Source organism: Haemaphysalis longicornis, unplaced genomic scaffold (genome assembly GCF_048455015.1).
Source record: "Haemaphysalis longicornis isolate Haplotype H1 unplaced genomic scaffold, Haemaphysalis longicornis Haplotype H1 scaffold_4, whole genome shotgun sequence".
Taxonomy (NCBI): domain Eukaryota; kingdom Metazoa; phylum Arthropoda; class Arachnida; order Ixodida; family Ixodidae; genus Haemaphysalis; species Haemaphysalis longicornis.
In genome coordinates this window covers 226,550,989-226,622,841 of record NW_027526361.1, presented here as the reverse complement: position 1 = coordinate 226,622,841, position 71,853 = coordinate 226,550,989, and the positions used below count along the sequence as shown (strand labels likewise).

At 45.6% G+C, this 71,853-nt stretch overlaps 2 protein-coding genes across 2 annotated transcripts; both read right to left on the bottom strand.

Moving 5' to 3' along the window:
- Positions 1–10,279: 10,279 nt before the first annotated feature.
- Positions 10,280–31,041, bottom strand: LOC144179677 (cytochrome P450 4V2-like). The gene is made up of 11 exons (XM_077708125.1): positions 30,651–31,041; positions 26,229–26,338; positions 25,305–25,393; positions 23,889–24,088; positions 21,992–22,061; positions 19,992–20,118; positions 17,679–17,867; positions 14,911–15,084; positions 12,905–12,971; positions 11,771–11,950; positions 10,280–10,739 (listed from the first exon to the last, which is right to left on the bottom strand). The coding sequence occupies exons 1-11, from the start codon at positions 30,916–30,918 to the stop codon at positions 10,570–10,572; spliced, it is 1,644 nt and encodes a 547-aa protein (XP_077564251.1). The 5' UTR covers positions 30,919–31,041; the 3' UTR covers positions 10,280–10,569.
- A 15,692-nt stretch (positions 31,042–46,733) lies between these two features.
- Positions 46,734–71,650, bottom strand: LOC144179675 (cytochrome P450 4V2-like). Its single transcript, XM_077708124.1, has 11 exons — positions 71,321–71,650; positions 66,938–67,047; positions 66,104–66,192; positions 63,710–63,909; positions 61,297–61,366; positions 59,133–59,259; positions 56,939–57,127; positions 54,271–54,444; positions 50,151–50,217; positions 49,000–49,179; positions 46,734–47,972 (listed from the first exon to the last, which is right to left on the bottom strand). The coding sequence occupies exons 1-11, from the start codon at positions 71,586–71,588 to the stop codon at positions 47,803–47,805; spliced, it is 1,644 nt and encodes a 547-aa protein (XP_077564250.1). The 5' UTR covers positions 71,589–71,650; the 3' UTR covers positions 46,734–47,802.
- Between the last annotated feature and the right edge of the window lie 203 nt (positions 71,651–71,853).

Genomic DNA, 71,853 nt, shown 5'->3' with positions numbered 1-71,853 from the left:
CACAAAAGATGTTTATTAACAAAAAAAAAGCAAGAAGTATTTAAAAACTTTCAAATTTTGCGCCTCAGTGACGTGTTATGAGCAAGAATGACGTCATACGTGCCAACAATAAAACATAATTTTTGGTGCATTAACTGCACGTTAGCATTCAAGTGATGCGGTCAAATGAAAGTAGAGGCCCCATTACAGACGTCCAGTCATGTGTCGTCGCGACAGGTCAGTTAGGCGGCCACCAATCGCACAAACAAGGTTCCGTGACGTCATAGAAAAGTTGCGGGAAATTGGCTAGGGGGTCGCGACTGCTTCACACGTTTTCTTTAATATCTCCGTTATTTTTTCGAAGATTGCGATGATATTGGTATCATTGTTATCGGGACTAAGCAGTCTTTCTAATAAACCCAACTTGTATTTGTCTTCATGGCTCCTTTAAGTTGAGGGCTGAAAGAGGGTCACAATAGGTTCTATCACTTTAGCTAGAATACTAGGTGTTTGCACACAACTTTCGCAAAGGTCCACGTGGGAACCTGCCGATGTTGTTGACGTCATTTCCCCATCAGCCTACGTAGGGTTTTGAAGATGATAGGTGGAACCAAGACAGTGACTACTGCGCCTTGTGCTGGCGGGACTACTCTGTAACTGATGCTATAATGAAATGCATGGCCCTGCTAGTTTTGCAACTCCACACATTTTGCAGGAGCCACCTGTATGCACCAGCTGTCCGGATGGGCCTCATACCAAATGGCGTCGCAAAACTATTTTTCTGGAAGTAGCTGTGCCATGGAGAGATAAGTGACTAAAAAGCCGTGTGAACTTCAGAAGTATGCGATGCAAACCTTAAAGCACTCCCCCACATTTTTATCCTAAAAGGGAAGGAGAGGTGTAGTGTGGCATAGCAGTGAACATGTAGCGTCCCTACGCGGCGCTGAAGCTTTGTGTTTAGCGTACAGCACTGGCCAATAGCGCCGAGTGGCCACGTGGGAAGATATCTGACGTTTCGTTCTGGGTTGACGGCTCGGCATGTTCGCCTGAGGTGAGGACTTGGTGGCCTTTTTCCATCTAACCACCAACCACATTCGTAAATTTTACTTTCATTCCCTCTAGTAGAAGACAGGTCAACCAAATGCTTACGGACACTCAGTTCTGGCAATTACCGTCGTAGGGCTCGATGATCAAAGACATGGTATTCTGCTAACAGAGAATGAGACGTCCTAGTCTACGTACAGTTTTGTGAGCAATTACGTTCCTTGAGCCCCATTCCACGGGTACGCCACACTAGGAATGCTTGTTGATGGGAAGGAATAACCCCTGCTTGCCAGAAACCACTTCTTGTCGTGCTGCATATCAGGTAGCAGGTGTTTATTAAAACTTCAACCACCGTCATGTGAAGAACAACTCGCTAGAAACATTGCATTGAACGCAGGTAGTGAAGTGACAAAGTCATCATTTGGTGGAGTTTCTTATGTCGGCGAACCAGCTTTCCAAACAAAAAGTCGTTACGCAATTCAAAACTAAAACTTCGAAATATGTTACTACATTTTGTCTTCCCATCTGGTGGAGGTGCGGGGTACGCACCCATCATGCCCACTTCAACCTCTGGAAGCCGCCAAGCCAGTCCAACAAGAGCCAGCCCCCGCCAGAAAGATTTACCACCTGAGTTCGGCCTACTACCGGAGAAAGCGAAGAAGAAAGACGTCGCCACCAGCACCATGGTCAACCAAGCCAATCCTCCCGTCGTTCTGCAGCAGCCACGGGAATCGCCATCATTCCGAGGAGCCCCCGCAAAAGACCAAGATGAATGGTTGGAGAAACTGTAGCGCGTCCGGACATTCAACAGGTGGGACGACGCAGAAACGTTCCGGCATGTTTTCTTTTATTTGGAAGATTCGGCTCGCACTTGGTTCGAGAATCACGAGAGCTTCTTGACAAACTGGGCTCAGTTCAAAAGAGAGTTCACTAAGACCTTTACTACCGTGGTCAGAAAAGAACGCGCAGCACTTTTGCTCGAAACTCGAACGCAGCACCCCAACGAAGGGGTCGTGATCTTCGTTGAGGAGATGAAGCAACTATTTCGCCGCGCGGACCCCGAAATGACGGAAGAAAAGAAGCTACGCTTCTTAATGCGCGGTGTAAAAGAGGAACTGTTTGCTGGACTTGTCCGCAACCCGCCCAAAAACGTCGCCGAATTCGTGACCGAAGCCAGCACCATTGAGAAAGCCCTGGAAATGCGCGCTAAGCAGTATTACCGCAGCTTTATTGGCACGGCCAATACGAATTGCGTCGAGAGCATGCGCATTCCCGCAGATAGCCTACGCGAGGCTATTCGCGAAATAGTGAGAAGATTCTGATGATGATGGTTTGATTTTATTGGCGCAAGGCCGACATGGGCAAAGAGCGCCAAACACAAAGTGATTTGATGAGGAGAGAACCCGAAATAAAATCAGTTAAAAACTATGAGCACGGCTGGTGTAAAGGGCCAGGGTGAAGAACAAGAGTGGTTAAAAGAAATAAGGTGGCTGGGGTATAGGACCAGGGTTAAAGCTATGGGTGGTATGAGATGAGTTGTAAAAAGTGAACTTCTGATAGGAACTTAAAGGTGCGCTGAACAGAAAACATGGCATCATCTCCTAAGAAGTATGGTGGTTGTGGTGGAATATGTCGTGTGTGTAGTTGAGGGAAGTGTTTGCGCCGTGTAGTGTCGAGTGCCTTACATTGTATGAGGATGTGCATCACGGATAGGGCCTCTCCGCAGCTGCTGCACAGAGGTCTTGGAGACCCAGTGAGAAGGGGCGAGTGTGTTGCATGAGTGTGCCCTATCCGCAATCTAGCCAAGGCGACTTCAGTGTATCTATTGCATGTGTCGGGGGTGTATGGTCCCAAGTGTGGTTTTATTACGTGTAACTTGTTGTCAGTTTGTTCGCTCCAGTGTGTTTGCCATGTTTTGCGAAGTTGTTGTCTGATGTGTGGTTTCACGTCGGTGTAGGATAATGAGGTTATGTCTACTGTATTCGAGAGTGTAGCAGCAGCAGCCATTTGATCCGCTGCTTCGTTCCCGGCTATACCACAGTAGCCAGGAACCCAACAAAAGACTAGTTCAAATTTGTGGACATACACAGACATAATACCCTTGACTATTAAATTTACAACGTGATTTTTTGAAGACTTTGTTGAAGACAACGCCCGCACGACACTGAGAGAATCTGTATATATAATGGATTGGGGGATGTGGCTTTGAAGCATATGATTAACAACCAGAAGTACACCATAAGCCTCTGCCGTAAAGGTACTTGTATTACTGTTAAGAGTTCTAGTGACAGTAAGGCCGGGCCGATGCGCCGCGCAGGACACCGAGGTGGAAGTTTTAGAGGCGTCCGTATAAAATTCAGAACATTGGTACTTCTGCTGCAAATACAAGAAGTGCTGCAGAATTGCACATGTGGGAGCTCGGTTTTTATCTACATATGTGAATAATGTGTCGCATGACACAGGGCAGAGATGCCATGGTGCTATGAAATCTGTTACAGAACTTTGGATGGTATCTAAAAAGGAGACAGCAAGCTCTGACGCTTCCTCTCTAACTCTGTAAGAGAAGGATGCAGAGAACGATGGTCGGTTTAGGAGTAGTGCAGTCATAGACGTATCATAAAAAGCTTATTTAAAAGGATGGTGTAGCATAGATGAAATTTTAAAAGCAAAAAGGGGATCTTTGTATGCTCGCTGACGTTGTAGGTTCCACTTATTACACTCCACATAGAGGCTTTCGACCGGGCTAGTCCGGAAAGCGCCACATGCCAGCCGCAGCCCCAGATGAAGCACTGGGTCCAACATTTTGAGTGATGTCTTACTTGCTGACCCATAAACAACACTTCCATAGTCTAATCGTGAACCTATCAGCCTAGTAAAAACACGTAAAAGGAGTTGTTTGTCAGCACCAAAAGAAATGTGCGACAGAACCTTGAGTATATTCATGGCCTTTAAGCATTTATGTTTAAGTTGTTTCATATGTGGAATGAACGAGAGCTTTTCGTCAAGGACTACACCTAAAAACTTGTGTTCATTTCTGACTGGAATTGAGACACCATTGAGTTTGATGTCTGGATCCGGCCGAATGCCACGCCTTTTCGAAAACAAAACACAAGTACACTTCACTGGATTAAATTTAAAACCGTTGCTATCTGCCCAGCCAGCTAGCTTGTTAACACCAAGCTGGACTTGGCGCTCGCAGATAGACAGGTTACAAGACTTAAAGTATAATTGCACGTCGTCTACATAGATTGAGCAGGAAATGGTTGGTGGCAGAGCCTTCCGAAGAGAGTTCATTTTTACAATAAACAAAGTGCAACTCAAAACTCCACCTTGCGGAACACCGTTTTCCTGCACATGAACTCTAGAGAGTGCAGTTCCAACACGCACGCGAAACGTTCTTTCAGAGAGGTAACTGGCAAGCGTGTTCCACATGTTACCCGACATACCAAAAGACTTCAAATCGCTGAGGATGCCGTACCCCCAAGCAGTGTCGTACGCCTTTTCAAGATCAAAGAATACTGTCATACAGTACTGCTTATGGGTGAAAGCATCTTTAATATATGACTCTAACGCAACGAGTTGATCGTTCGTAGATCGCCCCGCCCTAAAGCCCGCCTGGCAGCTCTCGAGAAGACCGTTGTACTCGAAGAAGTACATGAGTCTCCTGTTTAACATCTTCTCGAAGAGCTTACACAGGCAGCTTGTCAGGGCAATGGGGCGATAACTGGTGGGAGAGGAAGGGTCCTTCCCTTCCTTTAGGAAAGCCACTACTATGGCCTCCCTCCAAGAGCGTGGGAAGTGCCCCGAAAGAAATATTTTATTGTACAGGTGAAGAAGTATTTCAAGCGTGTCTGCATGTAAGTGTTGTATTATTGTATATGAAATCCTGTCTGCACCTGGAGCTGAAGGTTTACAAGTACCAAGTGCGACCTTCAGCTCATAAAGTGAAAAGGGGGTGTTATAGGATGAGTTCGACTTATTAGTGTCTCGCAAGGACTTCTTCTCACATGATGCTTTGTGTTTAATGAAAGTGTTGGTGTAGTGTGCTGAGCTGGACATGTGTTCGAAGTGTTGTGCAAGCGTGTTGGCCTGGTCTTCGAGTGTGTCCCCTGTTGTGCTAACCAGGGGCAGGCTGTGTGTCTGTTGTCCTTTTAGCTTGCGTATTCGTGTCCAGACTTTGTGAGTGTCGGTGTTTGAGTTGATGGAAGTGAGGAAGGCGCGCCAACTCTCCCTTTTCGCCTCACGACGCACACGCTTCCCAAGAGCCTTTGCCCGTTTAAAGGAAATGAGATTATCTGGCGTGGGGTACCGGCGAAGGACACCCCACGCCTTGTTCTGGGCCTCCCGCGCCCGCCTACAGTCCTCGTTCCACCAGGGCCTCCTTGGGGTGCGGGACGCACTGGAGGCCTGGGGCATGGACTTTTCGGCGGTGTCGAGTATGCGTGCCGCGACGAGTTGGGCTGCTTCCTCCACGTGTAGGTGTTTTATGGTTGTGTGGTGTAGTTTAGATGTTTCTGCGAATGTACTCCAGTTTGCTTTTCATTCATTAAACCTGTTATGGGAAGATGGACTGCTCGGGCCTATACCTATATACGTTAATGAAGTGGGAAAATGGTCACTACCATATGGGTCTGTGCCCACACCCCACTCAAGACATGGAAAGAGAACTGCGGATCCAATCGCCAAGTCAAGATGAGAGTATGTATTCTGTCCTAAGTTATGGTATGTAGGCTGTTTTTTGTTGAAGAGGCATGCTCCGGAGGATGTAATAAACCTCTCTATCAGGCGACCTCGGGCATCCGTTCTGGAGGAGCCCCAAAGAGAGTTGTGTGCATTAAGGTCGCCTGTTAGTATGTATGGTTCGGGCAGCTGGTCGACCAGCGCCTCGAAATCAGAGCTCGAAAGTGCATGATCACGAGGAGTATATATTGAGCATACCGTTATCAACCTATTAAATAATATTGTTCGAATTGCTACAGCCTCAAGGACAGTGTTCAGAGTGGCAGGGTTGCAAGCTAAGGATTTCCGGGCAATTATGGCCACACCGCCAGAAGAGTGTGTGCAGCCATCCCTGTCCTTTCTGAAGACCATGTAACTATTCAAGAAATGTGTGTGCTTGGAATTTAAATGTGTTAACTGAACACACATTACACTTGGCTGATTAGCATGCAGTATTTCGTATACATCGTCAATATTTTTAAGAAGGCCTCTACAGTTCCATTGAACTATGTTTTCTCTTCCCATTATTTAGTGTGAGAGCTACTGGAGTAAGTGTGTTTGCTTATGTGTCATCTTTCGGGGCTGTGACTCTCGCCTTTTTTGGCTTGTCGGGAGGCTTTGGCGTGGGGACGCGTTCCTTGCGCTGCGTTGCGGGCAGGAACGGCCCGACATCCATCTCGTCGTCGGATGTCCGAGGGGTGCCCGACGGACCGGGCCCCCCGGACTTGGCCCCCCCTCGGAAGCCCTTCGTTTGAGCCGCCACCGCCGAGGGCGTCCGGGGCGCCAGAAGTGGCACGGGCGGTGTGGTGGCCGTGGGAACCGGTGCGGGGCCCGTGGTGTACATCACCTCGGTATTCTCCAAGGCACTGGAGGACGGGGAGACAGAGGCGGGAGCGGCACCGGTCCCGACGGAAGAGGTTGCCACCACAACCGCTGCTGCCTCAGCAAGCGGCGTGATGGCGGGTTGGGCTGCCAGAGGCAACCCAGGGGGGGCGGGGCAGGGACCAGGTCAGACTCGCTGAACTGGGTCCCTGTGGAAACGAGACGCCGCTCCGCCCCCCGGCGAGCTGCGTCGGCGTACCTCCCCAGGGGGAAAGAGGCGAACCTCTTCCGCGCCTCTGGGAAGGTGATGTTCTCAGTTACCTTGATGTTGATTATCTTTTTTTTGAGTTGGAACTTTTCACACTTGCGGGAGTACGCTGCATGCGGCCTGCCGCAGTTCACACAAGACAGGGTATCGGATGGACAATTGTCGGTTCGATGATCATGCGCCGCGCATTTCGCACACGTCGTTCGGCCACGGCAAGAGTTTGTACCATGCCCGAACCGCTGGCACTTATAACAGCGCCGCCGGTTCGGGATGTACGGACGGATGGAGCAACGCTGCATTTATGTGTTGTGGGAGAACTGCACGGTCAAAGGTCAAGATAATGTGCTTAGTGGGAATCTCCTTGTCGTCTCTGCGGATAGTGATGCGTCTCACGGCAGTGACGCCCTGATCCTTCAAGCCGGCAAGGAGATCCGCATCCGTTTCGTTCAAGAGATCTGTCTCGGATATCACACCCTGCGAGCTGTTGAGGCTCCGATGGGGTGTGACCCTGATGTCGAGATCAGCCAGTCTAGTCTAAGCTAGAAGCTTTGCAGACTGCTGCTTGTCATTTATTTCGATTAGGAGTTCACCAGACCTTTGTTTTTTGCAATTATACGATTTTCATATTATGGCTTCAAGATACTTGGCGATCAAGAAGACTGACTGAGATGCAAGAGGGTGGGTTGGATTGAAGGACTCCATGACAAGAAATCGAGAGTAATGATCTGGTTCAGGAAATGTTAAAGATGGCAATGGGGGAAACGATACTTCGGTGCGGCCCCTTTTAGGGGGCCGATCACGGTTGAAGGGGTTTTAGACAATACCATAAAGCATAGTATAAAAGCAGGGAGACGGGGGTACTTTCTCCTTTGACCTTACCCTGGTAGTCAAAGAGGTCCCGGAGCTCCCTGCCTGGTAGACAGGCAGGGAGCCCATCGGCCGAAGCTTGACCAAGGCTCCGACTGCCACCGTTAGAGGTTTCTACACTTCACCTTAAAAACGCATCACCACGGTAGGGCACAGCTCATGTTGGGGGGCTCGGGGTCCGCGGTATCGCCAGTACCGTCACCAAGATTACTCAAGGTGCCCCGTGCGGGGGTGAGAAGATTCTGCGACGGTATTTCGGACCCTACCAGATTCTACGACGGGTCGGCCAACTTACATACGAGGTTATCCCCGATGGTGATTCCGGAACATCACGACGACACGCGCGGCCCGAAGTCGTCCACGTGGTTCGCTTGAAACCTTACTATGCAAGATTACGGACTTTTTTTGTTGTTGTTCGTTCGGACTGTGCTTTATTTTAGCATCGGGTCGATGCACTCTTAGAGGGGGGGTAATGCCGCGAACCATGTATGGGTTTGTTTATTTATTGTTTGTTTTTACTGCCGGGCCACGCCCTGCTGTGTTATCTGCGTTCCAAACGAAGCGCGTCTTACATTCTTTATTTTTATGCCGCACGGGCTATAACATTCAGATAAGGAGACTGTTTCGCCCTAACTAGCCCAGAATAATCCTCCGTGATCTACAATGTTCTGGATGTGAATCGACGGTTCCAGAAAAACTTGCGCTGAAAGATAAAAGCCTGCAGAGCAGACGCCGCGGCATTCATTCGACGACACTCGCCTGTGCTAGTCACTTTGTTGACCGCTGCTTCGCCGCCTTTGTATTCTTTTGAGTTGTTAGGGGAGCACAAGTTCGCTCCAATAAACTTTTTTCTAATTCAAGACAACTGCGTCGTCCTTGGCTTCGTGACAATATCAGCAATGGGCGCCGACATTTTCGCACCATTCAAATACTGATGAAAATTTGTGTTTTCCAGTTTCATTTTGCAGAAATATGCACACATGTACATAAATGAATAATACTAATACCAAATAAAGCAGACTGCCGCACTTTCGAAAACCCAGAGGGAAAGCGGCGTTCCACCCGTCAAACGGTAATTAGAAAAAAAAAACGGAGTGATTAAAATGATGTGCTATGTGCTTCTTCCAATGGCAAGCAACACGGGCTCGCCAGCTTTATTGGAAAATGCAACACTACACTTACGGCAATGATCCATACCAGTAGCAACGTAATAGTTCGGTACCACCACCCACTACGTAATTCCCTTCTAATGTTTTTAAGTTAATATAATCATTCAGATGCAATGAAACACTTATGTCATCTGGCAGAAAACAAATATTATTAAACGGGAAAACGGCTTGGATTAAAAAATAACTACCTCCAGAACACTATAAATCAAATAAAAAAACTCGTAGTCAATAAAACAAGTGACAAAGAAGGCATCATTACCGCCATAAAAGTGAAATGATGAACTGAAATATAAATTTTTAAATTTCTGTTCATGTTTAAAGCAAAGCTTCATGGAGAGCGAGAATCATTGTGCCGCAATAAGAAATTTGTACTCGTTATTTCAGACAACGATGCATTTCCTTAGGTGCATTTATCTTCTAATACACCTGACCCAAACATTTATGTTTAAAAAGGTTCGTAGTGGACCAGTGAAAACATACTGTTTTTAAGAAGGGATGCAAATTGTTTGACTCCGAAAGTTCGGGTTTATTTTACGCAGGAACACAACCATGGTCACGTAAGGCATGCTTCAGGCAAGAAACGTAACCATGGTCGTGTACAAATTATCGTGTCTTGGAAGACGGAAGGGAAGAGCTGACAGGAAGCACACGTTGTATCAGTGCAACACGTGTTTATTCGGTTACACAACGGAACAATGTAACAAGAAAGTAGGAAAGAGTGGCTGCTTTTACGTACGGGCTGTAGCCTTTATTACACTTAGGCCTGAACGTAACGTAGAACAGTCCTGGCCCGCCGTTGATAGCAGTGTGCGCAAGCTGCAGCATCACCATACACAAACACGATAACACAACAAAAACGCTACCGAAGCGCCAAATAAATATTCTTTTATATTACAGTTTTTGTTCACTACTAATAATTACTCCTAGACTATCATTTTTAAAGCTTTATACGCCTGACATTCTGTAGGTTTGTAATACAGCCTATAAAAATATTAGTGCAGAAGTTAGCGCTATCTGAATTTCTCAATTAGTTACTTAGAAACGTAATGAGTTCGCCAGAATTGGGAAGGAATGAACATAAGAAATGTTTTTCAAGGTCGCGCTTTTACAAGAATTGTTTGTGCATAAATATCAACGCGTATTATTTTAAGCTCAAAACAATCCAAGACAAAAACATTCAGGCTTATTGAATGAATTTTGCCCAGGTAAAGTTTGAGATAATATGTGTATCATCTTCAAAACTGCTAAATTCGCTTGGTTGCAAGCCATTTTGAGATCATGAATATTTTGCTTTTGAATACGAAGTTATCACCATACCTTCAATCTACGCATTGTCTGCCCGTCTGCTTTCAAAACTAAACATGGGACCAATGGCCTTACAGCGGTGACATTTTTACATTTTAGAGGTTTACATTTATTTACAGAATTAGTGGCGTCCTGAAAAGGTATTTCTTCAAAGCAATGTATTTACAGCATCAAAAAGCGCGTTGAGAGAGAAAAACCTGAACATTCGAATGCAAAACATGTGAAGTCGGAACCACATGTCTTTTTTCTTGGTTGCTTCCATGATATAGAGTTACGCGTGATGATCACTAGCCGAGCAGCACACACCTGAACAAATACATCTTACCATAAACTACACAACAGTGTCCTAGTAATCGTCTTCTTGGTAACGAAGCATTCTTTACGTTGCCGCAGTATTCACGGGCATTCGTCACGTTTGCGGAACCAGACACGAAGTCCTCCTCGGGCTTTCAGAACCACTTCGTATGCGGGTTCAACTTGTGCAAGTGGCACTGTTGATTCGACGCTATACTTGGAAAGCAGTTTGGCCAGCAGAATCTTTATTTCCGGCATCACAAATCTCTGTCCTGCATGAGAAAATAACGTTTGTCTTTTTTTCGTGGCCACTTCTTGAAAACCTAGGTTGGTGAAAACACTTGTCAATTCACATGACGACAGTCAAGCGCATGCTCCTTGACAAAAAATAAAAGTTTTGGGTGACAGAAAAACCCCAAGCTACGTAGTAAATGAGGGATGCAGGATTTTAAAGTTCCGGTGAAGCACAGCATTTGATTTCTAACGTATAATCAGCGCACTAATAAATCTGCTTTCTTTTCTATCATGCGAACTGTGTCTCTCCTGACATCACTTCTGCTAAATAGTGTTTGTCTGATATGTAAATAAGGTCTTCTAGGACTGAAATGGTGTAGAATGAGTTGCCAAAAGCTGGTTATTTAAACTTAGGCATAGCTGTATTCGGTCTTTGTGGCCTTTTAACATGCCAAGCACACATTGTAACAACGGAATACGCGAAAAATGTGAAGCGACGATAACGCAGTAATTTCGAAGCTTCTCTTACTTAGTAAGAAAGCGATAAAAAAGATGATGCAGTAATTCTTCGAGCAAGCTCCTTCCATTACTGACAAAAACAAACTAAATTAGCTGCACACTGAATGATTTTCCGAACTTTCATGTAGAGCTAGTATGGCTACATCAAGCGTTGCCCAACAGAGACAGTGAATTCCTCCTAGCTGCATCCGCAATGGAGGTCTGCCGATGCATGCACAACAATGTTCCTCCAGGTAGCCCACATAAACATCACCATCCCCATTGAACGATTGGATGCCAATTTGGCTATATTCTTCTGCGCATTTTTGTGAGCACTTCTTGGCAACTCCACACTTATGCAGTGGTCTGCAGCGAGGGTGCGACGAATCAGAGCAGGATTACAAAGAGCTACTTGGTGAGGCCACACTGCTGCTTCCAACATTTGTCGTTGTTTATCCCGCAATACTCCGCTTGTGGGCTCTTAATAATCGTCATAATTTGAACTCTTCCTCACCGTGTCACCAGAAATACTGCAACGGTATGGAAACGTTCATTCTTACACAGAACTCACCTAGGCATACCCTCACTCCTCCAGAGAAAGGAATAAAGCTGAAAGGGTGCATCTTTCGAGCGTTTTGTGGCAGGAAGCGTTCTGGGATATACTCGTCAGGACTCTCGAAGTGGTCTGGATCTCTGTGGAGGCTGTGTATGTCGACCATTACTGTCGTGCCAGCTGGAACTGTGTGGCCGTCTGAAAAATGGGACAAACAAGCGCTATCATCGCTGTAACAAAGTAAACACAATACTAAAAACAATGAAAAATGTTTGGACAGCATTTTCATTGGAAAGATTTTTCTTCCCCGAAGTGGTGCTGCTGACCCGAAAATTATTGCGTTCCTCTTCGCGCTATGCTTTCCAACCTGCGGTAATCTCCCCCCCTGCGGTAAACCCCCTATTGCGGTAATCTCAGAGATAGGTGCATCGGCTCCCTTCGTCCGAAAACTTGGTTTTTCAATTCCGAACATCGCGCTTTAATTTGAATTTTCTCCCCACCTTTAAAGCAGAAATATTTCTATTCAGTACAAGAATTCACTATTCACGTGTGTCGCTCTATTTTGTTTCACAATTTCGGATTTTCACACTAGAAATGTTTGCTGCAGTAGATTAACCAATGCTTATAAGTACTCCCAGGCTGTTATGTCAAGCCCGTACGTAAAATTTTCTACGATTGGTTGCAAAATGAGTTCCCAGACAAATTCAACCACATTTAAAAGAAAGGCAGATTTAACCAAATAGTGAAACACGTCGCTGATCGTCATCTTGATAATGTGAATATCAGGAGCAGTCCACGAAAATCTAGAGAAAGAGCCTACCCTCGGGCTTGTTTAAATGTCCCTTAAAAACACCACGACAACGCCGACATAAACATGTACCTAAGTTCCTCCAAATTGCCCACGGCCGGGCTAGAGCGACGACCTGCGCGCGAACACAGAGCGCGCCACCGCTCTAGCCCGACCGTAAATTGCCCAACTTTTTAAACAAAGCAGCGCAAGTGCCAAGGAATTAGCGCAGCCCGTTCACCCGTCGTACACAATTCAATGATGATAGCATCCATTCGCCTATTCGTCGTGATTCCTGCTCTTATCTCTTCGTATTTCCAGCTTTCAAGCGCACCCACTACCGAAAAATCAAAACTTCGTCTCACCAAACACCAAATCTTCGTCGAGCAGTCGGCCGATCATTGGAAACGGGGGGCACAGACGGAACGATTCCTGCGCACAGAAATATGAGCGACCAATGAGCCCAGATTGCTAACTTGTGTGCATGGTTGAGCAAATCGTTCTACATTTTTTACCTAAAATACATTTTATGCTAGGAAGACCACCCAATAAACCTTCTTTTAAAAAATGTTAGTTATTTGTGCACACGTTAAATAAACGAGCACTGCATTGTGCATGTTTCAGGCGTATGTATAGAATTAAATACTTCCAACAAAGTTGCATATAACGCGAAATAAACAGTTGGTATGCTTTTTTTATTATATTTACACTGCAGAAATAACGGCTGCGCTAAACCCGGATACTAACGGTAACCTGGCGCTTGTTCGACAACTACTCGACATGTGGTGTGAATGGGAAACCTTCCGCGTTGAATCAGCAGGCTGACCTTACACCTTACAATAATTGATGTTCGCATTCAGAAAACGCGGCATGCTACAAAGGTTGGTAATTATTTAAATTGTTCTGGTATCAGTTTGAGAGCTACGAGACCATTTGTACCATTCGGATATCGAATAAGCAGACATGATTCCATACAGAAGCCTGTGTATGGGATCTATGCGGAGAGAAATAAGGCTGTTAGGAGGGCTTAACAAGGATAAAACGCCCGTTCAACAAAGAAATACATGAGTGCTCTACACCGAGAAAGTGGCCCATACAGAATTAAAGGAGCCATGAAGAGAAAATGCAAGTTGGTTTTATTCGAAAGATTTCGTGTTTTATAGTGCCCGCAGCGCTTGTCCGGATACAAACGGTGCTTTATTCACTGAGAAATTAAACAATTTAGGTTAAAATTTTGATTTTCCCGCTCAATGGTGCGTTTTCGTGGTCCCAAATGACATCACAGGAACCGACTGCTCTGCAGCCTAGAGTACCTTCATTCACGCATCCGCCGTACAGGGTAGAGACACGTATACGCTGGCGCGGGAATTTTCGGTTGCTCGCTCGCCGCCGAAGCAAGTCATTGTGTCAAAGCCGCGCTAGAATTATCGCCGCAACGCTGTTTACTGAAGAAGTTTGAATCATATTGTCTGTTTCGCGTTGCTAGGTCTCGTGGGAAACGAAAAGAATAACGCGTTGAGCCCGTTGGCCCAATTGCGGCGGCACGGGACCGTTCAAAGGTTGCCTCCACCCGGTACAACGGTGTAGGTTTGTTCCCGCTTTTCTTTACGTTACCCGAACCTAGATGGCGCCACCATACCGTGGCAAGCGTTTGGTTTGTTTTTGCCCGTATTTAAACCTGGCTTGTTTTTGTTCTGGGAGAAAATTTTCGTTCTCTGAAACAGTGCTCGCTCGACAAATATGGTCACGTAAGACACCGGTGCTTGCGACAATCGGCCAGTGTCGTCTGAGACAACCCCAAGCGCCGTAGTGCTGTACAGCTAAACCAAGCATGCTGTGCGCAGTACGAACAGCAGAACGCATCAGTACTTCTATGTTTACATGTGCTTTCGTAACTTCCACTGTTTGTCCCATCATTCTTATTGCTTTGTAAAGAATGTGCCCTACATTTAAGCGCAAATCGCTCGTTCGTCAAGTTTGTAAGCTCTACCTAATTTGCGTCTGCTTCTGCCAGCCTCCGGCAATTGCAGAGCTTAGCTCATGTGACCTCATAGGTTCTGTTGCGGGAAATGAGCTGGTGGGTCGCATGACCATTCCCGTTTTTCCTAATTATGTAGCTTATTTGAGCGAAGTTTACGTTAAAAGTGGTGTCAGTATGATTCTAACGAGACAATATTTTGAATGAACCAAACTTGTGTTTTCTCTTCATGGCCCCTTTAAACAGTGAGCTGAAAAACCTCAGGGTCTACATCGAAAATTTCAAGGATCACGGTCACCTCCCCGTAAAGAAATACGCATCAATGAAGAATTGCATAATGGTGAAAAACATATGTCAAATTGCGCTGTGATAGAAAAGGGTGGTGAAGCTTACTTTGACACAGCACTCCAGGTACGGCAACTGCTTAAGGTCAGTCAAGCTCAATTCGCTGTCAAAGCCTCTTCCGAAGGCGTCGTCCAGTTCCTGGTGCAGCTTGGCCTGCTTTTCAGGGTTCAGCCCGAGCAGGTACAGCGTCCAACTCAATGCTGCTGCTGTAGAATCGGCGGCCTGCAGCAGGACGATTGCTCTCAAAATAGGCCTCAAATCTCACAGGCACGTTGTGTTATGTGATACAAATAAGGGACTCTCTCTGAAACCCACTACACTAAGGCGAAACAACTTTAGTATGACAAAAATTATTTCCGACTCTCACGCCGATCACGCAGCTCCAGACAATTTCCGGTGCGAAATTTTTGGCACACCAATTTGATGAAACAAGTATGAATACCTTCCAACTGCGCTCCAATGGATTACAGAGCTACCCCTACGCTTTCAAGGGCGCCCCTATGACACTCTTACAAAATTTTGTAAGAGTGGCATCGAAGCAAAGTGGAATGCCGGGCTAGTTCGAGTTCCAGTCATGAACCATGGTGACATACAAAGCACCTGCCGCGGTGGCTGGGTGGGTAAATTGTCGTGCTGCTTGGCACAAGGACGCGGGTTTAATTCTGGCCACGGCGGCTGCTATTCTGATCAAAGCGAAAAGTGAAAATGCCCGTGTGCGGAGATTTTGGTGCACGTTAAAGATTCCCAGATGGTCAAAACTAATCCGAAGCTCTCCACTAGCCAATGTATATCTTGTTCGTGTAAAACACCCAAAACTTGATTTTTTTATTTACGAAGAAGTGGCTATCCTGCGACGTCAGAGGGTGTTTTCTTCCACAGTGTAGCCCAATTGATCGCCCTGGTTGATGATACGACGGGTTTATCTGCCGTTAAGCACATCGCGCTGAGTTGCGCCGATTGTCGGAACGCCCCGTCAATGGTGCTTCTGAAGTGGCCGTCTTTCGGAAGTGCATTGCGGTGAAGCAATTCATGAATAATTTCTCAGCGAAGCTGTGTGGTGCTATTACGATCTCCATCCTGTTTGCACCGTTCTTTGTGAACAAGCGACAATGAGTGCGCGCCAAAGTGTCACGAGCACGTGTGTCTCTCAGCCCAGAGTACCCACTGGGACACAGCCTCCAAGGGGGTGGCAAAACACACACACACACACACACGCAAAACAAACAAGTTTCTTCGAGCATCAAAATGAATAACGCTTAACCTACGCACGCAACGACTGTACAGCTTACAAAATCAAGCCTCCAACTGCAGCCATAATTTCGACCTTTTGAAAGTCCTGTTTTCCAATCGTCCGAATCAAAAGCCTCCGGGGTAGAAAATGACATTTGCAGTATGCCCCTGCAACTCTCAAGCAACCCGCGAAAATTCTCCATTGTGTGCTGAACTTGAAAATTTTTTGTCATTGCGTCTAGGTGAACTGCCGGCGAGATAGCTGCCGTGCGTCAAGCGACCCCAATTTGTAAGCGACTCCCCGGAGTGCCGACTGAAGCCAGTTCTACATGGTTTGAACGTACCTGCAAATCCCGTGTTGTGGCGCCGCCTTTGCGGCAATACGATCTATTTTCGTTGTGGCCTAAGTTACGCAAATAGGCAGTTTGGCCACACGAGTGGCGCCGCAGCTGCGAATTCACTGGTACATACATTGGTCTCATGTAGAACGTGCTTTAAAACCGTCTGCACCTTTCTACGCCGGAAGGCATAACTTATGCAATGGGGTTGTAGATATTGGTCGTCTCGCATTCCGGAAACATGAGATTTGATTAAGAAACCCACATTTACCCTATTTTCTTTTCAAGAGAGTCACCTAGCTTTTTTAGAGGAGTTTTTCTGAAAAATTTGACGTCACTCCAAGCGTTCTATCACCCTTTGACTTTTGTAGCCCAACCTCTTCTGTGCCATGTCTAGCAAGGTCATTCATCGCGTCGAAATGACCTCGAGCCGCTGGAGCTCAAGTGTGGAAGGTGTGACCTAACTTTCATGAAACGTTGCGTGCAAAGTCTTTCCAACACCAAGCATAACAGACCTCTTTCTTGAGATAACTGGGTTTACATAAGTGCAACCAGACCCATTTTAACAGCGAAGTTGTTTACCAAATCATAATTTTTCGTGTCCGGACTTAAAAATTACAAGAAATTAACGAGCGCGCGCACGTGAGCGCGGGCCTCGCGACTGCAGCCGGGCAGTTTACAAAACCAAGTAAATGTCTAGCGCTCGTACGTGCCTGCCTCTCCACAACAGCCCAGCGTCATCTGCACAGGTTTTTCATGAAATGCATACCCATTTATGGTGGTTTGCTAAGATTGAAAAAAAAAACAGCGTTCGCCGTAACAGTGGCAACACTTCTTTTAACGAGAAAGACTCCAGCGTTCGCCGTAATCATGGCAACATTTGCTCGGAACGAGAAAGACACCTTATAGCGTACAGCCGTCAAACGGGATGTTCATGAATAAAAACTTCAAAAAAAATAAAGGAAGCTCACACTTATAGAAACAATTATGAAGTAAAGGTCGTTGCGGCAGCGCAGAAAAAGCCAACCGGCTCCAATCGTGGACTTAAACCTTCGTGATAGTTGTGAAGGCTGCGTACAGCTGGGGTACCTTGGGTTGGCATCAGTGTGAGCTTCCTTCATATTTTTTCTTTCATTTGTCATTTATTTCTTATGCACTCCCAGGCCCGCCTCTTGGCCCTGACACCGTAGTTTTGAGTTACCAAGTAACGAACGCTTTCGAGAAAGAAATGTTTCTGAGCTTACGTACCGCAAACATGATCGAGGTCACATCTTTTTCAAATTCCTTCAACGTGTAAGAAGGCTTCGAAAGATGGTTGTCCAGGAAAACATCGAGCATGGTCCTAAACGGCCGATCTCCGTCCACGTCGTCGTCGTAGTCCGTGTCTTCCGAGACCGACGCCTTTCTGGACCGCCCTGCTTTCCTTTTTTCGATGAACTGGATAGAAAAAAAAGGTAAGTTTGGTGGGTTTTTTTCACCAGAAATCGCCTCAAAGAATTACTCCTCAACGCTGTACTGAGAAGGACTTCTATACCACTTGTGAAAGACCTGCCCTCTGGGAATGGCCGCGGATCCACATCTCTGCCCTACCCATTCTTGCCCGTTATTCCCCCAAATACCGGTGAATTTAAGGCATTCAAAACATGCCTGCAATGTTATAAAATTCCCAGACTGGCTAACACATACAAATATACCTCAACATTATTGGGAATTGTAGCTGGCTGAGGGAATAAACAAAATAGAGCCAATAGTCAATAACGCGAAAAAAGCGTAGCGGAAGAGGTTTTGTGTCGGAAAACCGTTCGAACTTTGACACCAAACAGAAAAAACAAGCAAAAGGTTTCATGTGTACGAGATTTTGGCGCCCATTACAGATCCGCGGGTGGTCAAAATTCATCCGGAGCACTCTACTACGGCGTGCCTCATCGCCTGCGTTGCGTCGGCGCGATAAACCCAACAATGAATTTTTAAACAAAAACACGCCGCTGTCCTGTTTTTATTTTTTGTCCTGTTCTTTTTTTTCAGTTTTCAGTTTTGTGTCAAAGTTGAAACCGCTTTCCGCGTAGCCTGTTTTTTCTTCGCTGCCGTTTTGTGCAAAAGTTCGAGCTGCTTTCCGTCAGCAAATGTACCAACTAGCACAGATTAAAATTATCCTAGACGCGGTTTGCCTACTTTTTTGTAAACAACGCCCTTTCCGAATATTTCGAGTGACAGATCATATAGAACATACGTTAAACGGGTAAGATCCAAACAAAACAAACTATTAATTCTTTGTCTGATTCAGGGAAAAAATGAAGGGCGTTCTACCAGGCCGCATGCTTGTTGGGCGTCCCGCTTGGCGCGCCGGCAGCCACGGCTAAGGGATACGCATCAAGGTCCAGCGAATGAACTATACCTCTCCACCGAGAGAGCTTGCCACAAGGACGCTGCATTGTTAATCCACCCTCTAACGCGGGTGCCGCAGTTATTTTGCACTTCGCTCCAGGCAAGAAGTGGCGTTCTCAAAAGGCACTCTGTCCCTTCTTGGAATTTAATCGCATGGTGGCTTCGCACTTCATTCACGCGTACGTTTCTCGAACGCTACCGCTTTGCACGTTTCCTCCAGCGCAAAAGCAAAGGCTTAGGTTTTGCTGCTATTTTGCTACGAGCATTGAAAGGGTAGCCATTCGCGTCACGCTCCCGGGTTGCGTTTGTCCGATAGTACAGAATATCAACTTCATAAAAAGAAGGGCCTAATTGGTGCTTCTCTCCGTGGCTACTCTACAAAGTCTTCCCCAACACTAGAGCTTTTCTCTGTACCTTCCAACGAAAGCAACCATGTGGTTTAAAAATTCGTGTCGTGTATTTGGGTTATGCTGTTTTGTGTAACCAGGCACTGGAACACCTGAAGCAATATCCGTCCGCCTGATACTGCCGAAATATAGGGCCGTATGGCAAGGAGGATCTATCAGGAAACGAATGGGCTTAAATACGCAGTCAGATGATTGATTGATTTAAAGGTACCCTGCAACTCCTTTTCAGCTTTTGTTTCTCAGTCTTCAAAGCTTCCAGAACATAGTCAACATACCCATCCAGTACTTAGATGAGGGGGTCACAAAGTACCTCAGCCCGAAATTCCGGTTTTATGCCCATCAGACAACTTGCAAACCTGCTCAATAAATTTATTTCCCTTTTCAGAGACTTTGGGTTCTTTGAGCGCTCGAAATACGTCATTCCAGCAATGTAACGACTATTGGCCACTTTCTTTCTGTTTCAGCAATGAGCGCCATCGATAGTCACTTTAGAAAAAAGACACAAAGCAAGGCTGAAACGGAGGGCAGATAGTTCTGCTGTTACGAGCAAATCACGCAGTGCCGCTCCCTGTTGTTTATAACCATAGCTCTGACAATGCATCCAGGCACGAAGAAAACATTTAAAGCTTTTATCGTGAGTATTGCAGTGCTTTTAATCTGTTCAATGACAGAAAAACAACGAGCAGACAATGAATTTATTGAACGACGAAGGCATCCCACAGCTTCGTGTAATCATGTTAAAGGCCCCCATAACGAGTGTGCCACTTACAGAAAGGTGCAGCCGCCCTATGTTGTGGATGGTCGCTTTCCAGACTTTCCCTTCTTTGGTCATGTAGTAAAGGGCCCCAATCCAGAGCCAAGGCCGGAAGTATCGCACCGTGATCAGACGCGTCAGGCTTCATGCGAAATGCAAGCAGACGTGCACAAATCAGCACTGAGCATTCTTGGTTTTGAACGGGTTACAAAGATACATCTGAATCCACGCTAAAATTTCTTGAAACGTGTCTACAACATTCTGATTAGTCAAATGTTTACTGTACAGTAGGTGATTTATACGTTCATACGGTGTTAACAGAAAAGCGTTATGTGAATTCGCTCCTCCTCCCTCGTTTTCTTTTTGCCCATTTGCCGGCGTTATACACGGTTGTTTAAGCTGAATCTTGCCCCCTTTATTTTGCAGAACATTTTATGGTACGCCATTACAATATCCTCGAACACTTTTCCTAAAACATTCCCTCCTTCAATATACAAAGCTCTTTGTCATCTCGTTCTCTGTGAAAAACGTACGGAAACCTCACAGACGATGCAACGCCAATCAAACCACTCCATGCCATTTTAGAAATCAACAGATGAAATGACCACGAAAATGGAGACAGGGACGTCTAAAATAAACTATACGATTCGCAGTATTCGAATCGTGGGACCACACAAACATCTCAAATAAAACTATGTACCAATAAAGTTTTCTCAAAAAATTCTTTTCGCATTTTTCCTGTCAGAACTAACACACTCCAAAAGTAATGCTAAGACACACAACTGCTCGCATTGAAACGCATCCAACTCTCTCCCACCTTCTCATTTTGCCCGCATCGCGGGCGTGTTTGTGTATTTGCGTGTGTGTGTGTGTGCGTGTGTGTGTTTCTTGTTAGATGCGTCTGTGTGTGTGTGCGTGCGTGCGTGTGCGTGCGTGCGTGTGCGTGTGCGTGTGCGTGTGTGTGTGTGTGTGTGCGTGCGTGTGTGTGTGTGTGTGTGTGCGTGTGCGTGTGCGTGTGTGTGTGTGTTTGTGTGTGTGTGTGTGTGTGCGCGTGTGCGCGTGCGTGCGTGCGTGCGTGCGCGTGCGTTAATGCCCAGTGTGCATCCGAGGCGCCCTCTCAAGGAGGACTTCCACGGACTATGCATTATAAGAGGCACAAGCGCCCAGCGATCGCTACTTGGCGAATAAACACGCAAGGGAAGGAAGAATTACGTGAAGGCGTGGCCGAACCTAATAGTTTTTCTTATAGCCCATTAACATTAAGTGTAGTATTGAATTTCAATTGCTTGCCATTTTCCTGGCATTTACATTTTTCTAGCCACAACAGATACGTAATTTCTTGGCACGCCGTGGCAGCGTAAGTGCACCTGCAGGATAGACTAACCTATTTATAACGTTTACGTTCTCGCCGAATTTGAGGCCGAAAAGTACTTCTGTTTTAATTTATTACAGAGAAAAACAAAATATCCTAGGATATATTTCTTCCTAAACATAACGGGGAAGAAGCAAATGATTTTGAGAAATCAGCTACACATACAAATGGAACTTTTCAGTCATTTCTTAATTACCTTTTAGCAGGATCGTGGATACCTTACTCCAGCGGTAAACGTGAATCGAGGACAATTCTGCTCAGCACGACCAATAATAACATATTAGGAACGTTTCGTAGGTAACAAAGTCATAAATCAACACTGTAACAGTGTAGAAGCAGTATTTCTGGAATATTTTTTATATTTCTCCCTCCTTTGCGAAACATCGTAAACATTACTGCGGCTATCTACATGCGGGCGTGTCACATCCATGAACCCTGTTCTGCTATTTGCCAAGCATACTTTCGGGTGCCCTGGAGAGCCTTGCAAATTTATTGTACGGGATACAGGAACTTTACTTCCCTATCAATGCTTCCCATTTGCAACTCCTTTTGGGCTCACTCGTTCTGGTATTTGGGTTCAATACCGAAACAATGCTCAAGAGAAGATCAGTAACGCAAAAGCAAGCCGTCTCGGTAAACTCACCGGTCAAACCAAACGGCGTACTCCTCTCTTTTTCCATTCTGCAAGCCGAGTTCCACGCCCATTGCGGCTCCTGTGGTACGCCGTGGCGTGCAATTGACAGAACGAGAAATCTTATATATCATATATGCAGAACCTCATGCGTGGCCAGATAATATGGCAGCAATACGTCAAGCCGTTTGCAAGAAAACCATTTGGACATTTTCTAAGTGAAGAGTCAGATGCAAATTGTTTTACCAGCGCATGAAACCTTGCCTTAATTTTAGAGATTTTAAACTTCGGCATAGCTTACTACTTAATACTAATGAATTATTAAAACGAAGCTTTGAATGCGTCACTGATGGCGGCCGTCCCATCACTAACACGCACTGCAGGAAAGCCAACTTTACACAATGGGTTAAACAAAACGATGATGGTGATGGTGATTGAACCAATAGCGAAGGTACACCAAGCAGCTCGAGAAAAAAAAAACGTTTCCCGTGGTCTGAATTGATCCTGGGTCACTCGCGTGATGGAGCCGACGTCTATCCGATTGTGCATTTTTTCTTCTTAATGCATGGAATACTACACTTATTACAACCTACAAAAGTTATCAGTCATCCAAGAAGGAGCACATCACTGCAGCTAAAATAAGCCGTCAGTCAAAACTCCGGCAAACAGACGCACGCGTCGAACAGATGCAGCCATTCTGTTGGGTCACTTTGTGCCGCATAAATTCTCCGCACCAGCGCAGCCTGCTGCCGAAAAATAGACTTCGTTGGTCGAGGGGATTCCGCGTGTGTCAGTCATGCGACACTTCCACAAGCTATACAATGCCAACACAACAAATATATCATAGGGCACTAGAGTGGCATCTCGAAAAGGCAAGAACCGAATTGTATAAGGGGTAATGTCCATGTGCTTTTTAACAGTTCGTTGCAAAACGTCCCAGATAAAAAGCGCATCCCGGCTAAAAACAAAACAATGGTCATTTCGACACGGTCAAACCAGTTCGGAATTGGGCTTTACAGCCATCTTTCCCGTTCAGATGACAAGGGCTTTAATTTACTCTAGTGTTTCGTTATAAAAATATTACCGTCAATACCAGATTGCCAATTTTCATTTTGTTTTACTCATGTTTTTGCCTACGTGCTACAGAGTTCATTGGATGCGGCGTATTTATTACGGACAGTGCACTGAGTAATTGCAGGCATACAATAATATTTAATATGAAACAGACGGAGTCTCATTGGAAAACATGGAATGAAATTAGTGACCTTCTGGAAACAATTTTGGATGGAGGTTGTCATTCTGGCCAGCATATTGTCAGATCCAACAAACCAAAGTGAAATAAGCTCCACCGAATAATAAATAGGCGAAAGCATGTTCTGAAAAGTTATTTGGTCTTATTAGTAACTTCTTGAAGCCGTACCCAGGTTTTGTTGTGGAAGGGGAGGGCGAGAAGCGAGGCGACCCAAGGTAACTGTTCTATGCCAATTAGGGGGGTAGGGTTACAATTGAAAATGTGAATAAGGTCCAACGTTCATCGAAAGACCCGCCAACCTGCACGAGTAAATAAAAACGTATAAACGGAGCAAAAAAGTTTTTTAACCGAGTCCTTAAGTATATAGCACTCGGTTATAGGAAAACTGTAACAGGAGCCCAGTGTTAACAACTAAATAGCTATGTCCACAATTCATATGGCGCCGCTTTATGAAGCTGCGGCAGGAGAGGTTGGAGGTACGGGTTATGGTGCTTAATTTGTGGGACGGCCCAGCCAGGGTACGTACCACCACTTGTGTTTTTTTTTATTAATCGATGTGTAACTGGCAAATACCACGTACCACCATTACACATTAGTCAAGATTTGATTTGAGGTCAATATTTACCTCCTTTTAACGAGCGTGAGAGCGTTACTTACGCCCAATGACGTCGAGGATACACTTCTGGATTGTATAGTAGCAGGTGATTGGCTCGTCCGGTGATTCGGCTGTCATGGATTCGATGTGTTTTTCAAGGATGGCCCCGTTCTTGTTGAACACATCTATGCAGCGCTCCAAGTGTTCAGAGGAGAAACCAGACTTAATCATCCTCGCCTTTTCTTTCCATGGGTCCCCTCGGCTAGAATGCGTCAGAAAACATTGTTTTAAAAAAGCCGCAAGGGTACTAAAAGCAAAATACTGCGAGAAATTGGTCTAATATATATCTAGTAAATTAGCTTGGTTAGAAAGCCATGAAAGTATTTTTTTCTTCAGGGGATAATTGCTTCCACCCAGCACAGGAGTAGCGATTATATAAACGTAACCTACACCTCACACGTAAAAATAATTTCTTTTCTAAGATCTTTCTGGTGCATTTCGCATGACTTCAAACGTGATGAATTCTCGTTTCGAAGTAGGAATAATTACCTTCATTTTTTTTATTAAAAACTAGCTAAGCATAATCAATTGCAGCTTTGGCCGGCCGGGCACTTTGGTGGCCACCAGAGCGTAATAAGCGGGGAATGTGCAGCTTCAAGCTCCTTCAGTGTAAAGAAATTTGTTATTTTACTTCAATACACCTATACAAGACGTATTATCGACACATCTAACCGAGCAATGTTTCTTGTCTTTTCTTTCTTTTTTTTGAAGGTGGTTCGTGGTTGGAGATACGCAAAACCAACGCCGACAGAAGCAATGGTATCCCTAAAATAGTAATGTGCTTGCAGTAAGTAATAAAGCTTATTTCGCAATTACTGGTGCAGACGTTTCAGACGGGAAACTGGTGTTAAAGGTAAGCTAAAGATAACCCGTCGCAAGCACTGCAGAGGGACGTCACTGAAAGTATATTTTAATAAAGAGATACACCCTTTGTCTAAATTTTGTACTCCAATCTTAAGCCTTCTCGACCACAAAGAATTCGAAAAATCGGCTTTGCTTTTAAATATGACAGAAATGTTTCAAGACAGTAAGAGTGTTTTCTGTAGCTTTCTAGCATATAAAGTTTCAGCCTCGCTCGGAATGTAAGCTTGTACATTCAAATTTTTGAAGCCTGCGCGTTTCCGCCATGGCCCAGAAAATATTGACAAAGACTTTATATTAAACGGTATTTTAAAGATAGGATCAGTTACCTGCATGCCACTCAAATCACGTATCTTTGCCTGAGGAGCCATAAAACTTGTGGGTCATAGCTCTCGCGCTCAAGAATAATTTAGCAGAACCACTTGAGAAACAGTACGTAAGCATATTAAGAGAGCAAAAAACCGTCCGCAAGCCACTTTGCCATTTCCAGTAATGTGCAGCAGTAAGAAGCAGCAACGAGACGATGCACACAAATTGAAGTTAAGAGCAGAACGCACCTAGTTAGGAGGTTCTTGGGACCCAGCCAGGCCTTCATAAAGCCGTACATGTTTGGTTTTCCGGTGTTTTCCTTCGTTGAGAGTAGGACCTAGGGTTCATAAAGAAAAAATATGTCTTCTGCATGCACACGAAATCATTAAATCACGCTCAAGATTGCTTCACATAGAAACTGCAAATTGCCATATTTAGTTACGTCCTTCGCGTGTTGTACCCTAACACCAAATAAGCAGCCATCTAAATCTCACTAGCACCTTTTTTTTGGTAGTAAAAACACCCCACTTTTCAGAGATGAAAATTACTGAAATTTTAACAGGCCGTCGTTCGAGTAGAAAATAGCCACATCACCCTAAAAACACTCCACTTTAAGCAGAAAAGAATGCTGCCGTTCGATGGTGCATTCACACATTGGCTTAAGCGGCTTACGTCATTACTACGCAAAAAATTTCAGTGGCGCTAACTAACGGCATGTTTTCGACTTCGGAAAAATATACCATATCAAGATAAACGTATCAATGCTAGTTTTGTCTGAAGTGATCGCGGAATATGTTCACAAGGTCGGATACGAAACCGTGAAGTTATTTTTCAGTAGGACTTCTAATTAGGCTGTCATTACGTGCCATTTCCACACCGCAGGTTTTCCGGAGGTGTGAGGTCGAAGAACCGACTTGAAGAATAGAGCAAACATGTTCATGAGAAAAGACGTAGCTTAACCGACGCGCTCAGCCTCACGACTACAGATACCAGAAGTAGAATGGTGCGGAATAACACACACAAGAAAACACGCACACACATACACACATGACGCGCACAAGCCACGCTAATGTGCCGTTCTTTTTCTATCTCTCTTTCTTTCTTTCTCTCTTTCTTTCTTTCTTTCTTTCTTTCTTTTTTCTTTCTTTCTTTCTTTCTTTTAACCAACCTACCTCCACAGCATCCGGCGTGTGCAACATGACGACAGGAGTAAACCCTACGTAGGCCTTGTAAGTCTTTCCTCTGTACCTGCTGGAAAGCCTGCTTATAACCTTGTGGACCACTGGAAAAGCAAGGAAAGAAATCACTGATAATTTTGTTGCAACAATTTGAGTCATCCAGCATTAAATTGCGGAATGCAGACATGTACCCAAGCTTGTAAAGGCTCTGTTATTATATTTATTCATTTTATTACAAAGTGCAGCCGATTATTTGGTTCAGGCAGAGGCACAAAAAATAAAGGGCAAGAAAAAATACAAAAGAACAATGCACTTACAGAGTGGTAATTCATTCCACTCGTATCAAACGCCGAAAAAAAAAAGAAATTTTTGAATGTGTCAGTGGCAGCAAAATATGGAGCGAGAGTATTCGGTTTATCGTTTCTAGTTATTTAGTCATTTCACACTTCAAGGATGGCCCCATTTTGTTGAACACCATCATTCAACGCTCGGGGTGTTTAGAGGAAAGAAATTCAGGTACAGTAGCCGCATTTCATCATCATCATCATCAGCCTATCTACGCTCACAGGAGAGCAAAGGCCTCTCCCATTATGTGCAGTTACCCGACGATTTGTTCTCCCTAGTCATGACACAGTACCTTAAGCTCGGCAAATCTTATTGACAATCTTTAGCAAAATAGGGCAAATCTTAGTACCACTAGGCACCATTTAATGGAAACAACCCAAATGAACTCACTCCCATCACTTTCAGAATTTTAAGAGAAGTGTTGTTGTCGTTCACATGCGAAGCTTGTTGTCACGACAAAGCTACGGCTAGCACCCGGCGGTCCAATCCTTACCGAGAATGCACGACAACTTTACAAACAACTCGAGCACATAGCATTGCAGTCATTCTGGTGAAACCGTCTTCGGTACACTGAGGCAAAAAATGTCCCAGTGATAATTTATCTCTGTTATAAGTTCAAGAATATAAATTACGGTAAAATACGTGTAGAAAGCACACACAATTTTCCAGAACAACTGATATCTGGCCTGAGGAGGCCACGCTACCCCTCCTTATTCAGTTCAGGTTGTGTCTAGAGTGCCGCGCAACGGTAGATGAAGCCCCCACTGAAGCAAACACCACTGGCATTTCGTAAACAAATACGGTGTCTGGGACTCCTTGGTTCTCTCTAGCGTAGCGATACCTAACGTAAGCTAACATACACCACCTAACGAACACAAGACAATCATTTAAAACAGCGTAAACTAACCTAACAAACGGCAGACGCTCTCTTTTCAGCTAGCCTGGTCTTAATTGAAATGTCCCCGAGCAGCACTGTAGCCATGGCTGCAGCGCGGAGCTAAAGCGCCGTCTGACGGCGCTCTAGACACTCCATTCGGTTATATGACCACGACCTGTATACTATGCCCCAAGGCGCAGCTTGGCTAAACTTGTTCTCTCCAAAGTGATGAGCAGTTTGAGCTTCACTGCATAGCATATGCAGCAGAATCGGGATTCCAGCCATATTTTTAATACCAGAGATTATAGAGGCATCCCTGCAGGTGAAAAGTGAGACTCACAGAAGGAACGGCATCCGAAAGAAAGGAACAGCGACAAGCGCACCTTGCATTCGTCCACCATTCCTTGCGCTCTTTTCACTTACCAGTATCTACCAATTTCGTTGGTATATACTCCTACCAAAATAATACTGCGCATTAGACTTTTCAGTATATATCAACTATCTCAAATTTCTGTATTTCTCCAGGTGACTAAGTGTGACGTCCAAACAACAAAAGATATTTTCGCTTCGCGCGGCGCACACATTTTATGTAGCGATAAAAAGTGGAAAGAGGTCTAGCCCGCATGGAGACCAACTCCAGGAATAAATATCTCGAAAACATACCAATTTTAGTATCTCTCATCCGCCGAAAGAGAAATTTCGTCAATAAAGCTTCAATCTAAGGAGTACAAAAGTCAGAAAAGAATGCGTCGGCAATGTTTCCTATTCACGTTGATTTGAACCAAAGTATAGCGAATCAAAGAAACGTAACATTTATCTTAAATATCCCAGGCCGTCGCTTACGTTACGCTAAGCTGAATGGCGGGGCACAACTTCACCGCTGGTTTTTAAATGCTTAGGTCGTGTATGCAATGTCTAGACATTTCCGCCAGAATCCAAGGGCTATTTCTTCTCGTCTGGGTTGATAACAGCTTTCTGGGAGGGGGCCGACAGCGCAAGAATTTTTTTCAGCAGAAAAAGGATTTGTATAGCGCTTTGTGGCACATACTGACGCTGGTGCCACTGAGCACAGCAGCATTTTTGCTGCCACAATTTTTTATGTTAAAAATAAATCGTTTATTTCGGTATGTGGCTATGTTACGGCGATATACTCGGAGGAAAACGTTGTTTGCCTATACCGGAAATACGTCACTCTTAGTGGTATCGATCGAAAGCGAAGGAAGTTGCTGGTTTCTAGAGGGCGAAGCGAGATTTGTTATTTTATTCCGTAACTATGTCCATAAACTATATTTTCAACGGGCAAAACTGTCAATAGGCTGCATATTAAATTATTAAGGTGCCACGTAGAAAACGCTAGGAAGTCAGGATCACGTCCGCAACGAATTGACGAGGTCACACCGAATGGGCACGTAGTGCGCGTGTCAGATTCGGTTTTATGTTGTCTCTTATTTTGTGCAAGCATAGAAAACAATAGTTACAACCGTTATAAAATGCGCTGTAGTGAAAATCATCTGTCCAAATTTTTCAATAAGGTGATCGGATCGCTTTCTCAGTATCGAAGGGGGACCACTATGCGATGGCGCAGGGCAAAACAATAGTCGCACTGAAGCCGCATACACGCCTCTTTCAAGAAGCGGCGCTGAGGTCTTGAAATGAAAAGTGTGGCAAGGCGACTGCCTTGCCACACAAAGGATTACTATAAACAGTATAACACAAATATGAATACTAATACAAGAATACAAGACACAATACAAAAAGAATACAAGGCGAATACGATTGCAATTAAGTGTGATGGATGCAGGGCTAATTAAACACACATGCAGGAGTCGATGCAACTCACTTATCGGAGAAATACCTCTACCCTTGAGGGAAGTGCACAAAAGTTTGTCCAAAAGCAGAAAATGCCCGCTTCCTGACTCGCAAACGCGACAATGACGCGTTAACCCGCAAAATAAGGACGGCTATTGAAAAGAAAAAACGGGGTTACACATTTTTAATTCAACCTTTTAGCTTTGTGGTGTACATAAGTACAGAAGTAGTTCTTGGAAGAAGTGCCATGAACCATGGCAGCGCTGTTTTTTTTATCATCACAGGGTGTTTCAGAACGCATTTGAGGAGGCTAGAAACAGGCGAGACGATAAATACCGCTTCCTGTATTTTGTTTTATAGCGATCACGCGTAAGAACTTCATAACCTGCGTTAACCCTGTGTAAGTTCGAGAAGCTACCTTAAACAGAATCAAGAAAGGCAGAAATTTTTTAGAACCTCCCGAATATTTCGCAACTCCACCTGTGCAGACGAATAAAACTTTGGCATGCTCCAGAACTCAAAACCACGCATTCCGCAATAAATGACGTAACAATTGAAAATATATCGGAACAAAAGTAAGGACGGTAAGTGACGTCAACTTCCGGATGAGAAGTCCCCAAGGCTAACTGGGTCCGTAGAATGGAATGTAAATTATAGATTTCTGGCGCCTTCCGGCGATACCGGCACAGAAAACGCGGCCTTAGTGTGGCATTGTATGTTTTCAAGACCAATCATTTTCTGCTGTGCATAATCTGCGAACAAAAAGCCTTGAATAAACAGTTAAGAAATATTTATTCAATGTTTAAATCTCGGTAATCCTAAAATCTCGGTAATTACATTGCGTCTGGAGATGGCTATCCATAAATTAGAGATCAGTAGATAGACTCACCGAAATTGCTAGGCCACTTCTGCCGAGCCATGGCCCAGTGCAAACTCTCCACCAGCTTATTTTTAGCCAACCCGGTTTGGTTTATGGCAGCTACGCAATTAAGTCATATAAGCCATTTGTTTACCGCTTAACACTATACTTACTTCCAGTCAATACTTTCAGCGTATTGGCTACGCAAAGCACTCCATCACCTCAGCAAAAAAAAGGGCACCTGGGCGGAATTGTGGGCCGTCATTAAAAATGTACTGGGTGGCTCTCCAAATTTTCTATCAGGGCATTCTGGGACGATAGGCCTATGCAAAGTCAACGTTTAAAGCCCCGCGCTATATGTATGGCCGTTTCGGAAATGACAGTGACGTATCTGCAAGGTCTGACTCTAATTACTCGCGTCAAATTCCAAACAAAATCTTTGACAACATTGATTCTGCATCGGATGTTCAATGCGAGTGAGCAATAATATCAAGTAGAAATATCGAGATCCATCAGAGCATCTCACCAGAGGTGGCCCGGTCCGGAAGCTGCTTTCTGTAGTGCCAGTAGGAGGCGATCAGGAACCACGGTGGACACCAATCCGAACCAGGGCCCGGCAGAGAACGGAGGATGCTCCAGGTATGGAACCATCGGCGGCAGTGGCTTGCTAACAGCACACAAGACAGAACGGCGCTGATAAAGGGCAGTGAGTTCACGAGGGCGGCGTCGAACCTCGACGGCCCGAAGAAGCTCCAGTTGAGGACGTCGACGTCCGCTGCCGACATGGTTGGCATCGAGAGGACGTGGAGTCTAGAGAGCCCGACACGAGATCTGCGGAGGCCACTGACGGAGCGTGGGCGATTTGTCAGCGGTTTTGATCTTGGTGAGTGTGCACCCGAGGGGGACGTGCTGACGTAGCGACTTGTCAAAAAACAAGTCGGCGCATTTACGTACAAAGGGAATAAAAGCTCCTCGTCCTTCACCTCTTGTGTGTGCGCTAGCACCTGGCGTCGTCTTATACGTTAAATGGCCCCCGCTTCGCTGACCCTAAGGAATTCTCTTAAAGCTGCGTCATGCGTTTTGAGAGACTACAGCTATACGCTCGGGTGTTTTCTACGAAAAGTGCAAATTTTATTCGGGTAAAAGGGAAAGTCTGTGGACACGGCGTTTCCCCCTACCAGGCTTTAAGCTATGCGACACACAATGCCCGTAACTTTCAAATGGGTTGTAGGACCTTTGTGTACTTCGTTGTGACATTTTGTTTATCTTGTAGGTAGGCTTGACCCATAATGGCATGATGCAGCACGGAAAAACAGTCTCTTCCACGGTACAAGTCGAAAACAAAAGCGTCTGTACCTACTGTACCTACGCAGAAAAACTTCGGAGGACACTCAAAACGGGTCGCGAAATCCCTCCGGACTGGAGTAGTATGTAAGGAAGCTCTGGAAATTTACTCTGCGCAAGGTTGCTACGCCGTCATTGCGCACGTGTATTTCATATTCTACTTAGAACTTTTGTGACGTATTAATCGTGGTAATGACGGTTGAAAAGCCTGCTGTATATAATTTTAGAATTTCGCTCATAAAAATTTCTGCCTACATGTTTGTTATTTTCATCATCGTCAGCTTCAACTACAAGTACAGTAAACCTTTGCTGTAAAGAAAGTCATCGGAATAGAAACTGACTTCTCTGAAAGCAACACTTTCCTAAAAACAGTGCTTTGCCATACCAGACAATTCTTTGATGCTTTCTTGCTGTAACTAGACCTTTAAAAGCTGTGAATAAGAGAAAAATAAAAAAATCAAATATGTTAATGACATGTAATTCCGTATTTCGAAAGAGCAAGGCTAAGGGGATGGATTTAAGTATAACAGCAAAACTGCTGCAAAGAGAAAAAAAAGTTGTTTGTGTTCTCCGCATTTTTAACTAGAGCTACTTCGTTTTATTCTTGATGAAAACGATAAATTTGCCTGTGTATGCCATTACAGCAAGCTCTTCCGCTTGCCTCAAATGCATGCCTCTAGCGCTACACCCGCCATTGATAATCTTCAAACGCGTGACAGTTTCGCTTTCCGGCATAGACTGGCATTTGGTCGGCTGCGGAGTCGCCAGCAATAAGTAGAAGGCAAGGGGGTAAAATTATGCGTGAAAGTGCGGGGTATGAACTGCGACCGGTACCTGAAAGCGTATCCGACGAACGAGCCTCACGGGCCGCGACTGCACATATAGATTGTCCTAGTTTGATACCGTTTGAAATGCTCAGCGCACAATTAGACCCAGCTGCGCTAGATTAGCAACGTCCAGGTAAAAGGTTTTGGTCCCGCAACGAAATGCTCTCGTGAATGCAGACTAGTGCATACGATCTTCTTCAACACGCTCTTTCTGAAGGCAGCCTCTTAGTAGTGTCAGAGTTGTTCAATGTAAAGCATTGAAGGACTCTGGTAGTGTTTTTATTCAATGCGTGTCTCCACAACTGAACGAGTCACGCTGTATGTTACGGCCGATTGGTGCAGTGGATGTCTGATTCTGTCGTAGCTTTTACGAGCAAAGCAGCCTTCCCACGAAATATAATATCCAAGCTCGCGTTACTTCTGCATCCAGAGCATTTTATCGCATCACCGGCAGCTACCGTGGAGTCACGTCAATTAGCACTGCCGCCATTAGTACGTGAGGGGAGCGCAATTATTTGCCCTAATTCCATATCCAACACCTCTGCTATGAAGCACTGGTGGCGCCCCGCCCAGTAACAAGCTGTTTACGAACATTTTTAGCCTTTTTAGCCGGCCTATTTAAGCCACCCTTGGTGACACAATAATTTGTAACATCTTTTGCGACGCTTAGAGTTACGCGAGTCTTGTTTGCGTCGGCGCGGATTTGCTCGATGGGCGGTCCCAACTCAAGGGCAGCCCCAAAAGTCGTTTCTTATCTGCATTTTCCGCAACTAAATCCAATGTAATGTTCAACTTGGTTACATGCATATTTATCACAGTTGAACATTGCCATAGGAATAATATTATTTTTACCGCTTATCTCGAAAAAAGAATATACTTCCAGTAAAGATTAGAAAGCAAAGTAAGGACGACCAAAAATTTCAGCATCCCGTGTGCTGACAAACCTTTTCTGTGAGGCACATTATAGGTACATCGGCAAGGAAGGAAAGAAGTAAACTTCATTTTCCTGAGCACCCTTAGTCCACGGCGCCGTCTTGGGAAGCCTAGACCATCGCTTCCTCCGCTCTGGACGTCAGCAGGAGCTGTGTCGCAGAGCTGGGGTCAGTTAGAATTGCCTCCCAGGATGCTAGAGTTGGATTGGGGATGGAGGTCAACTTTTGATGTCGATCAGAGGCCGATATTGTGTGGAATATGTTTGGGTAACCTCCGCAAAACGAGCAAGTAGGGGTGCCGGGTAAATTTCGAAAGCGATGTGTGAGATGTTCACTTGGTAATGTATTTGTCTGAATCTGTCGGAGGAGGACGGACTGCCGCCTTGTGAGTGTACGATGGGTGGAGGGATGTACCTTGCGATGCGCGCAAAAAGACTATAGGTATTCGCGGGGGCTAAACCATGGCTGTGCATCACTTAAGGACAGCTGTGTACCGCTTAAGGTTGACGAGAGCTGAGTGTTTATTGAGACGAAATAATAAAAATAAAAAAAACTATAAACATAAAGAATGGGTAGGTTCAGAGGGCCGCTCATCGCCGCTGCTCGGATGTATTTTACAAAAGAGAAAAAACCAAAGCCCCTGTGTTAAGAGAAAGATGGTTAAATCGCGAAGCTTCCTACCATGCAGCATGAATCAAAGTCATCGTCTGAAATTCACAGGGCTTCAACCGTGCTTCAATGGCGCAATCGGATAGACGTCGGCATCATAACGCGCGGGACCGAGGCTCGATTCCGACAACGAGACGCGTTTTTCTGCTTGCGAGAACCCATCGTGTAAGTTGTCTTCCCTGAAGTGCATTCTGGCAAGTGACGGCACAAGTGAGTCATAGAAAGCTTTGTTAAATAAAAAAAGAAAAATGCTCATGTCAACAACGCGGGGTCAACTACAATCACGTGACCACTCACGGTGAGCGCAGCAGCTTCTCCACCAGATGTCTAAGCGTGAATAAGAGGTCAAACCCGCCGCGGTGGCTCAGTGGCTAAGGCGTTGCGCTGCTGTGCACGAGGTCGAGGGTTCGATTCCCGTCCGCCGCGGTCGCTTTTTTGGTGGAGACGAAGCGCAAAAACGCCCCCGTGTTTATTATTCCGGATTCCTCCGGAATATTATTCCGGAGCCCTCCACTACGGCGCGCCTCATCGCCTGCGTTGCGTCCGCGCGTTAAACCATACAATCAATTGAGTAAGAGGTCAAGGCGAAGCACCAGTTGCACACCCGGGTGGGGTTATTTAGAGTTACAGCCCTTCATTAAACCAAAATCGTGCTACCACAGCCAAACAATTTAGTGTGCATTGGAAAGGCGAACTCTGCTCTATAAAATCATTCAAACGCACGACATTTTGTCGTATTTCGTGATGTGACATATTTTAGGCTTCCTTGCTGTAACTGAATGTCTAGAACAACAGAAAATGTTGTTATACAGGATATAAAAAATATGGTTTTACAGGACCAAATAGTCAGCAGGAAAGTAGCTATTCAAAGGACGCCAATCAAAACAGCTGTTTAGACAAGCTTTGCGCTCTATAAGGGCAGAGGAGTTTCAAGTGTACCAGTAATACTTGGGTACTCCAATTTTTATAATCATCTCCCCCTGAAATTATAAGTCATGTGGTGGAAGGCATGTCGGTGCACCCAGAACGGCATGTAGCTCTGACACTTCCATTTCTTCTGCAACAAAATCTACAAACAATGGGGAATACTTTCGCTTACCTAAGACCTCAAATCTAAGTTGTTGCCACCGAATATTCGTGGTGGACTTTTTCTTATACTGGGGACCTGGTTCTAGAGGGTCTCTGTGCAGTTTCGACTCTGGGACCCTCGTCTGTACACATCTGGTTTTGTGACAACCATTTGTAAGAACCAATAAACTTTGAACTTCCAAAGAGGAAATGTTGTTTGCTCGGTTGTACATGAGTCGTCGTGGTGCGCGGTGCTCCATGCTCCGCACCAAAGGCACGCCCGGGAGGACGAGTACCCTCTGTAGTAAATTGAGGACCGCTGTCGCAGTCTAAGCGGTGAGCTATTCTGAGCCTTCCTTGTCAGCCGCTGACTCAATGAACGCACGTAGCCGTAATGGTGACGCGCACATAGTAGCCTAGTACAGCGTGTTTGTGAGATAGTGGGTATTGCATTTTGAAGGGTGGAAAAACTGCGTGAGAGACACGACAATAAGAAAGGGACAGGACGGGCGCGTCCTTTTTTTATTGTTTTGTCTCTCACGCGCAGTTTTTGCACATTTAGTAGCCCATATGAGTGGTTCGCTCCATAGTGAACACACACTAAATGCTACGTCCAGGGCTCGTCGCAGCGTTTCCCAACAGATGCTATCTGTTTTCGACAGTAAAAGCATACAAGACGGGCACGTTAACTTTAAATTATTTTTGTCGGTTAAAAGATACAGTTTAGTTCTTTACTGCGTCAAACATATCTGTGCTATGACGCGTGCCGTGGTGGTGGGCTCAGAAATAATTTTGACCACCTCGGTATGTTCAACGAGAGCCGAAATCTCGGCAAACAGTGTTTTCACGTTTTCGCATCCATCGTGAGAACGGCCCACGCTACCTAGACGCAACCAGCTACCTTCGGGTCAGAAGCGCAACACCTTGGCCACTGCGCCACCGTGCCGGGCGTATAACCGGAGCTTATTTTTTTACAATACTAAATGTGTTCCGGAGATTGTGTCAGCATTATTCATGTTTGCATAGACCACTTACAAAAAGCGTCATACCACTCATTTAATGCACATTTCCTCTCCCCCATCTCCGCGGTATATTGCAGGCGCAATAATCCTTTTCTCAAGCTCCCGGTCACATTTTCGCGCCATTCCTACTTCCAGTCTTCAAATTCTAAACGTTTAAAGAGCCTGACGTTGCAAGCACATCAGTAACGCGTTAGCGACTTCTCTTACGAGGTACAGCATTCTAAAGCAGTGACCGTTCGATACTGTGATGCAGCCATTTCTTTTGCCCGCCACCAGGGTAAATTCGAATTACATAAAACATATGGTACTTGGATTATATTCCTAATTCTTTTTTTTGCTATTCCCAAACTTAGCCCCCCTTATAGCTTTACATTGAGTGAAGAGCTCAGCAACGCTGCCATTTATCGCTTTCTCGTGTCTATTATATCAGCATCCACCGTGGCCAGGAATGCATCATGTGACGTCGAGCTAAGTGCCACAGCGCTTTACATGCAGAGACACCGAGGCGGGTGCGGGGATTCTTAAAACCATGTAAGGGCAACAAACTATTTTGCGCAAGCAACTGCCCAATCCACGGGTGCCTTTAGGGTTCTCCTTCTACTGTAACGTTACTCCAAAACATTAACGAATGTCGGAGTATCTCAACTCTCTCCCTCCTTGGCTTCAGACTCGGCTCTACGCGCACGCCTTAGCCCTGTTTTACGTTCCCGGTATTGTAGGGCGTTCGCCACACGTCCCTACGCCGCACACCGGAACAGCAATTCTCTGAGTTCTCAGTGTCCGCGTTTGCTTTGTTTAGCATCCGCATTGGCTGCCTGTCATAGCTATTAGAGTCCACCGGTATCAGCATTTTGTCGTCGTAATTCCCATTCCACCCTCGATTGCCGACTACTCGGCCCTGATCTCGCTCTGCGCCCCATTTTAAAACGCGCACAAGCGGTGACGGGGTGCGCTTAGACACCGTGATACGGGCACGTTCGCCACCCCTTACACTTGAAATAAGCTGTTTCGACGAGGTCGGCAGCGGCGCGAATGCAACACCACCGCAGCCACGGCTCCGTGTTCCATTCTCCATACCCGCGCTCTATCGTTCTGAGTTCTCCTATCGCTCTGCATTAGCGTATCCACAACATAAATTGTAGCCATTTCTGCCTTGTTTTCCTGGCTTTATTTTTTAACGTGCTATCGAATGCGTTCATTGCGGCAACTGAAGGAAATCCCATCAACTCGGGCAAGCATGCGAGATTTGTGGCTTCTTGTATGCTGACGGTACAGCGAAATCGGAGTTGCATCGTATCCATGCTTTTAGAACAAGTCCCAATCGTCTCTGGCATCCACTGACATCCACTCATAAGTATAGTACGTCGGCATTTTGAAGTCACTGCCACTGAAAACGCCGGTTACATTGCAGTTACTTCAACGCCGCCAACGTCAAATTTTAGCACAACACAACGTGTAACGCGGTCGCCTTGAAATAATTACGTTACAGGCCAAACCATGCAATGATACCACCGCCCGTGTAGAAAAAAAAAATGAATGAATGTGCACGCAACATGCTTTCAATGCCATCTATCATGCTTGCTTATTTGTTTCTTACGGTTGCTGGCTTTTTATGTAAGTTGGTGAATTTTTTTAAAGCAGTCGTTATCTACTTCTCACCTTTGCTTTATGTAGCTGGTTTTATGACACTACCCAGACTAACACGTCAAGGCACCACCCACTTGCCTGTTAAATCTGCACGCCATTGCAAGTACAATAAAGCGAAGCTTTTTTGGTTCTTCTTCCATGTTTTAAAAAGCTGATACTGCTTTCTGGCCTGGTGCGGCACTGGCTTTTTTATGGAGGAGATAAAGCTGGCGTGCTCATATTGCGCCCGTGGTGCCCGGAAAACGACTGATGTGAGGGTATTGCGCCTTGCGAAGTTGCACGAGAGAACACTGGTCTCCTCGAACTGCTCCCGAGTTGTCCGCCAGAAAAGCGACTTGCGGGTGGGAGGTGCTTGGAAACCCCTAAGAAGCCCCAATTTATGCTTGTATCATGTTCTCTATGATGGAGCTGTAGCCTCCGCGCAAGGCAGATTGAAACGTTTAACATTTCTTCTCACGTCGGGTATTTCGTCGCACTTTCCAAGGCTTACGTAAAATTAGCAACTTCGCCAAACGCAATAACACAATATTTCCACACGGCAGTTCATTTCCAACCAGGTATGCCACAAGGAAGGCTTCACATTTTGTCAATTTCCACCTGTGCCTGGGTCGGCCAATTAGCCTCTTGAAGCACTGCAGCTTTCTGTGCTGAGAGCCGAAACATGCTGCGCAACCGTATTTCATGTGGCATACAAAATCCAGACACAAGGGCCAGGCTGCTGGAAAAGCAGACAGGACATTTTTAAACGGCGTGCAATCGGTCTGAGCAACAGAAACAGCAAGGAAATGCATCTGAGCACACTTAAATGTTATCACTTTGTGAATATCAACGCCGTGGTGTGTAACCAGTTTCCTTTTCACACAACTATGCACATCATGAGCAGAGACCGCCACATTATTACGCATCTTCGGAACCTGCACCAAAAAAAACGGCCTTCCTGCTCCCCCCACCAGGGCCATTTCTGTGCTCATCTGCAAATGAGTGTCCACAACCCGTCTAGTACAGGGCTACAGTGTCGCGTCACCCGCATCTCACAAACGTAAAAGAGACGCAGACGTAAGACGACCACTGGCGTTCAGTGCCACATTGACGTCCGTCATCCGGATCTGCACCCAGAGACAATCATCCCGCCACTCAATAGCGTCATTCCTCTTCTCCTGTTATATTGACGACTCACAGCAACTGCAGTCACGGGTAACAATGTCTTGTCTGCTCAGAAATGCGAGAAGGCATTGACACAGACGCCGGACACCTGCTTTCGGGGTAACATTTATGCACAGCCTGTAGACCCACAATGACAGTTGCCCCGTCCCTCCTTAAAGTAATTTCTCCTCTCCCCTTGAGGTTAGGGGACCGCAGCCCGTCCAGTCAAAAGAAATAATTTAATGCGGAGACGATACAGAGACGCCGAGCAACGCCGTATGACTGCTTTTTGTGTCAATTGCCATGTCATAACTTCGCATAATACGAATACTGGGGAAGTTACGCATGCTAACCACAACCCCGCTTTGTCAGTTCAGCGTGTCGGGTCACCTGCTAACACTTTGTTAATAAACCCATAACATCCGAATGCTAGCCTGTGAATACCGTCCGCAGACGGTACTAAGCGAAGTCATTAGGGGAAGTATGTGATACGACACGAAAGGTGAGCCAATCTCGAAGGAGCAGCCTTCCAAAGTTCATTCGTTCCCGGCACCAAGTTCATTCTCGTCGAGCGACCTACATCGCATTTGTACTGGCCGAGACGCACACACCGCGAAATCTTTGGTTTTCGAAGATTTAGACTTTACGGAAGATGACTGCACCAACCCACTTTTGCCTTCCACTTTAGCCATTCGTCTGCAGGGCAAGCCACGAACACAAAAACGCGGAAACGGAGCCCTCCGTAATTAATCAGTTGTGTTCTCTCCAGCTTCCGCCTTCGTTTTGGGCAGCCATTGCGAGTGTTTCTGTCAAGATACTCTGCGGAAGTGAAAAAAGTTCGCGCCGCAACTGGCACTGGTGCATAATGTGATAACAGGGAGGTGAACCGAGCAGCCTTCTGGCCTGGAACTGATCACCATTTCGTATAGGCCTCAACTCAATGCTTGAGCTGCAAATTAGTGCATCCAGTATTTAACCTGCAACAGCAGCTCCAGCGGCAACCCTGGACGGAGCGCAGGTCTTCACGCGGCAGCCCCAGCGACATAGCCGGACAGGCTGCGCGGGCGCGCGAAAGCATGAGCAAAATAGAATCTGCTTTTCCTTGCCGACGAACGGTCATCCTGTCCGAGGTTCCTTTATTTTGCCCCGAAATAGCGCACAATAAACTCATCATTCACCCGCTTTCTGGCATCGAACACGCAAAGAACACGCAACACTGAAAGCTGGGGCATGTTGGTGATACATGTTTGTCGCAGATGTACAGCGCAAAAGGCAAGGACGAGAAAGAACACAGGGCAGCGGCTGACTTCAGCAACCTTTATTAACGACACCATCCAGAATATATACGGTGGTAACAAACAAAGAAAATGATTTGGCGTGACACCTGACTATTTCACATTACGAATCTCTATCACGGCTCATCCAGGTATTGCAATTCGTTTTTAGTTAGGGCTTTTCACGGAGTGCAGACACAACGCTCACCCATACGATGAATCTGTTCAAATTCATTGATTTCGCGTGGTATTTGATCACGCTACTAAGCATATGCTTGAGTGTTTTAAGAGGACTTGAGTATATTAGAAGCTGCTCTACTAAATACCATTAGAAGCTCCACAACGGTTCTTAAACTTCCATCCACTGCCGTATGTATTCGCACAAGCTGTTACACAAGAACTTCAGTTATAAGAAACCATCCATGTATCTACTATCCCAGAGACCACCAGCCACTACTGTGTTTGGGGTCGAAGTGCTTTATTTCGCAAGTATGTGCCTCATGAGAAGGTCCGGTGTCATTGAGGCGTGTCATTTCAAGCGGCAAGCAGAGACGAGTGACGAGCGGGAACTTCGGCGAACTAACCTTCGGGAGAAGGCGGCAGAAATACGACAGCAATGAGCTTTAGGGGCGGCAATTGACCCTCGCAGTTGACTTGGACGACGACTTCTGAAACTGACAGAACGGCAGTAGTGTGCTATCGCAGTGCGGTTCGTTCAATTAGCAAAACCGTTCCGATTTAAAAAAGTGGGCTTCGGCTGCTTTCGCTTTCATAACCAGACTAGCATAGCTAATCCACGACCACATTTTAATCGATGCAGCTTCAGAATACCGGAGCAAGGTCGCTGAGCCGCTGAAGGTCGATCTCAGTCAGAGGGAGGCAACATAAGTGTGCTGGACTCGGTAATCGGCAGCAGAGTCTTGGCGCCCATTATGGTCAATGATGAAAGTATTGACTTGCCGCTGACTGTCACCGCACGGGCCATCGTAAACCGGAGTGAGGCGACGGCGGGCAGCGTCACTGCACCAGAGCACGTGAGGCAGGAGATGAGGTCCTGGTTCACGAAGACGGAGTGGTCGCTGCGCTATCCTGGAAGCAGGAGGCACATTTACTCGAAGAGGCGACATAGCTCAGCGACGTAACCGACGGGGTCCGAATGTTCATCGACAGGTGGAGGTGTAAGAAAGTCACCCGGGAGACAAGGGGCACAATCGTAGTCTTCAAAGCCAAACATGGCTCGAATAATACCAGGATAAAGCTGTCGGTCAAGCGTTCTCGTGGCTCTTCAGGGGTAAAAACTGCCTTGAGTTGGTGGTGGGAACGTTCACCCATTGTGTTGGCCTACGGAGGATAGGACGTGGTGTAAATGTGTCGTACACCTTAAATGGATGTGATAGCACTCATCAAGGCGCATTGGAATTACAGCTGTGAAATGCTCTGGCGACTGTTTCTGCCCTAATATCTTGGATTGGGGTCACGCTATAGGCCACGCTATAAAACGGTTCACGTACTTCCGCAAGTAGGTGACACCTCCCGATGGTGGCAGCAGGCCGACCAAGTCATTGTACACGGGCACGAAGCGATTGTTCGGCGAGTGGAAGGGCAAGACAGGAGTCAGCAAAGCATGTTGTTGGGGTAGTTGGTTCATATTCATACCTAAAACTGCGCAAGCAGACGGGACAAGGAAAAGAGGACACAAGACTGCGCCCGTCCTGTGTCTTCTTTTTATTGTCCCGTCCGTATGCGCCGTTTTAATATTCAAGATAGGAGTAACCCTGTGCTTTGACCCTTCGACGCGTTGGCACTACAAGTAGGTGCATGCTTACCGGTGGCCATAGTTCAGAACCACCGGGCGGTGACAAGGTGTTGGGCTGCTCAGATAGCACGATGTGTCTTGAAATGCAGAGTGCCCAAAATGCCGCAATGAAATAACGTAGAGCCGGAAGACGTCTGTTCATGTCTCGCAGAGGATCGTCCCTTTTATAAAGGGAAACGAAACATGAGAAACCCAGTGTGCGCCAATTGCGAAGCTGTCGAGAGCCCAAGAGTGCGTTGCTTGGTGCCGGCTGTCAGCAACTGCTGGTGTATGGCCTCCTAACTTCCCGTCCATGGTGCACCGGCGTTGGGGCCTGCACTTGCGGGTGGCTATCACATTACATCCATTATCACACATCACATATCACATCACGTCACTTATCAAATTACATCCATTTTAGGTGTACGACACACTTACACCACTTCCTATCCTCCGTCGGTAAACACGATGGTCGAACGTTCCAACCGCCAAGTCAAGGCAGTTTTTACCTCTGAAGAGCCACGAGAACGTTTGGCCGACAACTTTATCCTGATAATAATCGAGCCATGTTTGGCTTTGAAAACTACGGTTGCCCACTTTGTCTCCCGGGTGACTTTCTTACACCTCCACCTGTCAATGATCCTTCGGACCCCGTCGGTTACGTGGCTGAGCTATGTCGCCTCTTCGAGTACATAGAGAGTTTTAGTATACCGGGTACCATCCGCTAACGTGACGGCGGCGGGTAGCGGGGCCCGACTGGGAAGGTGAAAATTCGTTCGAGTGGGAGGATTAGTTCCGCCGGCCGGCCTTCGCCATGTCCGCGCCTTCTCTCCCCTGTGGGGCAACCTTCTCGCCCTCCCCGCGTGCGCATGCGCGGTTGGGTCCCGGTAACCCGCCATCTTAGCGTGAGCGTCCGCTAGCCGCTATGCTAAAAGCGCAGCGAGCACACCGTGTTCGTGAGCCAAGTCCTCATCAGCTGCCTCAAGTGTTCTGGTGCAGTGCCACTCCCCGCCCTCACCTCACTCCGGTTTACGATGGCCCGTGCAGTGTCAGTCAGCTGCAAGTGAAAACTTTCAACCTTGACAATAATGATCGCCAAGACGCTGCTGCCGCTTACCGAGTCCAGCACACTTATGTTGCCTCCCTCTGACTCAGCTCGGCCTTCAGCGGCTTAGCGACCTTGCTCCGGTATTCTGAAGCTGCATCGATTAAAAAATGGTCGTGGATTGGCTAGGCTAAGATGGTTGTGAAAACGAAAGCAGCCGAAGCATATTTTTTTTAATCGGAACGATTTTGCTAATTGAATGGGCCGCAGTGCCAGCGCACACAACTGCCGTTCTGTCAGTTCCAGATGTCGTCGTCCAAGTCAACTGCGAGGGGTCTATTTCCGCCCCTAAAGCTCATCGCTGTCGTATTTCTGCAGCCGTCTCCCGAAGCTTAGTTCGCCGAAGTTCCCGCTCGTCACTCGTCTCTGCCTGCCGCTTGAAATGACACGCCTCAATGACACCGGACCTTCTCATGAGGCACATACTTGCGAAATAAAGCACTTCGACCCCAAACACAGTAGTGGCTGGTGGTCTCCACGCTGGTGGAGACATGGATGGTTTCTTATATCTTAATTTCTTGTGTAACACCTTGTGCGTATACATACGGCAGTGGATGGAGCTTTATTAACCGTTGTGGAACATCTTATGGTATTTAGTTAGGCAGCGCTCCCCTTTAACATACTCATGTCTTAATAAAACACTCAAGCATGTTCTTAGTAGCGTGATCAGATACCGCGCGAAATCAATGAATCTGAACAGATTCATCGGATGAGTGAGCGTTGTATCAGATCTCCATGAAAGCCCTTGCAAAAAATGAATTTCAATATCTGGCTGAGCCGCGATAGAGATTCAGAATGTGAAAAAGTCAGATGTAACCGTTTGCCTTACAGATGTAAGGTAAAGGGTTATGTTTCCCAAGCATGAGGGAAGAGCAAACTTGAGAATCGTACTGGGGTTTGAAATACCGGCTGCCGCCAAATAAACGTCGGCGGCGGTATGAAATGAGTGCGATTATACCAGTTGATGATTTCTTGATTTATGACTTTCCAGTCGACCAAAGCTGGAGTTGTCCCATGAGGGGGAGGGTGTTCGCGCGGCTGTGGGGCTAGGGCACCGGGGGGGCGGGGGGAGTCCTACTGAGTGCTGGAAGACTTCCGGTGCCCTGGATTTCTAGTGCGGACTCGCGTGGTTGGCTGCGCGCCCAAAAACGTCACAAAAGGCAACCCTGGCATCTAGTTATGCGAGACCGAGTAATACTATGGCTTCCGTGGCAACGTGCTTTTAATAATATCTTATTTACAATACTGGACACAATATGCCGAGATTGACGGACATTTCTACGCCCTAAAGCAAGTAACTTCATGGGTCCCTCGGGGGAGCATTTAGGGGCGTTATTTTTTTAGTTTATATTAACAATAAAGTTAATATAGACAAATCTGCTTACTATATCGTATACGCCAACGACACAAGTGTGTTTTTTATGGCCTAAAACATCAATTTAGCTGAACGAGCGAATAGGGCGTTGGAACAAATAAACACCTGGGCAAATGAAAATCATCCAAACATACACGTTAAAAAGGCTGAGGCAGTGATGTCCCTACCACGTCAAGAGGACTGATCTTCCATCACTCGTAATCAATAACACTGCAGTTGAAGTCGTTCGTCATTTTCAAGCTCTGGGAATCATTTTCACGGAAAGTATGTCGTGGCCAGACCACGTTGCCTACCTTTCGCAGATACTTTCCTGCACGGCTGGGTATTTTCGTCGCTCTTGTTCCTCTTTTCCCATTTCAATGAATACACTGGTCTGCAATTCCCCATTTTCCCCGATCATGAATTACACCCGGGTTTGGGCAACGACAACAGTTGAAATCATTGATAAACTATCACGTTTACAGAAACGTATAATCTGTATAATACCCAAGGCCCCTTGCTAATCTCATTAGGCGGAACTGTTTAAATATTTCAGTATTATCTGCGTACACACTTTGTACACCTATGTATTTATGGGTTATTACAAGTCGGAAAAGTTTAGCACTATAATTCATTAGCTGAATTGGCCAGGCTTACAACGCATCATCCTGCCTATTGTACACGAAATCCCGAAAAATGGAAAGTAATGTTTGCCGTACAAATTACTGAAAACAAATGTTGTAACTTCGCTTGCCATCAACTCTGATCCAACTATACAAAAGTCATACCTCAAATGTGATAAATAAATCATTATGAGATTTCCTTAAGATATTTCAGTAAACCGAACAAAAGTGTAGGTAGCAGTATGATGAGGTCATTTTCTATTTTGTGTCATCTGAATGGGGCCAGTCCTTCTTATTCCGGATATTTCTGCACTCCCGCGTACTTTGTTTTGCTGCAACGCGCATTGCCCTGGCGCGTTCGTTTTTCTTTCTTTTTTTAATTTTTGTTTCTTTTTTTATCTCACGCGTAATGTGTACACCAGGCAATTTAGGTTTCCCATCCTGATATTGTTTACCGTTGTTATTTATGCCACAACTTTTATGTGCGCATTTCTGTCCGCGAGCAGCTGCGTCTGCAATTTCAAACTCACTGGGTATTTTTAGCATGCACAGCTTTCTCTGTATGCATTGCAAGGGAAAAGACACCTATTAACCCTTTCCTGGGCTTTTGTCCGTGTTCCTAAGCATCCTAAAATGTTTGACTAAACTGATTTGACATGATTTGATTTGAATACCCCCGCTGGCCAGAAACCACTTCTTTCCACCTTGCACGCCAGGGCAATTAATAAAATTCTAATTATCATTTTCTGAATAACAACTATCAAGAAACGTTGCATGAAAACAAAGTGGCAATTTTTTTTTCTTTTTTGGAGCTTGTTACGTCGACCAACCAGCTTCCCAAACAAAAAGCCGTTCGGCAATTCAAAACTAAACTGTGAAACACGTTACTAAATTTTGTCTTCACCAGTACGTCAGCACTAAACGCTGGCATTTTCCCACCACCCAACCCCGCATGGAAATTTGCATTTTTCCTGTTTTATTTCCCAGCATTATGCACACATGCCAATATATAAGTAATGCTGAATACCAAAAATTTCAAACTGTGGCACTTTCGTAAACGGACAAGCAAAGGGGCACGCAGTCCGTCAAACGGTAATTAGAAAAAAATGGTGTAATGAAAATATACGCTACGCGCTCTTTCTAAAGACACGCACCACGGGCTCATCAGCTTTATTGGAAATAATATTTCTGTACCACCAGCCGTTACGTTATTCCTGTTCAAATGATTCCAAGCTAATCCAAACAGTGAGATGAAATGAAACACTTAAGTCATATCCCCGAAAAGAAACAACATTACACGGGAAAACAGTTTGGACTGAAGAATAACTACCTGCAGAAGTAGTCAAATCAAAAAAATCAAATAAAGATACTTGTAGTCAATGCAACAAGTGACGAAGGCATCACCACTGGCATAAAAGTCAAATGAAAACCTGAAACACTAAATTTTAGCTTTATGTTGGGGTTTAAAGTATAATTTGATGCAGAGCGACATCAGTGAGCAGCAACGAAGAAATCGGTACCCGTTATTTCAGTCAAGGAGGCATTTCGTCAGTCGCATTTATCTGCAAATACACCTGACAGAAACATTTGCATTAAAAAAAGGTTCGCAGTGGACCAGTGAAAACATACTGTTTTTATGACGAGATGCTAAACTGTGCGACTCCGAAATCTCGGGTTTGTTTTATGCAAGAACACGACCATGGTCACGTACGGCATGCGTCAGGCAAGAGACGTAACCATTGTCATGTACAAATTATCCTGTCTTGGCAGACGGAGGGGACGAACCGGCAGGAAGCACACGTTGGATCAGTGCAGCACGTGTTTATTCGGTCACACCACGAAACAACGTAACCAGAAAGTAGGAAATAGTGGCTGCTTTTTATGCAGGCTGTAGCTTTATTATATTGAGGAATGCACGTAACGTAAAAAAAAACGGTCCTCACCCGCCACTGATAGCGGAGTGGATATGCGGCAGCACCACGATACACAAACAGGATAACACAACCCAAATGCTAGCAGGGATCAAAATTAATAATATTACAGTTAACAGTTTTTTCTTTACTAATATTTACTCGTAGTACTATCCTCCTTTTCAAAGCTTCATACGCTTGGCGCCCTGCAGGTTTCTAAAACAGCCTATTAAAATAACAAGAGCATAAAGCTAGCGCTGCCTAAATTTTTTAATTAGTTACTTAGGAATGTAATGTGCTCGCCAATGTATTTGCTTTCTGAGCGCTATGTTCGGAAGGTATCAACATAAGGAAATTTTTTCAAGGTCGTTCTTTGATGCAGCAGTGCACAATAAATGTTTCTGGATAAACATTAACGCGTATTATTTTCACTGAAAACAATTCTCAACCAAAATCTAGGTCTATTGAACAGATTTTGTCTTCAGGTAAACGTTGAGGTAATATTTGTATCATCTTCAAAGCTGCTAAATGCGCTTGGTAGAAAGCCAATTTGAGATCATGAATACTTTGCGCTAGGAGACGAAGCTACCACCATAATTCAATCTCCGCATTGCCTGCCCGTCTGCTTTTGAAATCAAACATGGGACCAACAGCATTACAGCGGCGACATTTTGTTACATATAGTAACAGAATTACTGGCGTACTTAAACGGTATATCTTCAAAGATGCATATTTAAAGCATCAAAAAGTACGTAGCGGGAGAACAAACTGAACATTCGAATGCAAAACGTGTGAAGTCGGACCCACATGTTTTTTCCTTGGTTGCTTTCGTGATATACAGTTACGTGTAATGTACACTAGAACAACAGCATACACCTGTACAAATACACCTTAACACATCTACACAACAGTGTCCTAGCAATCGTCTTCTTGGGGCCGAAGCATGCTATACGCCGTCGCAGCATTCACGGGCATCCGACACGTTTGCGGAACCGGACACGAAGTCCTCCCCGGGCTTTCAGAACCACTTCGTGTGCGGGTTCCACTTGTGCAAGTGGCACTGTAGCTTCGACGCTATACTTGGAAAGCAGTTTGGCAAGCAGAATCTTTATTTCCGGCATCACAAATCTCTGTCCTGCATGAGAAAATAACGTTTGTGTTTTTTTCCTAGCCACTTCTTGAAAACACCGGTTGGTGAAAAAACTTTCAATTTCCATGCCGACAGTCAAGCGCATGCTCCTTGACAAAAAATAAAAGTTCTGGGTGACAGAAAAACCCCAAGCTACGTAGTAAATGAGGGATGCAGGATTTTAAAGTTCCGCTGAAGCACATCATTTATATCTAACGTATAATCAGCGCACTAATGAATCTGATTTCTTTTCTATCATGCCAACTGTGTCCCTCCTGACATCACTTCTGCTTAATATTCTTTGTCTGGTATGTAAACAAGGTCTTCTAGGACTGAAAGGGTGTATAATGAGTTGCCAAAAGCTGGTTATTTAAACTTAGGCATAGCTGTATTCTGTCTTTGTGGTCTTTTAACATGCCAAGCACACATTGTAACTGCGAAATACGCGAAAAATGTAATGAAACGATAACGCAGTAACTTCGACGCTTCCCTGACTTAGTAAGAAAGTGATAAAAAACATGATGCAATATTTCTTCGAGCAAACTGCTTCCCTTACTGACAAAACCAAACTAAATTGGCTGCACACTATGATTTTCCGAACTTTCATGTAGTGTTAGCATGGCTACACCAAGGGTTGCCCAACAGAGACAGTGAATTCCTCCTAGCTGCATCCGCAAAGGAGGTCTGCCGATGCATGCACAACAATGTCCCTCCAGGAAAACCATATACACATCACCTGCCCCATTGAACAATTGGACGCACATTCGACTATTTTCTTCTGCGTATTCCTATGAGCACTTCTTCGCAACTCCACACTTATGCAGTGGTCTGCAGCGAGGGTGAGACTAAATAGAGAATGATTACGAAGAGCTACTCGGTTAGGAAAGACTGCTGCTTCAAACATTTGTCGTTCTTTATCTCGCAATACTCCCTTTGTGTGCTGTTAATATTCGTGATACTTTGAACTCTTCCTCATCGTGTCACCAGAAATACTGCAACGGTATGGAAACGTCCATTCTTCGACAGAACTCACCTAGGCATACCCTCACTCCTCCGGAGAAAGGAATAAAGCTGAAAGGGTGCATCTTTCGAGCGTTTTTTGGCAGGAAGCGTTCTGGGATGTACTCGTCAGGATTCTCGAAGTGGTCTGGATCTCTGTGGAGGCTGAGTATGTCGACCATTACTGTCGTACCAGCTGGAACTGTGTGGCCGTCTGAAAAATTAGACAAAAAAACGCTGTCATCGCTCTAACAAAGTAAACACAATATTAACAACAATTAAAAAATGTTTGGATAGAATTTTCAAAGGAAAGATTTTTCTGCCTCGAAGTGGTGCTGCTGACCCGAAAATTATCGCGTTCCTCTTCGCGCTATGCTTTCCAACCTGCGGTAATCTATTGCGGTAGTCTCCCCCCTGCGGTAAACCCCCTATTGCGGTAATCTCAGAGATAGGTGCATCGGCTCCCTTCGTCTGAAAACTTGGTTTTTCAATTCCGAACATCGCGCTTTAATTTGAATTTTCTCACCACCTTTAAAGCAGAAATATTTCTATTCAGTACAAGAATTCACTATTCGCGTGTGTCGCTCGATTTTGTTTCACAATTTCGGATTTTCACACTAGAAATGTTTGCTGCATTAGATTAACCACTGCTAATAAATTAGTACTCCCAGGCTCCTATGTCAAGTCGGTAGTATACGTTTCTACGAATCGTTGCAAAATAAGTTCGCAGACAAATTCTAACACATTTAAAAGAAAGGCCGATTTACCCTAATAGTGAAACACACGTCGCTCATCGTCATCTTCGAAATGTGAACATCAGGAGCAGTCCAGGAAAATCTAGAGAAAGAGCTTACCCTCGGGCTAGTTTAACTGTCCCTTAAAAACACCACGACAACGCTGACATAAACATGTACCTAAGTTCCTCCAAACTGCCCACGGCTGGCTAGAGCGGCGGCGTGCGCGCGAACACAGCGCGCGCAACCACTCTAGCCTGACCGTGAATTGCCCAAATTTTAACCAAAGCAGCGCAAGTGCCAAGGAATTAGCGCAGCCCGTTCACTCGTTGTACAAAATTCAATGACGATAGCATCCATTCGCCTATTCGTCGTGATTCCTGCTCTCATCTCTTCGTCTTTCCAACTTCCAAGCGCACCCACTACCCTAAAAATCAAAACTTCGTCTCACCAAACACCAAATCTTCGTCGAGCAGTCGGCCGATCATTGGAAACGGGGGGCACAGACGGAACGATTCCTGCGCACAGAAATATGAGCGACCAATGAGCCCAGATTGCTAAATTATGTGCATGGTTGAGCAAATCATTCCACATTTTTGTAACAGGAAGAGGAAGAGGTCGACGAGGAGCCGGGCAGCAGCCAGAAGAGGAGGAAGAAGAGGAGGTGAAAGGACAGGGACCGGACTGTTGTTTGACTACTCAGTGAACTCGACCCAATAAAGGGAAACGTTACATTTGGCGCAGCCGACTATTCCGGACAATGTGGGTGTTGTTCAATCTGACCCAGCGTGAAGATGGTCGTCTGGTGGTCAACGGTTACCAAGAGGACGGGGATGATTCGACCGTGATCCTCCCAGAAAAGGTCAGCACACCTGACTTCATATCTTTCCTTGCCACGAAAGCTAAACTGACTCTAGACGAGTTAGCGTTGAAGAGTAACATCAAGGTGAACATGCGCGCCGCTGATTTTCAAGCTTGGGTGATTAAGCCAAGTGAATCAGTGAACGCAAGGTCAGACCAACCAGAGGGACTCACGCGTATCATGGAACACATTGTGCGTTTGCAAGAACAACAACTTCAGCAGCAACAGCAATTTATGTCTTCCATGGAATTGAGTCATGATCCGTCCCGGTACAGACAGGAAGTTAAGCCTGATTGTTTTGATGGTACCACCTCAAGTCCAGCGGCATGGATTCAGTTCTACGAATACGCGTGCTCCAACAATCACTGGATAACAGACTCTGATCGGATAAATAACCCACGAGTATACCTTTCGGGGAACGCTAAGAAGTGGTATGAATTGCGGATGGCAGGGAACGCTGACAAGCCCTGGGACGACTGGCGAGCCAGCTTCATCCGCGCATTCGACTTGAACCCCGTTGAGCGTTGGGATCAGGCCATTTTCTTCAAACACAAGGAGGGGACGTTGGTGGATTACTTCTACGAGAAGCGAAGACTCCTGCAGCTTGCCGATCCTAATCTCCCCGAGTCGTCCATTGTACCACTCATCATCCATGGTATGACGAAAGTCGTTCAACGCCAGGTTCTTCCAAGGGCTCCTACCACAGCGGAAGAACTCCTCCATGCGCTGAGGGACGTCTGTGTCGACCTTCTGCCACCAATAGGCCAGACCCGACAGTACGAAACTGCTCGGAATGCCCTACCATCGGTCGGCACGCCTAGTGGTGCTCATCAGCCAAAAAACGAATAAAAGAGGGTGATCGGTCCCTCCCAAAGACCCCAAGCGAGACTGTATACTTAATTAAATCTGAATCCAGTTTGCTGTATGCACCAATGTATGTCAGCGGGCGACTAGAAAACGTTTTAGTGGACACAGGAGCATCAGTGAGCATCATGAGTACAGGACATGCCTCGCCAGATGACATATTTCCTGGTAGGGTTGTCCAGGTACATGGCTACGATGGGACTGCTAGGGTGCTTGATAAATGGACGCGCGTCGAAGTCGAGTACCAGGGAAGTAAAGTGCTCGTAGAAGCATTACTAATAAACGACGCGAAGTTTAATTTCATCCTAGCCCGTCCTGACATGAAGAGATTGAAGCTCAACCTTTCTTGGAAGGATGAGGTGCTCGTTGACCATTCCACTGAGACGATATGCGCGCAGACAAAGCCGTCCATCAGGCTGGTCACGAATAGCGAGAACGTCTGTTCACAATATCCCGAACTTTTGTGTGTAGGCACTTATCCGCCAGCCGCAGCAGTCATGGAAGTGCCGTTTCAACTGCGCGATGTTACTGCTGTACGAAAAAAACCATATGGCATGTCCTACGAAAAAAAGAAGTGGCTAAAAACTGAACTGCAAAGTCTGCTGGAGTATCGTATTACCCGACCTTCCGTATCAACATTTGCGTCGCCTATCACAACGGTTCTCAAGGACGATGGTACATATAGACTGTGCACAGACTACAGGCTTGTGAATCGCCAGACTGACCTGTTCCCGTACCCAATGCCAAGAATAGACGACATCATCAATGAAACCGGTGGTTGCTCTTGGTTCTCTCGAGTTGATCTGTGCAAAGGGTATTGGCAAGTACCACTTCACGAGGAATACAAGCACTTCACTGCATTCGTGACTCCTTTTGGTACATATGAGTACAACCGACTCCCCTTCGGATGGAAGAATTCTGGAGCATGGTTCCAGAAAATGATGGACACCATCCTACAAGAGTTCATTGGACAATTTTGTGGAGTGTACGTCGACGACATAATAATCTATTCCAGGAGCAGAGATGAGCACATATCACATCTCTCACAGGTGCTAGACGCCCTTAGTAAAGCTAAACTGAAGATTAATTTCAAGAAGAGTGAGTTTTTTAAAAATTCTGTTGTCTTTCTTGGAAGAGTTTTTGATGGCAAGACTAAAAGCACGAAAGAGGAATCCGTCCACCTTGACTTCGCGGAGCTCAGGAAAAAAGGCGAGGGGAGAGGCAGCACGCAAGCGTTCCTACTGGCAATTGATGAGCGCACGCGAATGGTCGCGTGTAAAGCCGGAAAGGAAGATGCAAGGAGCGTCATCTCTCTCTTGAACCGGGATATGTTTAAAGACACCAAAACAATTGTGGCCGACAACGGACCAGCCTTTCGGAGCGAGCAGTTGAAGAATTGGGCTCTCCAGCGCAATGTGAAGCTATGTTTCTCAGCGCCGTACCACCCTGAAGCCAACGGTTTAGCTGAGAGAGCTATACGTGACATCAAGCAGTTCATTTCCCTCTATCCAAATTTCAAAGGGGGCTGGAAATGTGCTCTAGAAGCCGCTGTTGCACACCACAACCACTCGCACACAGCCGCTTTAGGATGCAGTCCATACTTTGCATATCATGGGAAATCTGAGTGGCTGCATGCCGATAACCTCCTGGGGATTACCGATTCAATAGTGCTCCGTGAACAAGAAAGGTCCCAGAGAGAAAATGAAAGGTACCGGATCGCAATGAAGAAGCATTACGACCGTCTTCACATGGGCAAGGTTCCGAACATTAACGTTGGGGATTACGTCCTTGTCCGGAAAGGCTTGCAGGGTTCCAAGGCTCCTTTTTCAGGGCCCTACATGGTTGTGAAGACTGCTCGCAAACAAGGAATTTTGAAGTACATATGCTACAATGGACCTAATAACATCGTGGAAGCTGCGTCTATGTGCAACGTAGTGCCGTATCAACCCAGGAGGGTTGACAACAGAGGGGCGGCCTGTGTAACAGGAAGAGGAAGAGGTCGACGAGGAGCCGGGCAGCAGCCAGAAGACGAGGAAGAAGAGGAGGTGAAAGGACAGGGACCCGACTGTTGTTTGACTACTCAGTGAACTCGACCCAATAAAGGGAAACGTTACAATTTTTTTACTAGAAATACATTTTATGTTAAGAAGACCACCCAATAAAGCTTATTTAAAAAAGGGTTAGTTATTTGTGCATACGTTGAATAAACGAGCACTGCATTGTGCATGTTTCATGCGTATGTATAGAATTAAATATTGCCACCAAAAATGCATATAACACGAAATCAACACTTCGTATGCTTTTTTTATTATATTTACACTGCAGAAATAACGGCTACGCTATACCCGGATACTAACAGTAACTTAGCCCTCGTTCGACAACTACTCGACATGTGGTGTGAATGGGAAACCTTCCGCGTTGAATGAGCAGGCTGGCCTGACACCTTGCAATAATTGATGTTCGCATTCAGAAAACACGGCATGTTACAAAGGTTGGGAATTATTTAAATATTTCTGGTATCAGTGTAAGAGCTTTAGGAGGAGCTCTACGAGACCATTTTTACCATTCGGATATCGAATAAGCAGAAATGATTCCATACAGAAGCCTGTGTATGGGATCTATGCTGAGAGAAATAACGCTGTTAGGAGGGCTTAACTAGGACAGAACGCCCGTTCAACAAAGAAATGCATGAGTGCTCTACACCGAGAAAGTGGCCCGTACAGAATTAAACAGTAAGCTGAAAAACCTCAGGGTCTACGTAAAGAAATACGCATCAATGAAGAATTGCATAATGGTGAAAAACATGTCAAATGGCGCTGTGATATAAAATGGGGGCGAAGCTTACTTTGACACAGCACTCCAGGTACGGCAACTGCTTAAGGTCACTCAAGCTCAATTCTCTGTCAAAGCCTCTTCCGAAGGCGTCGTCCAATTCCTGGTGCAGCTTGGCCTGCTTTTCCGGGTTCAGCCCGAGCAGGTACAGCGTCCAACTCAACGCTGCTGCTGTAGAATCGGCGGCCTGCAGCAAAACAATTACGCTCAAAACAAGCCTCAAATCTCACAGGAAGGTCGTGTTATGTCACAAAAATAAGAAGCTCTCTCTGAAACCCGCTACACTTAGGCGAACCAACTTTTGTATGACAAAAATTATCACCGACTCTCACACCGATCACGCAGCTCCAGACAATTTCCACTGCGCAATTTTTGGCACACCAAATTGTTGAAACGAGCATAAATACCTTCGGACTGCGCTCCAATGGATTACATAGCTACCCCTACGCTTGTAAGAGCGCCCCTATGACACTCTTGCAAAATTTTGTAAGAGTGGCATCGAAGCAAAGAGGAATGCCGGGCTAGTTCGAGTTCCAGTCGTGAACCATGGTGACATACAAAGCACCTGCCACGGTGGCTGGGTGGGTAAATCATCGTGCTGCTTGGCCCAAGGACGTGGGTTTGATTCCGGCCACGGCGGCTGCTTTTCTGATCAAAGCGAAAAGTGAAAACGCCCGTGTGCGGAGATTTTGGTGCACGTTAAAGATCCCCAGATGGTCAAAACTAATCCGAAGCCCTCCACTAGCCAATGTATAGCTTGGTCGTGTCAAACACCCAAAACTTGATTTTTCTAATTACGAAGTGGTTATCCTGCGACGTCAGACGGTGTTTTCTTCCACAGTGTAGGCCAATTGATCGCCCTGGTTGATGATACGATGAATTTATCCTCCGTTAAGCACATCGCGCTGAGTTGCGCTGGTTGTCGGGAGACCCCGTCAATGGTGCTTCTGAAGTGGCACTTTGTCGGACGCGTATTGCGGTGGAGCTAGCGGAATCCATGAATAATTTATCAGCGAAGCTGCGTGGTCCCACTACGATCTCCATCCTGTTTGCGTCGTTCTTTATGAACAAGCGACAATGAGTGCGCGCGAAAGTGTCACGTACACGTGAGTCTCTCAGCCCAGAGCACCCACTGGGACACACCCTCCGAGAGGGTGGCAAAAACACACACACCGAAAACAAACAAGTTTCTTCGATCATCAAAATGAATAACGCTGAACCTACGCGCGCAACGACTGTACAGCTTACAAAATCAAGCATCCAACTGAAGCCATAATTTCGACCTTTTGAAAGTCCGGTTTTCTAGTTGTTTGAATAAAAAAACTATAAAATTACATTTGCAGTATGCGCCTGCCACTCTCAAGCAACCCGCGAGCATTCACCATTTTGTGCCGAAATTGAAAATTTTTTTGTCATTGCGACTAGGTGTACTGCCGTCGCCCAGGAGATAGCAGCCGCGCGTCAAGCGACCCCAATTTGTTTTCCGGCCACCTTGCTGGCCGAAGTACCGACTCAATGAAGCCTGTTCCAAATAGTTCGAATGTACCTGCGAATCCGGTGTTGCGGCGCTGCTTTTGCGGAAATACGATCTATTTTTGTCACTTCCGAAGCTACAAAAATAGGTCGTTTGGCCTCACGAACGGCGCCGCAGCTGCAAATTCCCTGCTACATACATTCGCCCAAGTATAACGTGCTTTAAAAACATCTCCACCTTTCTACACCGGAAGGCATACCTTATGCAATGACGTTGTAGATATTGGTTGTCTCGCATTCCGGAAACATGAGATTTGATTAAGAAACCCAAATTTACCCTATTTTCTTTTCAAGAGAGTCACCTAGCTTTTTTAGAGGAGTTTTTCTGAAAAATTTGACGTCACTCCGAGCGTTCTATCACCCTTTGATTTTTATAGCCCAACCTCTTCTGTGCCATGTCTAGCAAGGTCATTCATCGCGTCGAAATGACCTCGAGCCGCTGGAGCTCAAGTGTGGAAGGTGTGACCTAACTTTCATGAAACTTTGAGTGCAAAGTCTTTCCAACATCAAGCATAACAGATCTCTTTCTGGGGATAACTGGGTTTACAAAAGTGCAACCTGACCCATTTTAACAGCGAAGTTGTTTACCAAATCATAATTTTTCGTGCCCGGAGATAAAAATCCCGAGAAATTACCGAGCGCGCGCACGTGAGCGCGGGCCGTGCGACAACCGCCCAGCGTCCCCTGCGCACGTTTGTCAAGCCAAGCATACCCATTAAAGGGGATTTGTAATATTGGCGGAAAAAAAACTCCATCATTCGCTGTAATGGTGGTAACATTTGCTCGGAACGAGAAAGACACCTTATAGCGTACACCCCTCAAACGGGATGTTCATGGATTAAAACTTCAAAAAAAAAATAAACGAAGCTCACTCTTATAGAAACAATTGTGAAGCAAAGGTCGATGCGGCGGCGCAGAACAAGCCAACCGGCTCCAATCGTGCACTTAAACCTTCGTGATAGTCGTGAAGGTTGCGTACAGCTGGGGTACCTTGGGTTGGCATCACTGTGAGCTTGCTTCATTTTTTTCTTTCATTTGTCATTTATTTTTTATGCACTCCCAGGGCCGCCTCTTGGCCCTGACACCGTAGTTTTGAGTTACCAAGTAACGAACGCTTTCGAGAAAGAAATGTTTCTGAGCTTACGTACCGCAAACATGATCGAGGTCACATCTTTTTCAAATTCCTTCAACGTGTAAGAAGGCTTCGAAAGATGGTTGTCCAGGAAAACATCGAGCATGGTCCTAAACGGCCGATCTCCGTCCACGTCGTCGTCGTAGTCCATGTCTTCCGAGACCGACGCCTTTCTGGACCGCCCTGCTTTCCTTTTTTCGATGATCTGAATAGGAAAAAAAGGTAATTTTGGTGTTTGTTTTTTCACCAGAAATCACCTCAAAGAATTACTCCTCAACGCTGCACTGAGAAGCACTTCTAGACCACTTGTGAAAAACCTGCCCTCTGCGAATGGCCGCGGATCCACATCTTTGCCCCTACCCATTCTTGCCCATTCTTTCCACAAACCGGCGCAATTTAGGGCATTCAAAACATGTCTGGCAATGTTATGAAATTCTCAGACTGGCTAACACATACAAATATGCCTCAACATCATTGGGAATTGTGGCTGGTTGAGTGAATAAACAGAATAAAGTTAAACGTCAATAACGCAAAAAAAGCGTAGCGGAAGAGGTTTTGTGTCGGAAAACCGTTCGAACTTTGACACCAAACAGAAAAAACAACCAAAAGCTTTCATGTGTACGAGATTTTGGCGCCCGTTAAAGATCCGCGGGTGGTCAACATTCATCCGGAGCCGTCCACTACAGCGTTCTTCAGCGCCTGCGTTGCGTCGGCGCGTTAAACCCTACAATGAATTTTCAAAAAAACACGCCGCTGTCCTGTTTTTCGTTTTTTTTTCGGTTTTGTGTCAAAGTTGAAGCCGCTTTCCGCCAGCAAATGTACCAACTAGCATAGATTAGAATCATTCCGGAAGCGGTTTGTATAGTTTTCTGTGAACAACATCCTTTGCGAATATTTCAAGTGACCGATCATGTAGAAAATATTTTAAACGGGTAAGATCCGAAGAAAACAAGCTCTTCTTTGCCTGATTCAGGAAACAATAAAGAACGTTCGACCAGGCCGCATGCCGTTGGTGCTCCCGTTTGGCGCGCCGGTAGCCACGACAAAAGGTTACGCATCAAGGTCCAATGACCCACATCTCCACCGCGCGATGTTACCGCAAGGACGCCCCATTGTTACTCCACTCTCTAACGCGGCTGCCGCAGTTTTTTCGCACTCCGCTCTAGGCAGGCAGCAGCGTTCTCAAAAGGCACTTTGTCTCTTCTTGGCGTTTTCCTCGCACGGTGGCTTCGCTCTTCATTCACGCGTACGTTTCTCGGATGCTATCGCTCTTCACGTTCCCTCCAGCGCAAAAAGCAAAGACTTGGGTTTTGCTACTGTTTTGCTCCGAGCATTAAAGGGTAGCCATTCGCGTCACGCTCCCGGATGCCATTTGTCTGAGAGTACTGAACCTCAAGTTCGTAGAAACTACAAAGCCTCGCTCCAACACTACAGCTTGTCTCTGTAGCTTTCAACGAAAGCAACTATGTGGTTTGAAAATTCTTGTGTATTTTATGGTAACAGGCATTTTGTGTTAACAGGCGCTGGAACACCTGAATCAATATCCGTCCGTCTGATATTGCCGAAATGTAGGACCGCATGGCAAAGAGGAGCTATGACGAAACGAATGGGCTTAAATACGCAGTCAGTGGAATGATTGATTTAAAGGGACCCTGCAACTTTTTTTCAGATTTTGTTTCTCAGTCTTAAAAGCTTCCAGAACGTAGTCAACAAACCCATCCAGTACTTAGATGAGGGGGTCACAAAGTACCTCAGCCGAAAATTCCGGATCCGTGCCCATCCGATAACTTGAAAACTTGCTCAACAAATTTATTTCTTTTTTCGGAGTCTTTGGGTTCTTTTAGCGCTCGAAGTACGTCATTACGGCAATGTAGCGGCTATTTGCCGCTTTCTTTCTCTTGCAGCAATGAACGTATTCACTAGGCACTTTAGAAAAAAGCCACAGAGCAAAGTAGAAACAAAGGCCGGATAGTTCTGCTGCGCCGAGATAATCCCACAGTGCCGCTCCAAGCTGTTCATAACCATAGCTCTGACAATGCTTTCTGACGCAAAGAAAACATTCAAAGCGTTTATCGGAAGTGTTGCAGAGCCACTTTCACTGTTCAATGACAGAAAAATAACTAGCAGACAATGAATTCATTTAAAGACGAAAGCATCACGTAGCTTCGCGTATTCATGTCAAAGTCCCCCACATTGAGCGTGCCACTTACGGAAAGGTGCAGCCTCCCTATGTTGTGGATGGTCGCTTTCCAGACTTTCCCTTCTTTGGTCATGTGGTAAAGGGCCCCAATCCAGAGCCAAGGCCGGAAGTATCGCACCATGATAAGACGCGTCAGCCTTCATGCAAAATTCAAACAGATGTGCACAAATCAACACTCAGCATTCTTGGTTTTCAGCGGGTCAGAAAGACACATCCGATTACACCCTAAATATCTTGAAACATCTGTGTTACCACATTTTTGATTACTGAAACGCTTACTCTACAGTAACTTATTTTCAAGTTCGTACGGTGTTAACAGAGTAGCGTTATGCGAATTTGCTTCCGCTGTGTCATTTTTTTTGGCCACATGAGCGGGCGTCATACACGATTGTTTGTGCTGATTTTTTACCCGCTTTATTTTGCGCAAGGTTTTATGGTACGCCAATACAATATCGTCGAACACGTTTCCAAAAAACATTCCCGCTTTCATTAAACAAAGCTCTTTGTCATCGAGTTCTCTGTGAAAAACATACGGAGACCTCCCAGACGATGCAACACCAATCAAACCACTCCATGCCAGTTTAGGAATCAACAGGTGAAATGACCAGAAATTAGAGACAGGGACGTCGAAAATAAGCTATACGATTCACAGCATTCGAATCTTGGGACCACACAAAAAGCTCAATTAAAACTATGTACCAATAAAGTTTACTGAAAAAATTGTTTTCGCATGTTTCCTGTCAGAACTCACACACTCCAAAAGTAAAGCTAAGAAACACGTTTTCTTGCATTGAAACGTAGCAAACTCTCTCCCACCTTCTCGTTTTGCTCGCTTCGCGGGCCTGTGTGCGTGTGTGAGTGTGTGTGTGGGGGGGGGGGTGTTTTGTTAAATGCGTGTGTATGTATGCGTGCGTGCGTGTGTGTATGTGCGTGTGCGTATGCGCGTGTATGTATGTGCGTGCGTGTGTGCGTCCGTGTGCATTTATGTGTGCGTGTGTGGGTGCGTGATTGTGTGTATGTGTGTATGCGTGTGCGAGTTTGTGCGCGTGCGGTGCATGCGTGTGCGTTTGTGCGTGTATGCGTGCGTGTGTATGTCTGCGTGCGCCCGTGTGTTTGTGTGCGTGTGTGCGTGCATTTGTGTATGTGTGTGTGCGTGTGTGCGTATGCGTGCTTGAGTGCGTGCGTATGTGTGTGTGTTTCTCTTTAGACATGTGTATCTGCGCGGGCGTGCGTGCCCACAGTGTGCATCCGCGGCGCCCGCCCAACGAGAACATCCACGGGACTATGCATTATAGGAAGAGGCACGTTCGCCCAGGGGACGCGATTTGGCGAATAAACACGCAAAGGAACGAAAGATTGCGTGAAGACGTGGGCGAAGCTAGTGGCTTTTCTTGTAGCCCATAAACATTAAGTCTAGTGTTGAATATCAATTGCTTGCCGTTTTCCTTGCATTTACATTTTTCTGGCCACAACAGATACGTAATTTCTTGTCCCGCCGTGGCAGCGTAACTACACCTGCAGGATACACTAACCTATTTATAACGTTCACGTTCTCGCCAAATTTGAGGCATAAATGCACTTCTGTTTTAATTTATTACAGAGAAAAACGAACTATACTTGGATATATTTCCTCCTAAACGTTATGCATAAGAAGCAGATGATTTTGTGAAATCAGTTAGACTCATTAAGGGAACTTTTCAAACATTTTCTAATTAACTTTCAGTAGGATCGCGGATACCTTATTCCAGCGGTAAACGTGAATCGAGGACAATTCTGGTCAGCACGACAAGTAATCACGTATTAGGAACGTTTCGGAGATAACAAAGTTATAAATCAACAATGTAACGATTTACTTCCGTAGAAGCAGTATTTCTGGGATTTTTCCTGATATTGCTCAGTCCTGTGCGAAACATCGTAAACATTACTGCGGCTGCCTACATGCGCGCGTGTCACATCCATGAACCCTTGTCTGATATTAGCCAAGCATACTTTCGGCTGCCGTGGAGAACCTTGCAAACTTATTGTACAAGATACCGGAACTTTACGCCCCCGATCAATGCTTCCTATTTGCAACTCCTTTTGGGGTCACTCGTTCTGGTATTTTGGGTACAATACCGACACAATGCTCAACAGAAGATCAGTAACGCCAAAGCGAGCAGCCTCCGTAAACTCACCGGTCAAACCAAACCGCGTACTCCTCTCTGTTTCCATTCTGCAAGCCGAGTTCCACGCCCATTGCTGCTCCTGTGGTACGCCGTGGCGTGCAATTGACAGAAGGAGAAATCTTATATATCATATATGCAGAACTTCATGCGTGGCCAGATAATATGGCAACAATACATCAAGCCGTTTGCAAGAAAACCATTTGGACATTTTCTAAGTAAAAAGTCAGATGCAACTTCTTTTACCAGCGCATGAAACCTTGCCCTAATTTCAGAGATTTTAAACTTCGGCATAGCTTACTACTTAATACTAATTAATTATTAAAACGAAGCTTTCTATTGCTCACTGATAGCGACCGTCCCGCCACCAACACACACTGCAGGAAAGCCAACTTTACACAATGGGTTTCACAAAACGATGGTGGTGATGGAGCGAAGGTACACCAACCGGCTCGAGAAAAAAACCGCTTCGCGTGGTCTGAATTGAGCCTAGGTCACTCGCGTGATGGAGCCGACGTCTATCCGATTGCGCATTTTTAAGTGCGAATGCACTTCTTAAGCGACCCTGAATCACGCGTCCACCGCCGTCCGTCCATCCGCACCACATACCAACTTAGGGCGATTGGCCAAGAAGAGTTCCTAATTTCTTTAGCACATACCCAATTAGGGTGATTGGCCAAGAAGAATTCTTTCTTTAGCACATACCCACTTAGGGCGATTGGCCAAGAATCGGGCGTGAGAAGGGCTAATGCACCCGCTTAAAGGAGTACTGACACGAAATTTCAAAGCTGAGATCCGCTCTAGCAATCAAGTACGACGACAACACAAATAGGTGTCTGTGCATGGCACATACCCACGTGGGGGATTGGCCAGGAATGGGGCGTGAGAAGGGCTAATGCACCCGCTTAAAGGAGTACTGACACGAAATTTCAAAGCTGAGATCCGCTCTAGCAATCAAGTACAACGACAACACAAATGGGTGTCTGTGAATAAATGCATCTTTCTTTCTTTGTAGTTGTGTGTGTGTGTGTGATCTCTCTTTCGCGAACACTACCGAACCGCGCAAATTCAACTCCTGCATTCGCACTTTCACATTCTTCCCCTTGGGGAAATGCGGGGAATTTTTTCTCTTTAATACATGCAATACTACACTTATTACCACCTACAAAAGTTATCAGTCACCCAAGAAGAAGCACATCACTGCAGCTAAAATAAGCCGTCCGTCAAAACTCCGGCAAACAGACGCACGCCCCCAACAGATGCAGCCATTCTGGTGGGTCCCTTTGCCGCGCATCAACACTCCGCATTAACGCAGCGTGCTCCCGAAAAAAAGACTTCGTTGGTAGAGGGAATTCCGCGTGCCTGTCAGTAATGCGGCACTTCCACAAGCTATACAATCTCATCACACCAAATATATCATAGGGCACTAGAGTGGCATCTCGAAAAGTCAAGAACCGAATTGTATAAGGGGTAATGTGCATGTCCTTTTTAACAGTTCGTTGCAAAACGTACCAGAAAAACAGCGCGTCCCGGCACAAAACAAAGCAATGATAATTTCGAGACGGTCAAAGCAGTTCGAGTTTTGGGCTTTCCAGCCATTTTTCTCGTTCAGATGACAAGGGCTTTACTTTACTTTAGTGCTTTGTTATAAAAACAGTGCTGTCAATACCAGATTGGCAATTCTCATTTTGTTTTACTGATGTTTTTGCCTACATGCTACAGAGTTCATTGCTTGCGGCGTATTTATTACGGACAGTGCGCTGATTAATTGCAGCCATACAATATTAGATAATACGACACACACGGAGTCTGATTAGAAAACATGGCAGGAAATTAGTGAATTTCTGGAGACCATTTTTGATGGTGCTTCTCATTCAGGCCAGTATTTTGTCAGATACAACAAACCAAATTGAAATAAGCTCCATCTGATAATAAATAGGCGAACGAATCTTCTGAAAAGTTATTTGGTCTTATTCGTAACTTCTTGAAGCCGTACCCAGGTTTTGTTGTGGACGTGGAGGGCGAGAAGCAAGGCAACCCAAGAGTACTGTTCTATGCCAATGAGGCAATGAGGGGGGTACGGTTACAATTGAAAATGTGAATAAGGTCCAACGTTCATCGAAAGACCTGCATCGTAAATGGAAACGTATAGACGGAGCAAAAAAAAACTTTTTTTGTTTTAACTGATTGATGTCCATGATTCATATGGCGGTGCTTTATGAACGTGCAGGAGAAGAGGTAGGAGGGACGGGGTATGGTGCTTAACTTGTGGGACGGCCCAGACCACGTACATACCCCGACTAGTGGTTTTTTTTATTATTCGATGTGTAACAGGTATGTACCTCGTACCACCGTTACACATTAAACAAGATTTGATTTACGGTAAATATTTATCTACCCTAATGAGCGTGAGAGTGTTACTTACGTCCAATGACGTCGAGGATACACTTCTGGATTGTATAGTAGCAGGTGATTGGCTCGTCCGGTGATTCGGCTGTCATGGATTCGATGTGTTTTTCAAGGATGGCCCCGTTCTTGTTGAACACCTCTATGCAGCGCTCCAAGTGTTCAGAGGATAAACCGGACTTGATCATCCTGGCCTTTTCTTTCCATAGGTCCCCTCGGCTAGAATCGGTCAGAAAACATTGTTGTGAAATAGCCGCAAAGGTACTAAAAGCAAAATACTGCGAGAAATTGGTCTAATATATATCTCGTAAATTAGCTTGGTTAGAAAGCCATGAAAGTATTTTTAACAGGGGCTAATTGCTTCCACCCAGCACAGGTGTACGATTATATAAACGTAACGTACATCTCACCCGTAAAAATAATTTATTTTCTGAAATCTTCCTGGTGCATTTCGCATAACTTCAACTGTGATAAAATCTCATTTCGACGCTAGAATAATTACCTTCAATTTTTTTTATTTGGTCGCCACCAGACCGCAATAAGCGGGGAATATGCAGCTTCAAGCTCCTTCAGTGTAAACAAGTTCGTTATTTTACTTCAATACACCTCTACAGGACGTACGTTTATCCACAAATCTAACCGAGCAATGTTTGTTTTCTTTTCTTTCTTCTTTTGAAGGTGGTTCGTGGTTGGAGATACGCAAAACAAACGCCGGCAGAAGCAACGAAATCCCTAGAATAGTAGTGTGCTTGTGGTCAGTAATAGATAAAGCTTATTTCACAATTATTGGTGCAGACTTGTCTGGCGGGAAACTGATATGAAAGGTAAGCTAAAGATAGCCTGTAGCAAACACTGCAGAGGGACGTAGCTGAAAGCAGATTTTTGTAGAGGGGTACACGCTTTGTCAAAATTCTGTAAGCCAATCCTTAGCCTTCTCAACCACAAAAAATTCGAAGAATCGACTTTGCTTTTAAAGGTGACAAAAATATGTTCAGGCAGTACGAGTGTTTTCTCTAGCTTTCTGGCATAAAACGTTTCAGCCTCGCTCGGTATGTAAGCGTCTACATTGAAATTTTTGAGGAGGAGGAGGATAAACATCTTTATTGAGGGAAAAGGTTGCGTGGACTCTTCAGGAGGTGAAGTCCTCAGTCCAGGACCCCATATGCCTTGCCAGCCGCTACAGCCCGCTCCACCAGCCGAAGCTGGTCGGACAGGCATGAGCTGGATAGGGCGCGCCTCCAGAGCTCGGGAGAGTTGTAAGGATTCGGCTTGGGGAGAGGGTGGGAGGGGCATCCACCAACCATGTGGAAGAGAGTACACTCTGCTCCACAGAAGGGGCAGCTAGGGGACGTAATTTCTTCGGAGTAGTGGCAGACTCTTTTTGGGTGGGGAAAGGTGTTTGTTTGCAAGGCACGGTAGTGGTATGCCTGCTCGATAGAGAGGTGTCGGTGCGGTGGGGGAAGGGTGCGTCGGGCCAGGCGTAGATGTTGCGTCATTTCTGTATATGTCAGGAGGGGAGTAAATCTCTCCGAGGCGGTGTCTGCACTCCTCGTGCGGCGTGTCATTTCTCGCGCGAGGTCGTGCGCCATCTCGTTCCCATTCACTCCCAGATGGGCTGGAGTCCATATTATGTGGATCTGTCGCTGCGGCGGGTGGCGGAGTAGCATTGCGCGGGCCGCAGCGTGAACGGTTCCGGCCTGAAAGTGTCGGCAGGCCTGTTGGCTGTCCGTCACAACAGTAGTAGCCTGGGTAGAGCAGATGGCAAGTGCGATTGCCGCCTCTTCAGCTTCAGCTGGTGAAAGTGTTTTGACAGAGGCAGTGATAGCCTGTCCTCCTTGGGCGGGGCTTACTGCCAAGGCGAACGCTGGATAGGAGGAGTATGCTGCCGCGTCTGTGAAGACCGCGTCAGCATCTCGACTGTACTGTCGTGAGATGGCCTCCGCGCGAGCCTTGCGCCGTCCACTGTGGTGCTCAGGGTGCATATTACGCGGCAAGGGTTTTATTTTAATGAGTTCTTGAGTAGGTCGGGGGAGGGGCTCTAGAAGGGGGCCATTGTAGCCCGGTGTATTTATTCCCAGTCCTGAGAGGACCTGGCGGATCCTACGCGTTTCCGGCATGGCCCACAAAATTTTGACAAGGACTTTACATAAACGGTATTTTAAATATAGGATCAGTTACCTGCAGGCTGCACGCCACTCAAATCAAGTATCCTTGCCCGAGGAGCCATAAAACCTGTGGGTCTAAGCTCTCGCGATCAAGAATAACTTCGTAGAACCACTTTGGAAACAGTGCGTAAGCATATTAAGAGAGCAAAAAACCGTCCGGCAGCCACTTTGCCATTTTCAGTAATGTGCCGCAGCAAGACGCAGCAACGAGACGATGCACACAAATAGAAGTTAAGAGCAGAACGCACCTAGTTAGGATGTTCTTAAGACCCAGCCAGGCCTTCATAAAGCCGTACACGTTTGGTTTTCCGGTGTTTTCCTTCGTTGAGAGTAGGACCTAGGGTTCATAAAGAAAAAATATGTATTCTGCATGCACACGAAATCATTGAATCACGCTCAAGATTGCTTCACATAGAAACTGCAAATTGCCATATTTAGTTACGTCCTTCGCGTGTTGTACCCTAACACCAAATAAGCAGCCATCTAAATCTCCCTAGCACCTTTTTTTGGTAGTAAAATAACCCCACTTTTTAGAGATGAAAATTACTGAAATTGTAACAGGCCGTCGTTCGAATAGAAAATAGCCACATCACCCTACAAACACTCCACTTTAAGCGGAAAAGAATGCTGCCGTTCGATGGTGCATTCAGACGTCGGCTTAAGCGGCTTACGTCATTACTACGCACACAATTTCAGTGGCGCTAACTAACGGCATGATTTCAACTTCGGAAAAATATACAATATCAAGATAAACGTACCAATGCTAGTTTTGTCTGAAGTGATCGCGGAATATGTTCACAAAGACGGATACGAAACCGTGAAGTTATTTTTCAGTAGGGCTCCTAATTAGGCTGCCATGGCGTGCCATTTCCACATCGCAAGTTTTCCGGTAGTGTGTGCACGAAGGACTGACTTGAAGAATAGAGAAAACATTTTCATGAGAAACGACGAAGCTTAACCGTCGCCCTCAACCTTACGACCATATATACAAAAAAAAACAAAGCTACCGAATAATGCGCACACACAAAAAAGACATGTTAATGTTCAGTTCTTTTTTTCTTTCTTACTGTTAACCAACGTACCTCCACAGCGTCCGGCGTGTGCAACATGACGACAGGAGTAAACCCTATGTAGACCTTGTACGTCTTTCCTCTGTACCTCCGCGAAAGCCTACTTATAACCTTGTGGACCACTGAAAAAGCCAGGAAAGAAATCACTGTTCATCTTGTAACAAGTGAGCCATCTAGTATTGAACTATGGAATGCAGACATGTACCCGTGCTTGGAAAACGTTTTCATTTTTTCTATTTATTTAATACATAGTACAGCCCATTATTGTGTTCCAGAAGGGCGCACCAAGAGATAAAAGGCAGGAAAATACAAAAGAAAAAAGAGTGGGAAATACCTTCCACTCGTATCGTACGTAAAAAAAAGTAATTCAGTGTGTAAGTAGCAGCTAAATATGGAGCGATGGCATTCGTTTCATTGTTTCTAGTTAGTTATTCATTTCACACTTCAAGGATGGCTCCATTTCGTTGAACACCATCATGTAGTGCTCGGTGTGTTTAGAGGAAAGAAATTAATGTACGGTAGCCGCATTTCATCAGCAGCAGCACCAGCCTATCAACGCTCGCTATAGAGCAAAGGCCTCTCCAATTAATCGCATTTACCCGGCGATTAGTTCTCTCGAGTCATTACACAGTACCTTAAGCTCGGCAATTATTATTGACAGTCTTTAGCAAAATAGGGGAAAGCTTTGTACCACTAGGTACCATTTCAATAGAAACAACGCAAGATGAACGCACTCCCATCACTTTCAGAATTTTAAGAGAATTGAAGTGTTTTCGTCGTTCACATGTGAAGCCTGTTGTGTGACATAGCTGCATAGCTACGGCTAGCACCCAGTGGTCCAATCCTTACCCAGAATGCATGACAACTTTACAAACAACTCGAGGACATAGCCTTGCAGGCATTCTTGTGAAACCATCTTCGGTGCAATGAGGGAAAAAGTGTCCCAGTGACAATTTATCGCTCTTAAAGTTCAAGAATATAAACTATGGTAAAATACGGGTTCCTTCTAACTCACTCGAAAGCACACACAATTTTCCAAAACAAATGATATCTGGCGTGAGGAGGCCACGCTACCCCTTCTGAGTCAGCTCAGGTTGTGTCTAGAGTGCCGCGAAACGGTTGATTAAGCCCCCCACTGAAGCATAGTCCACTGGCATTTCGTCAGACTTTGCAGTAATGAAACTACAGTACACGAATTACAGTAATTAAATTGCATTCTCCTGTAATAAGTAATGCAATCGGTTACTTTTGAGTTATTTAGAAATGTAATAAATTACTTCAGGCAAGTAATTTTGTAAAAATTACTGATTACTTTCCAAACTACTTCTGACTGCGATATAGCCTATCCGTATCTCTTACGGAATATAAAGTTGACCAAGAAAAGTTGACCAAGTAGAGTTCAACAGTCCCTGGGCATTGGCACTCTACAAAAGAACGCTTCGATGATAGCTCTGCCTGCTTCTCGTGCCTCTTCGTTCCCTTTTCATGCGTTTCAAAGTAATGTCAAAGTAAATTTATTACTTTTGATAAGTAATAGTATTGTAATGTCATTACTTTTGGCCACCTGCAATTCCAATGTCATTTAGTTAAGTTTTAGAAAATTCTTGGACAGTAATGGGTAATGTAATTTAATTACATTTTAGAAGTAATTTTGCAAGCTCTGCATTTCGTAAACAAATACCACGTCTAGGACTCCTTTGTTCTCCCTAACGTAGCGTCACCTAACGTAAACTAACATACACCACCTAACGAACACAAGACAATCATTTAAAACAGCGTAAACTAACCTAACAAACAGCAGACGCTCTCTTTTCAGCTAGCCTGGTCTTAATTGAAATGTCCCCGAGCAGCACTGTAGCCATGGCTGCAGCGCGGAGCTAAAGCGCCGTCGGACGGCGCTCTAGACACTCCATTCGGTTATATGACCACGACTTGTATACTATGCCCCAAGGCGCAGCTTGGCTAAACCTCTTCTCTCCAAAGTGATGAGCAGTATGAGCTTCACTGGATAGCATATGCAGCAGAGTCGGGATTCCAGCCATATTTTTATTACCAGGGATTATAGAGGCAGCCCTGCAGGTGAAAAGTGAGACTCACAGAAGGAACGGCATCCGAAAGAAAGGAACAGCGACAAGCGCACCTTGCATTCGCCCACCATTCCTTGCGCTCTTTTCACTTACAAGTATCTACCAATTTCGTTGGTATATACTCGTACCAAATAATACTGCGCTTTAGACTTTTCAGTATATATCAACTATGTCAAATTTGTGTATTTTTCCAGGTGACTAAGTGTGACGTGCAAACGACAAAACAAATTTTCGCTTCGCGCGGCGCACACACTTTATGTAGCGATAAAAAGTGGAAAGAGGTCTGGCCCGCATGGAGACCAACTCCAGGAATAAATATCTCGAAAACATACCAATTTTATTATCTCTCTTTCACCGAAAGAGAAATTTCATCAATAAAGCTTAAATCTAAAGAGTACAAAAGTCAGAGAAGAATGCGTCGGCAACGTTTCTTATTCCCGTTGATTTGAACCAAAGTATAGCGAATCAAAGAAACGTAACATTTATCTTAAATATCCCAGGCCGTCGCTTACGTTACGCTAAGTAGAATGGCGGGGCACAACTTCACCGCTGGTTTTTAAATGCTTAGGTCGTCTATGCAATGTCTAGACCTTTCCGTCAGAATACAAGGGCTATTTCTTCTCGTCTGGGTTGATAACAGCTTTCTGGGAGGGGGCCGAGAGCGTAAGAATTTTTTTAGCAGAAAAAGGATTTGTATAGCGCTTTGTGGCACATACTGACGCTGGTGCCACTGAACGCAGCAGCATTTTTGCTGCCACAATTTTTTATGTTAAAAATTAATCGTTTATTTCGGTATGTGGCTATGTTACGGCGATATACTCGGAGGAAAACGTTGTTTGCCTGGACCGGAAATACGTCACTCTTAGCGGAATCGATTGAAAGCGAAGGAAGTTGCTGGTTTCTAGAGGGCGAAGCGAGAACTGTTATTTTATTCCGTAATTATGTCCATAAGCTCTATTGGCAAAGGGCAGAACTTTCAACAGGCTGCAGTATAAATTATTAAGGTCCCACGGAGAAAACCCTAGAAAGTCAGGATCACGTCCGCAACGTATTGCTGAGGTCACACTTAATTGGCACGTAATGTGCGTGTCAGATTGTACTTCCGCTTTTGTATTGTCTCTCATTTTGTGCAAGCATCGAAAACAACAGTTACAACCGTTATAAAATGCCGTGTAGTGAAAATAATCTGTCCAAATTTTTCAATGAGATGGTCCGATCGCTTTCTCAGTATCGAGGGGAGACCACCATGCGATGGCGCAGGGCAAAACAATAGCCCTGTATTCCTGTATTTTGTTTTATAGTGATCAAGCGTGACAACTTCCCAACCTTCGTGAACCATGTGTACGTTCGAGAAGCTACCTTAAACAGCATCAAGAAAGGCATAAATTTTTAGAACCTCCCGAATATTTCGCAACTCCACCTGTGCAGACGAATAAAACTTTGGCATGCTCCAGAACTCAAAACCACGCATTCCGCAATCAACGACGTGATAATTGAAAATATATTGAAATAAAAGTAATGACGGTAAGTGACGTCAACTTCCGGATGAAAACTCCCCAAGGCTAACTGGGTCCGTGGAATGGAATGTAAATTATAGAGATTTCTGCCGCCTTCCGACGATACTGACACAGAAAACGCGGCCTTAGTGTGGCATTGTATGTTTTCAAGACCAAACATTTTCTGCTGTGCATAATCTGCGAACAAAAAGCCTGGAATAAACAGTTCAGAAATATTTATTCAATGTTAAAATCTCGGTAATTGCATTGCGTCTGGTGATGGCTATCCATAAATTAGAGATCAGTACACAGACTCACCGAAATGGCTAGGCCACTTCTTCCGAGCCATGGCCGAGTGCAAACTCTCCACCACCGTATTTCTAGCCAACCCGGTTTGGTTTACGGCAGCTACGCAATTAAGTCATATAAGCCATTTGTTTACCGCTTCACACTATACTTACTTCCAGCCAACACTTTAAGCGTATTGGCTACGCAAAACACTCCATCACCTCACCAAAAAAAAAGGCACTTGGGCGGAATTGTGGGCCGTCAATAAAAATGTACTGGGTGGCTCTCCAAATGTTCTATCAGGGCATTTTGGGACTATAGGCCTATGCAAAGTCAACGTATAAAGCCCCGCGCTATGTCTATGGCCGTTTGGGGAATGACAGTGACGTATCTGCAAGGTGTGACTCTATACCCGCGTCAAATTCCGAAAAAAATATTTGACAACGTTGATTCTCCTTGGGATGTTCACTACGTGTGAGCTATAACATGAAGTAGAAATATCTAGATTCATCAGAACATCTCACCAGAGGTGGCTCGGTCCGGAAGCTGCTTTTTGTAGTGCCAGTAGGAGGCGATCAGGAGCCACGGTGGACACCAATCCGAGCCAGGGCCCGGTAGAGGACGAAGGATGGTCCAGGTATGGAACCATCGGAAGCAGTGGCTCGCTAACAGCACACAGGACAGAACGGCGCTGATAAAGGGCAGTGAGTTCACGAGGGCGGCGTCGAACCTCGACGGCCCGAAGAAGTTCCATTTGAGTACGTCGACGTCCGTTGCCGACATGGTTGGCATCGAGAGGACGTGGAGTCTAGAGATCCCGACACGAGGTCGGCGGAGGCCACTGACGAAGCGTGGGCGATTTGGCAGCGGTTTTTATCTTGGTGAGTGTGCACCCGAGGGGGGCGTGCTGACATAGCGACTTGCCAAAAAACACGTCGCCGCATTTGCGTACAAAGAAAATTAAGCGCCGCGTCCTTCGCCTCTTGTGTGTGCACTAGCGCCTGGCGTCGTCTTATACGTTTAATGGGCCCCGCTCTGCTGACCCTAAGTTAATCTC

Excerpts from the sequence above, each read along its gene's own strand:
- LOC144179677 (XM_077708125.1), bottom strand. The coding sequence starts at position 30,918 with ATGCCAACCATGTCGGCAGCGGACGTCGACGTCCTCAACTGGAGCTTC. Across the intron at positions 20,119-21,991 it reads TACGCCGTTTGGTTTGACCG|CCTGACGCGTCTGATCACGG; the intron begins GTGAGTTTACCG and ends TTTCGCATGAAG. Across the intron at positions 11,951-12,904 it reads CGACGAAGATTTGGTGTTTG|ACGGCCACACAGTTCCAGCT; the intron begins GTGAGACGAAGT and ends CCCATTTTTCAG.
- LOC144179675 (XM_077708124.1), bottom strand. The coding sequence starts at position 71,588 with ATGCCAACCATGTCGGCAACGGACGTCGACGTACTCAAATGGAACTTC. Across the intron at positions 57,128-59,132 it reads TAGGGAGGCTGCACCTTTCC|ATCATCGAAAAAAGGAAAGC; the intron begins GTAAGTGGCACG and ends TTTCCTATTCAG. Across the intron at positions 49,180-50,150 it reads CGACGAAGATTTGGTGTTTG|ACGGCCACACAGTTCCAGCT; the intron begins GTGAGACGAAGT and ends CTAATTTTTCAG.